The sequence below is a fragment of the Macaca mulatta genome, chromosome 19 (assembly GCF_049350105.2).
Source record: "Macaca mulatta isolate MMU2019108-1 chromosome 19, T2T-MMU8v2.0, whole genome shotgun sequence".
Lineage (NCBI taxonomy): Eukaryota > Metazoa > Chordata > Mammalia > Primates > Cercopithecidae > Macaca > Macaca mulatta.
This window is the reverse complement of record NC_133424.1, coordinates 64,238,440-64,309,819: the sequence shown is the minus strand read 5'-3', so window position 1 is coordinate 64,309,819 and position 71,380 is coordinate 64,238,440. Positions and strand designations below refer to the sequence as shown.

The 71,380-nt window shown below is 41.5% G+C and overlaps 2 protein-coding genes, 1 long non-coding RNA gene and 1 pseudogene across 16 annotated transcripts; 3 read left to right on the top strand and 1 right to left on the bottom strand.

Annotated features, from left to right (window-relative positions):
* Nucleotides 1-15,295: 15,295 nt before the first annotated feature.
* Nucleotides 15,296-39,079, top strand: ZNF841 (zinc finger protein 841). Of its 11 annotated transcripts, none has more exons than XM_077981217.1 (7): nt 15,296-15,507; nt 15,858-15,984; nt 17,067-17,213; nt 20,635-20,726; nt 25,988-26,114; nt 26,858-26,986; nt 35,880-39,079. In XM_077981217.1, the coding sequence occupies exons 4-7, from the start codon at nt 20,688-20,690 to the stop codon at nt 38,381-38,383; spliced, it is 2,799 nt and encodes a 932-aa protein (XP_077837343.1). In that variant the 5' UTR covers nt 15,296-15,507; nt 15,858-15,984; nt 17,067-17,213; nt 20,635-20,687; the 3' UTR covers nt 38,384-39,079. The 11 variants fall into 11 exon arrangements, with proteins under 11 accessions (XP_077837343.1, XP_077837340.1, XP_014980229.3 ...); XM_077981214.1 differs by having other exon boundaries at nt 26,855-26,986; XM_015124743.3 differs by lacking the exon at nt 15,858-15,984 and having other exon boundaries at nt 17,124-17,213.
* Nucleotides 39,080-41,614: 2,535 nt separating this feature from the next.
* LOC106994835 (uncharacterized) lies at nt 41,615-55,651 on the bottom strand. Its single transcript, XR_003725023.2, has 3 exons — nt 55,215-55,651; nt 50,440-52,169; nt 41,615-42,560 (listed from the first exon to the last, which is right to left on the bottom strand). It is a non-coding gene; the product is annotated as an uncharacterized LOC106994835 (long non-coding RNA).
* MACMULV1R-PS1042 (vomeronasal 1 receptor macMulV1R-ps1042 pseudogene) lies at nt 50,798-52,040 on the top strand (annotated as a pseudogene).
* On the top strand, nt 55,624-69,967 carry ZNF432 (zinc finger protein 432). Of its 4 annotated transcripts, none has more exons than XM_077981465.1 (5): nt 55,624-55,743; nt 57,454-57,661; nt 61,903-62,029; nt 62,923-63,018; nt 67,960-69,967. In XM_077981465.1, the coding sequence occupies exons 2-5, from the start codon at nt 57,647-57,649 to the stop codon at nt 69,678-69,680; spliced, it is 1,959 nt and encodes a 652-aa protein (XP_077837591.1). In that variant the 5' UTR covers nt 55,624-55,743; nt 57,454-57,646; the 3' UTR covers nt 69,681-69,967. The 4 variants fall into 4 exon arrangements, with proteins under 4 accessions (XP_077837591.1, XP_014980224.2, XP_077837592.1 ...); XM_015124738.3 differs by having other exon boundaries at nt 55,624-55,860; XM_077981466.1 differs by having other exon boundaries at nt 55,624-55,864; nt 57,461-57,661.
* The last annotated feature ends 1,413 nt before the right edge of the window (nt 69,968-71,380 follow it).

Here is a 71,380-nt window from a genome sequence, read left to right as displayed (position 1 = left end):
CAGACGCAGTGGCTCACGCATGTAATCCCAACACTTTGGGAGGCCGAGGTGGGTGGATCACCTGAGGTCAAGTTTGAGACCAGCCTGGCCAATACGGCAAGACCGTGTCTTTACTAAAAATACAAAAATTAGCCAGGTGTGGTGGTGGGCGCCTGTAATCCCAGCTACTTGGGAGGCTGAGGCAGGAGAATCATTTGAACCCTGTGGGCAGAGGTTGCAGTGAGCTGACATTGCACCACTGCACTCTAGCCTGGGTGACAGAGTGAAACTCCGTCTCAAAAAAAAAAGTAACTGCTCTCTCTCAGTATCTCTAATTTCTGAAGATGCGCAAAAAATATAGCTTCATATAGCTGGAATGAGCACTGAGCCATAAAAGGTATTTCAGCAAGTTGTAATTTATTTTGGCCTAAATATGAGGTTTTTTTGTGAAGGGAAAATGTTTGTTCTTATGTATGGAAGAAGTGTACATTTATATAATGATTTTTTAAATGCCCAAAGGATGAGTTTGAAAACCTCTTTTAAAAAGAATTCCTCTAACATGACCTTATGTGAGAAGGTCATACTCTTTTACATGATCAAATAAACTCAGTTTTTTTAAGGTTATTGTAAAAACACTGTGTAAGGCAGCTTAGCACCATGCTTCTCATAAAAGCAGCTTAAATTATCCACTGGGGTTATCGTTTGACAACCTGCCATTGTCTGGTGTTATACAATTCAATAGCAAGCAAGTTTGAGGCAATTTAAAAAGTGGAATAATTAAAGATAAGGCACTTCTTCCCAAAGGAAATTATCACCTAGTGAAAAATTAGGCATTTCATCTACTCAGTTACTGACTGCAAGTCTTTCTTCGCTCTAGCTCTCAAGCTTTGGGTGAATGTTCCTGCGAAATATATCTTCAACTTGAAAGTTCATACTCTAGTCAAAAACTCCTTTTACTGAGTTTGCAGTACTGTCTTTGCACTGTGTGTATTTCTCTGGACCTTTATTGCTACTTTTGCTTTCCTTTGTTACAAAGATTTTGTGTTGCACTTTTGTCTCCAGAGGGGTATTGTAGAGCCTTGGTTGTATGAATAATAGCAGTGGTAGTGTCCACAGCTCCAGTGCAAGCCCATTTGGCATCACTCCTCTCCTCTTTCTGAGAGAATTTATTGTGTGCAGAGTATGAAGCAGTTGTGGAGCGCTGTGTCTCTGTCAGGATACCATCTTGTTTGATGACACCTTTCTTTGTTGTCTTTCCTTGAAAATGTCAGTAAGCTCTGTTATGCTTCCAGCAAATTGTAAGACTATTTGTTTCCACCCTTATAACCTGTTGCAATACATATTATTTCTCATACATTTTAATATTGTTTGTTGCAGAAAACAAACCATAAAAATTCATTTGCTGTTCAGTTTTCAATTAAAAAAAAAGAAATAAGGCCGGGTGCGGTGGCTCAAGCCTGTAATCCCAGCACTTTGGGAGGCCGAGACGGGCGGATCACGAGGTTAGGAGATCGAGACCATCCTGGCTAACACGGTGAAACCCCGTCTCTACTAAAAAAATACAAAAAACTAGCCGGGCACAGTGGTGGGCGCCTGTAGTCCCAGCTACCCAGAGGCTGAGGCAGGAGAATGGTGTAAACCCGGGAGGCGGAGCTTGCAGTGAGCTGAGATCCGGCCACTGCACTCCAGCCTGGGCGACAGAGGGAGACTCCATCTCAAAAAAAAAAAAAAAAAAAAAAAAAAAAATAGAACATTGTTAATTTCTGAGACTTGATGGACGGTAATATGGAAAATCTTTTCTTTTGCCTATTTATCTGTGCATCTACACTGGTGAAATTTCTTCTCATGTTTTTAACCTATTTTCTAATTCAGTTTTTTTTCTATGATATACTTTGTAGAGCAATTTTTGGTTTCCAGCAAAATTTAGTGGAAGGTACAGAGATTTCCCATATAGCTCCTTCCCCCACATATGCATAGACTTCCCCATTGTCAACATCCTCCACCAAAGTGGTAGATTATCACCCAACATCCCTAGTTTATACTTGGCTCACACTTCTACATTGTGTGGGTTTGGACAACTGTAAAATGGCACATATTTACCATTATGGTAACATACAGAGTACTTTGACTACCCTAATAATCCTCTTTGCTCAATCTAAATTTGTGTATTTCTTTCACTTCTGTCACTTGTTGCTTCATGTTTTGCAGCTGTTTTTTAGTGCATACGCACTGATGGTTCTGAAATCATCTTTGTAAGTTAACATTTTTATCATGTAATCTCCCTGTTTTTCCGTGGTATTTTTATTTTCTCTGAAGATTACTTCTTTTGTTCCAGTCAGTTTAGCAAGTTTATTTTGCCAAAGTTAAGGATGCTTGCCTGTGACACAGCCTTAAGAGTTTCTGGCCATATATACCCAAGGTGGTCAGGGTGCAGCTTGGTTTTATACACTTTTAGGAGATACCAGTTAATATGTAAGATGCACATTGGTTTGGTTTGGAAAGTCAGAACAAGTCCAAGCAGGGAGGGTGCTTCCAGGTCATAGGTAGATGAAAGACAAAGGTTGCATTCTTTTGAGTTTCTGGTGACCATTTTCAAAGGAAGCAATCAGACATGCATTTATCTCAGTGAGCAGAGGGATGATTTGAATAGAATGGGAAGCATGTTTGCCCTAAGCAGTTCCCATTTTGACTTTTCCCTTTGGCTTAGTGAGTTTTGGGTGCCAAGATTTATTTTCCTTTCACATTTCCCCTTTTCTCCTTTAAAAATCTTTGGGAGAGGCTGGGTGTGGTGGCTTACACCTGTAATCGCAGCACTTTGGGAGGCTGAGGCAGGCAGATCATGAGGTCAAGAGATGGAGACCATCCTGGCCAACATGGTGAAACCCCATCTCTACTAAAAATACAAAAATTAGCCAGGCGTGGTGGCACATGCCTGTAGTCCCAGCTACTCAGGAGGCTAAGGCAGCAGAATCACTTGAACCCAGGAGGCAGAGGTTGCAGTGAGCCCAGATTGCGCCATTGCACTCCAGCCTGGCGACAGAGGGAGACTCCGTCTCAAAATAAAGAAAAAAAAAATCAGGTTTCATCTGAGCTTTCGTGGCTGGGACAGTTTATTTTTAGGCAGGCAAATTCCATGTTATTTGGAAAGCTCATTTTTAGCACACTGTAAAGTATCATGTCCTATGAAGAGAAAATAACAGGAGGAACAGATCAAAACGAAGAACAATTCTGGAAAATATATACAGGCCATATTACTCTGAAGTCCATACATCAGTAGGTAGGTGTGAAAGTGGCTTATGTATGTGAATAGGTCGCTGTTATTTTCTTTTGAAGTTTAAATTGTCTAGCTTCAGTTATCAGGGCTTTAAGAAAATACAGTTTATTTTCAGTGATTTCATATTAGAAAATATGGGGGAAAAAAGAAAAGAAAGAAGAAAAAATTGAAAACATTATTTCAGAGACATGTAGCTAGAAAAAATTAGAATTCAGTCCAAACTGTAGAAAATCATAAAAATTGAAAAACATTAGGCAAGACTAGAATCTAACAACAGGTATACCATGGTTTTTGAAACATAATTTTTCTCCGGTTTCCCATTTTTATTAAAGTCAAATCATGGAAGGACTGATTTACTTTATTATACTTGGCCGGATTATATGTGTAAAGTGCAGCAAGTATACTTATTTTTCTTACAGGCTTTAAAAATTGGCTTTGATGGAACTTTGTTCCATAGAAGGAATCTCAGATAAGACTTTTAAAAAGCAGAGCCCAGGCATGGCTTTGTAGCACCAAATATCAATGAGTTGGGTAAATTATTCTTCTCTTGAGGTCCCAGGATAACCTGGGGCTCCTGGGTCTGTCAGAATGTGGCATTCTTTACTTGCCACAGGTCAGGAACCTTGTATAGGGACTGCGTTCACAAGGTATGAAGCCAGTTTTCCTGAGAGGGTTTCATTGGCTGTGTAAGTCAAGTTAGATTAGCATGCCATTCCAGTCAAAGCCTTGGTAAAATGACCAGTTTCTCTGATGGCTCCCTGTTGCCAAAAAACAAAAAACCAAAACAAACTCATTGCACTTAACGCAAATAACTGTATTGCCATAAGTTAAGAATACTCAGAAATAGTTTCCAAATTCTGGAGAAAGCAGGTAGAGAGGAACAAATATTTCCAAATTTTGTTCACAGCAGTATACCTTCCTCAATTGTTAAATGCTGTCTGCCAGGCACAGTGGCTCATGCCTGTAATCCCAGCACTTTGGGAGACCAAAGCAGGTGGATTGCCTTAGGTCAGGAGTTCGAGATCAGCCTGGTCCACATGGTGAAACCCCGTCTCTACAAAAATACAAAAATTAGCTGGGCATGATGGTGGGTGCCTGTATTTCCAGCTACTCAGGAGGCTGAGGCAGGAGAATTGCTTGAAACTGGGAGGCAGGGGTTACAGTGAACCCAGATCATGCCATTGCACTCCAGCCTGGACGACTGTCTTAAAAAAAAAAAAAAATGTCAATAGCTCAAAAGAAAAGTTTCCTTGACTCTGTAAAACAAAACAAAGGATCCAAAGAAAAAAATCAGAAAGATTACTTTCATCTCCTTTTAGTTCAGTCCATGCAGTTAATGTGTGTTGTGTTTGATATTCATGAACATTTTATTTCTCCATGAAAGTTTTGAAAGTTCTTTCCTCTATTCCTCTATTCTAATGTCACAATTTCCAAAGTTATCAGAAACTTGCACTCCAGAGCACCTATCAAAGTCCTATAGCTGATTATAAACCAACTTTTGAAGAGGATCCGACCAAGACAACAATTGCCTATGGACAACAAAATGTCTCAGGACAGCTGTTATTAAAACCACAATTGACTATAATGGAAATTTTGGTAACTTCTTTGACATACAACAATTTTACTTAACAATCAATAGTAATAATAATAATAATTATTATTTTTTGAGATGGCATTTTGCTCTTGTTGCCCAGGCTGGAGTGCAGTGGCATGATCTTGGCTCACCGCAACCTCTCCTCTGGGGTTCAAGCAATTCTCCTGCCTCAGCCTTCTGAGTAGCTGGGACTACAGGCATGCACCACCACGCCCAGCTAATTTTGTATTTTTAGTAGAGACAGGATTTCTCCATGTTGGTCAGGTTGGTCTTGAACTCCCGACCTCAGGTGATCTGCCTGCCTCAGCCTCCCAGTGTTGGGATTATAGGTGTGAGCCACCATGCCCAGCCAACAATTATAATTATTAATAATATGTGGCCAGGCACGGTCGCTCACATCTGTAATTGCAGCACTTTGTGAGACCAAGGTGGGTTGAGGTCAGGAGTTCAAGACCAGCCTGACCAACATAGTGAAACCACATCTCTACTAAAAATACAAACATTAACCAGGTGTGATGGTGCACATCTATAGTCCCAGATACTTGAGAGGCTAATGCAGGGGAATTGCTTGAACCCAGGATGCAGAGGTTGCAGTGAGCCAAGATGGCGCCACTGCACTCCAGCCTGGGTGACAGAGTGAGATTCCATCTCAAAAAATAAAATAATAACATATAGTAAGTCGTATCAGAATGATAAGATTTTCCATAATTTTGGAATACATGCCAATTTCATATTTATACAAGTACAGCCCAAAGAAAGCCAAACACCATTTCATATTTGACAATGCTTCCTGTATGATTTTTATACCAAATAAGCCAAATATGTCTCTTCTGGACTTCAGGGGATTAACAAAAGTTTAATGAGGACCCAAGTTAAAATGTGACTTTGGAAAGCTTGTCAAATATAAAAAGTTTAAAATACTTGATATCATAAAATAGGATCACAGGTCATTATAAAATAAGTTATTCATTTAACCAAAGTGGTATATCAAAGATTTCAGTAAAAGGTGACCACCTTTATTTTTTGAGAGAGAAGACTTAATTTCCCAAACAATATTCCCTAATAAAAATGACACAAGGCCAATTAAATTGGTTTTTGACATTTTATAAACAAACTAAAATTTTAATCATCTTGACTGTATAATTTCCATGAGCTTTTTTTTTTAACTATGTAATCTTTATTAAATAGTGGGCTAGGCTGGGCATGGTGGCTCATGCCTGTAATCCCAGCACTTTGGGATGCCAAGGTGGGTGAATCACCTGAGGTCAGGAGTTTGAGACCAGCCTGACCAACATGGTAAATCCCCATCTCTGCTAAAAATACAAAATTAGCCAGGCATGATGGCACATGTCTGTTACCCCAGCTACTTGGGAGGCTGAGGCAGGAGAATCACTCGAACCCAGGAGGCGGAGGTTGCAGTGGGCCCAGATTGCACTATTGCACTCCAGCCTGGGCAACAGAGTGAGACTCCATCTCAAGAAAAAAAAAAAAGTGGGCTAATGCTCCAAGACAACCTTGTTAATCTGGCACAGGGGCTCACATGCTGGTCTTGCAACAATTTGCCTTTGAAGTTGATAGTTAATTTCTAGAGAACCCAAACTTATTTTAGCTCTAAAAATTGACCCTGACAATCTCACATGTCCACCTCTTTCATTATAACCATTGCGACTTGAGGAGTTGAATAATTTTAACTTCTTGCCCTGTGTTTCACAAATACAGTTTTTTTTGATTAGGAACTTCTACTGGGTCTGAAGATGAGGCTTGATCTGCTCTATCAGTGTTTAAGATTTAGCAAGACTTAGTGTCCTTTTTAAACCCAGGAGTCAAAGCCCTGTAACTGAATGGAACAAGGACTTTAAAAGCACATACAGAAAGTTATATGGATATAATAAACTAATTTTTAAAATTTAAATTTAAATTTCTTTCTAACCAAACCAAACTTAGTAATACTGACATAGAAATTATTTTGATACAGTGTAAGATCCGTTTAGTAGGCCAGTTATCCAAAGGCAAAAGAAAAGGCCTTCTACAGTGTACTGCTGTTCCCTGTGGGAGATATTATGTTGGAAAGAAACATTTCCTTTAGACCTCAAAAATAAAACATTTTATAGTGTCAGGCCACAACAGTTAGAACCCAAAGAAAAAAGGTTACAGGAGCTGAAAATTAGTTGAAAAAGTTATGATTTCAGGCCTTTTAAAAGGGGAGAGAAAGCTGAAAACAGTGAGATTCCATAAAACTTGAACTTCACATTGAATAAATTATAATGTTTCATAATTTATTTAGAGTAAAGCACTACTTTAAGAAAATTTTGTAGTTTGAACCAATCCTTTAGTGTATAAGTGGGGTTTTTAAAAATCAAAACCCAATTTCTAGAAAGACTATTATAATTTCCCTTTAATTATAGACAATTTGATCACATAAAACTTATTTTCACAAATCTTATTATGACTTACAAAGACCATTCATGACATGCTTGGGATTTCTTGTTTGTCCTGAGCATCCATTTTTCTTATACAATCAGTTATTTTATTCCAGGACAAAATTTCTCATACAAGATTCTTTCTCATATAGAATTATTTTACTTTAAGCTTTCCTACCAAAAATATTTATTTATTTTTGAGACAGTGTCTCTCTCTGGCCCAGGCTGGCATGCAATAGCTGGATCTTAGCTCACTGCATCCTCCATCTCCTGGGCTCAAATGATTCTCCTGCCTCAGCCTCCAGAGTAGCTAGGATTACAGATGCACACTGCCATGCCTGGCTAATTTCTATATTTTTAGTAGAGGTAAGGTTTCACTGTATTGGATAGTCTGGCCTCGAACTCCTGACCTCAAATGACCCTCCCACCTTAGCCACCCAAAGTCCTGGGATTACAGGTATAAGCCACTGTGCCAGTCCCAAAAATACCTCTTTATTTCTATAACTTTTTTTTGAGACAGAATCTTTATTTCTATAACTTTCTTTACATCCTTCTTGTTTCCTGGTTCTTTCTGGTTTGTTTTATACATAACCTTTTAACTAAAGGTTAAAACGTCTCCTGCACAGCCAGCTCTGTGTTAATTACTCCTTTGAATTAGATAAAAATTATTCACCTTTTAAAAAGGACACACTTTCTTGATGAAATAATGTTTTTCTATAATATTTTTCATTGGAAAATACCCAATTAATAAAATATAATTTAACTCAATATAACTTTAGATTGTAAATTATGATAAGTGTCTACAAGTATTTATCCCATTATGTTTACCTAATTATTATCATAGTTTAGCCAGATTATTTATGAAAACTGTGATAGTCATCATTTACATCTATAAAACCACCATTGCAAAATTATAACTGAGACAAAGACATTTGACGTGACTTCATCTTGCTTCTAACCTCCAAGTTGTCCTTACTTATTCCTGTTCATAGACTGGAACTAACTTTGGGAGAAGCTAGTTTATGGTTTGTCTTTGAAACCAAGATGACAACAGTCCTTTTCCAAAATCTTCCTGCTGGGGAACTTGGCTTCCTAAAGCCACAAGATTAGAAATTATGATTTAGGAGTCATGCAGCTTGAGGCTGCAAGATTCTCAATCTCCCCAAATTGCTCCTGGTGATAACATCACTATTGTGAAATATAAGATTAGTGCTTGAGATATTTTGCAGAAACTGCACTCAATGGATCAGCTGGGAAGAAGAAGATCAATAAACTAGCTCATTTTGTCTCATAGCCCCCACCCAAAAACTGACTTAGCGTAAGAGAACAGCTTCAACTTCCTATTATTTCGTCTCTGACCCTACCAATCAGAACTCCCAACTGCTGGCTCTCTACCCACCAGATTATTCTTAAAAACTCTGATCTCCAAATTTCCAGGGAGACTAATGTGAGTAATAATAAAACGTCTCCTGCACAGCCAGCTCTGTGTTAATTACTCCTTTTCTATTGCAGTTATCCTGTGTTGATAAGTTGGCTCTGTCTAGGCAGTGGGCAAGGTGAACCCATGGGACAGTTATAGTTATTACCTGTCAATCATTTTATAGCCTATTAATTTCAGATGTTTACCTAATGAGAAACTTAAGATTAAATATATGGTTATTTTACTAAATAATGCAAGATTTAGTTATTTCCATTAAACCTATATATATGGTTACTGAGCGCTCTAATGGTAAGGAGAAATTACAACCAGCCGGTTGTTAATATTTAGCCAAGACAGAACCTCAATTCAGCTACTTACCTATTATGGGTCTCATGTTGAAGACTGCTCTCTGTCATCCTTGAAGCAGGAAAAAACTCAAACTTACCTTACTTGTTGGAAGCGAGCTCAAACTCCCAAAAGAAGTTATCTGGCTTCCATTGTCATGGAAGCAGGAAATCTTGCCTTTCTTGATGGAAGCAAGTAAAACTCCCCCCGCCCCGCCAAAAAAGGAGTTGTTTGGCAAAATAAACTTTAGATCTTGAGCAAATTTGGTGAGATCAGTGATTCTCTGGAGAGTATGTCCCCAGGCCTCAGCAAATCATCCTAGTGGTTTGAGCCATAGAGACAGCTCAAGCTGGTACCAAGCACTGATAGATTTGTCAAAGGCCAAGGGCACCTCGACTCTGAATTCCTCCTTGGTTACCAAAATCTGAGCACCAGACTGGGGGCAGTGGCTCACACCTGTAATCCCAGCACTTTGGGAGGCCGAGGCAGGTGGATCACGAGGTCAGGAGATTGAGACCATCCTGGCTAACACAGTGAGACCCCGTCTCTACTAAAAATACAAAAAAAAAATTAGCCAAGTGTGGTGGCAGGCGCTTGTAGTCCCAGCTACTTGGGAGGCTGAGGCAGGAGAATGGCATGAACCCGGGAGGCAGAGCTTGCATCACTGCACGGCAGCCTGGGCAACAGAGTGAGACCTTATCGCAAAAAAAAAGTTTTGCTACAGTTGTGAAATCATAGAATACAATGCTTATTATGATAATCCCAAATAGAAATTGCTTTAGCCTTTGAAAAAATGGTTCTTTTATTAAATAATTTAGTATTTATTATCTGATAGATATTAATTTTTATAGTACATGTATAAAAATATTATAGACAATTTGTCTAAACAGTATTTCAGAAACACTTCCAACAATTATATTGTGTAAAGGGTTCTATGTATGCATGAAGAAAGGACATATATAAAGTATTTAGCATAGGGAAAATTGAATTTTTATCAACTTAAACATCAGTTTCAAGAGTAAACATTTGGCCGGGCACGGTGGCTCAAGCCTGTAATCCCAGCACTTTGGGAGGCCGAGACAGGCAGATCACGAGGTCAGGAGATCGAGACCATCCTGGTGAACACGGTGAAACCCCGTCTCTACTAAAAAATACAAAAAAACTAGTCGGGCGAGGTGGCGGGCGCCTGTAGTCCCAGCTACTCGGGAGGCTGAGGCAGGAGAATGGCGTAAACCCGGGAGGCGGAGCTTGCAGTGAGCCGAGATCCGGCCACTGCACTCCAGCCTGGGCGACAGAGCCAGACTCCATCTCAAAAAAAAAAAAAAAAAAAAAAGTAAACATTCAGTGTTGAAATAAAGTCTGAATCTGTCTGTCTATCTATCTATCTATCTATCTATCTATCTATCTATCTATCTAATTTTTTTTTTTTTGAGAGAGAGTGTTGTGTTGCCCAAGCAGTAGTGCAGTGGTGTGATCTGAGGTCACTGCAACCTCCACCTCCCAGGCTTAAGCAATCTTCCCACGTCAGCCTCCCGAGTAGCATATACTACAGGTGCACACCACCACCCCTGGCTAATTTTGTATTTTTTGTAGAGATGGGTTTTTGCCATGTTGTCCAGGCTTGTCTCAAACTCCTGGGCTCGAGCAATTTTCACACCTCAGCCTCCCAAAGTGCTGGGATTACAGATGTGAGCCACTGCACCCTGCCTTATTTTTTTACTTTTTTTTTTTTTTTTTTTTTTTTGAGACCGAGTTTCATTCTGTCGCCCAGGCTGGAGTGGTGTGATCTCTGCTCACTGCAAGCTCCGCCTCCCGGGTTCACTCCATTCTCCTGCCTCAGCCTCCCGAGTAGCTGGGACTACAGGCACCCGCCACCACGCCTGGCTAATTTTTTGGATTTTTAGTAGAGACGCGATTTCACCACATTAGTCAGGATGGTCTCGATCTGACCTCATGATCCACCCGCCTCAGCCTCCCAAAGTGTTGGGATTACAGGCATGAGCCACCGCACCCGGCTATTCCTTTACTTTCTTAATAAACTTGCTGTCACTTTACTGTCTGGACTCACCCCTAATTCTTTCTTGCATAAGATCCAAGAACCCCTTCTTTTGGGTTTAACTGCCTAATAGGTTCTCCTGGCCTACTGCCTAGACAGAGCCAATTCATCAAGACAGGGGAATTGCAATAGAGAAAGAGTTTAATTCACGTGGAGCTGGCTGTACAGGAGAGTGAAGCTTTATTATTACTCAAATGAAATCTTGGGGATCCCCTGAAATCTTGGGGATCAGGGTTTTTAAGGATAATTTGATGGGTAGGGGCCAGTGAGTCGGGAGTGATGATTGGTTGGTTGGAGATGAAATCATAGAGAGTTGACGCTGTCCTTTTGCACTGAGTCTGTTCCTGGGTGGTGTCACAAGACCAGATGAGTCAGTTTATTGATCTGGGTGCCAAGTTATCCATCAAGTGCAGGGTCTGCAAAATATCTCAAGCACTGATCTTAGGTTTTAAAATACTGATGTAATTCCCAGGAACAATTTGGGAAAGGTGACAATCTTGTAGCCTCTAGCTGCATGACTCCTAAACTATAGTTTCTAATCTTGTGACTAACTTGTTAGTCCTACAAAGGCAGTCTAGTCCCCAAGCAGATAGGGGATTTGTTTTGGGAAAGGGCTGTTAATGTCTTTATTTCAAAAGATGAACTAAGTTCCTCCCAAAGCTAGTTTGGCCTACACCCAGGAGTGAACAAAGGCAGCTTGGAGGCTAAAAGCAAGATGGAGTTGGTTAAGTCAGATCTCTTTCACTGTAATAATTTTCTCAGTTATAATTGTGCAATGGCGGTTTCAGGTTCTGGATCAGGACCCCTTTCTGGAAACATGGGGATGGTTATGAATGCATCCAGACATCCAAAAAGCCACCTCTGAGAGCTACAGATCTCCCTTTTCTATAGGTTCTTTGTCCCTTGTATGTCAACCCAAGGATTCACTGGGGACCTAGAACTGCACAGGCCAGTCTGGGAAGAGAGAGACAGGAAAGAGAAGAAGAGGAGGTGAATTAGTTTTGAAGAAAAGAAAGAAGGTCCCATGCTACCCCTTTTTGTTTTTTCTGACAAACTTTTCATGCTGGGAAATAGAATCCTGGTTTATTTGTAGTAAAACTAGGAATCCAGGGATTTTATAGGAGGGTGAGAAAAATGCACTTTTATGGTAGAGTCTGTGGAGACCTAATTAGGGAAAAGGAGTCAGGCTGGCAGGACCAGGGGAGAGCAAAGAGATAAAGCAAATAAGCTATAAATCTGCCTTTCTAGGCCAGGTGCGGTGGCTCACACCTGTAATCCTAGCACTCTGGGAGGCCAAGGCAGTCGAATTGCCTGAGCTCAGGAGCTCCAGACCACCCTGGGAAACATGATGAAACCCCGTCTCTACTAAAATAATAAAAAAATTAGTTGGTGGTGGGTGCTTGAAGTCCCAGCTACTCTAGAGCCTGAGGCATGAGAATTGCTTGAACCAGGAGGCAAAGGTTGCAGTGAGCTAAGATCATGCCACTGCACTCCAGCCTAGGTAACAGTGAGACTCTGTCTCAAACAAAACAAAACAAAACAAAACAAAACAAAACAAAAGTTTAAAAAACTGCCTTTCTTCATGGTCCAGGACATATAAACAAAATACAGGAAGCAGATAAGCTGTAAGTCTGTTTTTCTTTATGGCTCAGGACATATAACCCTTCTGCACAGATAACATACATAGCTCATAAACTTTCTGCTTCAATTTTTCATCAGACACCTTACAGAAGAAAGCAAGTTAGCTCCCTGCTACCTTGGCATTATCTTTTATTTATTTATTTGTTTATTTATTGAGACAAGAGTCTCACTCTGGCTCCCAGGCTGGAGTGCAGTGGTGTGATCTTGGCTCACTGCAACCTCTGCAAATCTCCCACCTCAGCCTCCTCAGTAGCTGGAAGTACAGGTGCGGGTCACCATTGCCAGATAATTTTTGTATTTTTAGTAGAGACGGGGTCTCACCATGTTGCCCAGGCTGGGCTGGAACTGCCCACCTCAGCCTCCTAAAGTGTGGAGATTACAGGGGCAAGCCACTTTGCCCAGCCCAATCTCCTCTTCTTATAAAGAAATCAGCCAGATTGGATCAGAGCCCACTTTAACAAGCTTATTTTAACTTAATCAATCCTGTAGATGCCATATATCCAAATACAGTTACATTCTGAGGTACTGGGTATTAGGACTTCAAGATAGGATTTTTTTTGTGAAAATTATTCCGCTCATAACACACTGTGTTCTGGACTCCTAAACTTTATGTCCTTCTTACATGCAAGATCCCTTCACTCCCATCCAAACAAAAATCTTTTATTTATGTATTTATTTTTTGAGACCGGGTCTCTCTCTGTCACCCAGGCTGGAATGCAGTGGTGTAATCATGACTTATCGTGGTCTCGACCTCCTGGGCTCAAGTGATCCTCCTGCCTCAGCCTCCCAAAAGCTGGGACCACACATGCAGGCCACCATGCCTGGCTAATTTAATTTTTTGTAGACATGGGATCTGACTATGTTGCCCAGGCTGGTCTCAAACCCTTGGCCTTAAGTGAGGCTTAAGGCCACTTAAGGGGCCTTAAGTGGCCTTAAGCCTCTTAAGGTTAGCTGGGGCTACAGGAGTGTGCCACTGAGCATGGCTAATTTTTATATCTTCTGTAGAGACGGGGGTCTTGCTATGTGCCCAGGCTGATCTTGAACTCTTGAGCTCAAGTAATCTGCCAGACTTGGCCTCCTGAATTGCTGGGGTTACAGGCCTAAGCTACCTTGCCTGGCCCATCTGAAAAGTCTTAATCCATTTCAGTATCAACTCTAAGGCCCAAATATCACCTAAATATTATCTGAATCACATATGGGTGAGAAACAATGTGTGGTTCATCCTAAGGCAAAATTTTTGTCCAGCTGTGAATCTGTGAAGCCAGAGAAGTTATCTGATTCCAAAATACAATGGTGGAACAGGCATAGGAAAGACCCTCAGCCCTGGAAACCACCCTTCTACTTTGTTACTGTGAATTTGACATTTGTACTTAGCACATGTAAGAAAGTGCATGAAGCATTTGTCTTTCTGTGTGTTGGGAACGGTGTTGCAAAAATCAACACTGAGACAAGGGAGCTCTCAGCAAGGCTAGTTTACTTTCTGCAGAAAGGGTGCCGCTCACTAGCAGTCTTGTCACGAGAGCACACATGAACAAAGGAGACAGGGTCATTTATAACCTGACGTGTCCATCCTACTGCTGTGTCTGGTTTCCATTGGTTGGAACTGGACCTCACATTCTGTACTTGACCCGATTGGCTAGCACCTTAGTACTTCCCAAAAGAGGCAAAGGCAGAGGAGAACAAAGGAAGAGAGGAAGTAACTTGTGGAAGACTGAGAGAGGCAAAAACACTTCCAAATAAGGAAGAGAAATAGGCTGTGACCTAATGCTTGCTTGGAACAGTTCTGCAGGGCAAATATCTAGGCTAAAATGTGGGAGCTAAGAACACAGAGTATATTGATTTATTTATTATGGTTAGCAGATACTTAAGAATATTACCACAGGTCTTTGAGTAAATTTTGCTTCTAACAGAGGTTACTATCTATTCTCAATTAGACAGGGAGGAAAGTCCCTTTGAAGAGGAACCTCTACTTATTTCATTTTCTACACTGTGTCTAGCACATTTCAATTGGCATAATGTCTTCTGGGTTCCTGGATCCAGTCACCTCTCCACATCCAATCCCCACCAAGATGCTAGTTCCCTGACTACTGAGTAGCTTTAGCTTCTCTGGTGAGACTGAATGGAGTCCACCAAGCTGAGAAAAATCGGTTTTTACTTAATTCAGTTCAACTTGTTAAGAATAAATCATCTTAGTTTCCACAAAGATGGAACATGTAAGTGGACCATGTAAGTGGACCACAACTTTAAGATTCATCCTTAAATTCTGAAACATTAACTTAAAATGGGCAAGAAGCAACGCTGCTTCACAGGACAAGAAATAGTCACAAATACTCCCAAATCTGGAGAACAGACCCCGCCCACCCCTGGAGGTCCCGCTTCATCCCAGTTTTCAGTCCAGCCAAGCCCCAACTGGTCACGCCCCCTACCGGCCCGGGCCTCCCACCACCCTCTCGGGCCCTCCCCCAAGTCAGGCCCCGTCTCCGCCCAGCCCTTTCCCAGTCGCGCCCCGCCCAGGCCCCGCCCCCACGCCGCCCAGTTTTTTTTTTTTCCGCGCCCAGTTTCCTGCACACCCGGAAGCAGATCGTGCTGGGGAAAGGCCACATCGCGCTGGGGAAAGGCCACATAGCTATGCGTGTGTTTCGGTCTACCTGGATTAAACATTTGCTTCGCTTTGTCTACCTGGATTAAACGTGCATTTCGCAGTCCTCGGTTCTCCATACCCGTGACCTGGGGATCGCTACGGACCTTAAAATACCGCAACAGCCCCATTCGTCCCAAGTAAGTCGGAGAATTGCTTCCTTTTCGGTTTAAAATCTCTCTGAGGCTGTTTCTTGCTCTCTGCCTTTCTTCCTTAAGACCACGTAGACAACCCCATTCAGGTCGTTTTCCTGTTTAAAACCCTTTGCTTGGGCCCCGCGCCAAGTCTAGTCCTCGTTCGGGAGGTTCGCGCCCTCGCGACCCCCGAGCTTCTCCCTCGTCGGCCTCTGGAGGGGAGCGCCCGCCGTCCGGCTCCTGAAGGAGCCGCTTCTCCTCCCAGCTCCTGGGATTCTGCAGAACCTCCCTGTCCTGAGACATCGTCCCCCGCGCCACCTTGTGTCCTCCTCACGCCGGGTCCTTCCGTTCCGCAGGCTTCCCCTTCACAGCAACTGCTTTTCCTGACTCTCTGTTGGGGCAGGTGACCTGAGTCTGTCTTGTGACACCTAGTGTTCTTCGTTCCCAAATTTTACTCTACTGGAAAATGTGCTCTTCCGGGAGGTGGGCATCTTATTCCTCCCCTTTCCTCCCGAATGTGTGGGTGAGAGGGATCAGGAGAGGAAAAGACGGGGAACGACGGAGCAAAAGGAAAAACTGAGAAGAGAATGAGGGAGACCCGTAAATACACGGCAAAAATGGATGATAATTTAGGGCTTTGCAAAGAGCAACAGTGAAACAGAGCGGTTGGAGAAAGTAGCAGGGGGAGAAAAGCAGGTAGAGAAATTTAGGAAAAAAGGGGACCTTCAGAGAGATGAAGGGCAGCAAAATAGAGTGGGGCGGCAAAGGAGGAGGCACTGCAGACAGACAGTGGGGAGAAGGTAAAAGAGTTGGAGCCGTGGCTGACAGAGCTACGTGGTGCTGGGACTGAAAGAGAGGGCAGTGAATGACAAGCAGAGTAGAGAGTACCACAGCAGGGAGGAAGCCTAGGAAGTTGGAGGTGCTAGAGTGGGAACAAATGAGCTGTAACAGGGAAGAGGGAGTTCAACAAGGAGAGCAGAGAGGGAGCTTAGATGGAGGAAAAGAGGCAGAGATACGTGAAGATTGGGGACAATTGGAAAGATTGAGGAGAAAGAGCTACAAGAGGTGAAGTAAGTTGTGACGCATTGGGCAGAACAGACCTAAAAGAGGGAATAAAGAAAGGGGTAAAAAACAGAAAAGGAGAAAAAAAAGACGCGCAGCATGAGAGAGGGAAACACATAGCAGTGAAGAAAGTGGGAGAGGACTCCATCCAGATGCGTGACAGTTCATTGGATATGGATGGTGGTTGTAATATGTTGATTTGTGGCTTTATACCCTGATTTAAAATGTGTTTCTTTAAGTTGTACTCATGAGGATGAAAGTCACGTTTTTTCTATAAGGCTTGTGCATTTTGTGTTTATTTTTATTAAAAGATATTTGGAATTCCTGTTTAGCCAGAGGGCAGTGATTTGATCTAGTTATTTGTGGTAACTCTGTTCTTCTCAAGGATGGAGTAGAGGATAAAGGAAGGGAGAAATGGGGCAAGAAATGACTGACTGTTACTACAAGATATGTCTTTGGTGTTTTTTCTGGCTTTGTTCTGTTTTGTTTTTTGGGGGGGACAGGGTCTCTCTCTGTCTCCTAGGCTGGAGAGCAGTAGCATGATCTTGGGCTCATTGCAGCTTCTACCTCCTGGCCTCAAGCAGGCTTTCCACCCCAGCCTCTCAGCGCGCTGGAATTACAGATGTAAGCCACCACACCAGGCCTACGAGGTATGTCTTCGAAGGAGCTTTGAAAGTCTTGGTTTTTTTTGTAATGAATTTCCTTGGAAGATGTTGGGGTCTCACTGGGGCATGTGCATCATTGAAGACATCTGTTTTAGTAGATGGTGGTGCCAGTATTTGGGGGTGGGGTCATTACAGGTGTGCACCACCGTGCCCGGCTAATTTTTGTATTTTTAGTACAGACGGGGTTTCACCACGTTGGCCAGGCTGGTCTTGATCTCCAGACCTCGGGTGATCCACCCACATCGGCCTCCCAAAGTGCTGGGATTACAAGCCTGAGCCACCGTGCTGGGCCTTTCCTGTTTATTTTTTAGAGTTGTTTTTTTTCTTCCCCCTAAACCTGGCCCATTTCAAGGTTCAGTTTGATAATGTGGCACTTAGCACAAGAGACTTCGTTCTGGCTTGGTCTGGTAGTTCGGGAGGCTGGTCCGAAACAACGGCCTTCCCACAAAAAAGAACAAGATCATGTCCTTTCCCAGGACATGGATGGAGCTGGAGGCATTATCCTTAGCAAACTAACACAAGAACAGAAAACCAAACACTGCACGTTCACACTTACAAGTGGGAGGTAAATGATGAGAACACATGGACACATAGAGGGAAACAACACACACTGGGACCTACCTGAGAGTGGAGGGTGGGAGGCGGGAGATGATCAGGAAAAGTAACTTGTAGATATTAGGCTTAATACCCAGATGATGAAATAATGTGTACAACAAACCCCCATGACCCGTTTACCTATGTAACCAGCCTGCATATCCTGCACATGTACCCCTGAACTTAAAATATAAATTCAAAAAATACTTTGGGCTTCCATAAAATTTGTTTAACTGGTTATTCATTTTTCCTTCTACAGAATTACTTTAAACAGTGTTTTCTGATGGTGGTGTATTGACCATTAAATGCATGCGCACACACAGACCCTAAAGCCTCTAGTTTCCTTCCACTGTGCCCTAATTAAAACAAAACATACCATTAACTGTGTTTCTGCCTGTAGTGAGTACCCCTCTCTGTGCTTCATTTAAGAGCATAATACACTACAATCTTGTTCAGAGTCTCTGTCTTCACTTCTTTCCTCCAACTGTGTCTTGAATGCGTCGGATGAAACTTTCGTATCCACCATTCCACTGATAACTATTTTTCAGAGTCACCAGTGACCTCCCCATTTCTAAATCCAATGTATTTCATTTCCTGCTTTACTCTTTCTTTTCCTGTCAGGAGCTATTTGATTTTCTTGTCACCTCCCTGACCATTTCACACTTCTCTCTGCTGCTGTGTCCTGACTCCAAATTGTTTCTCAATGTGGGAATGACTCATGGCTTAGTCCTTGAACCTCTTCTTGTTTCTCTCCACACCCACTGTCTTTCCTCATCATCTCATCTTATGAATTTAAACACCACTGTATTAGGCCATTCTTGAATTGCTATAATGAAATACTGGAGACTGGGTAATTTATAAAGAAAACAGGTTTAATTGGCTCACAGTTCTGCAGGCTGCACAGGAAGCATAGCAGCATCTGCTTCTGGGGAGGCTGCAAGAAGATTCCTGTCATGGCAGGTGAAGGAGGAGCAGGTGTCTCATATGGCGGGAGCAGGAGCAAGAGAGAGTGAGGGGGGAGGCGCTACTTGCTTTTAAACAACCAGATCTCGTGAGAACTCACTGTGATAAGAACAGCACCAAGAGGTGGTGAGAAACCATTCAACACGAATCCACCCCCATAATCCAACCACCTCCCACCAGGCTCCACCAGTAACACTGGGGATTACAATTCAGTGTGAGATTTGGGCCAGGGACACAGAGCCAATCCATATCACCCACCTACCCGTCTCCATGTCCCCTGCAGACCTGTCCCCTGACCTCTAGAATTCTGTATCCTTTTGTCCTCTTGGCTGTGTGCTCAGCCAGCTAACAGGTATCTCCACCAAAAGCGACTGCCTGAACTCCTCAAGTACATTCCCCTGTGCTCCTGAACCTCTCAGGTGAAGGTGACCCTATACTTCCTGGCTTTAGTTTTAGATGTCAGCATATATTTGAAATAGAGAAAACATGACATTAAAAAGAAGTGCTTTAATTCATGTGATAAAGATAAGTTGTGTTTACTTAAAAAGGGTCAGGAAATACATAGTTTCTTAAATTACTGTGAGCTGTGGGAGAAGAGTGTTTGAATACCTCGTCTCTACCTAGTCTGCTCCCCAGAACCTCTCTGACCTCATCTCCTCCCTGTGTCCTCCCTGCTCCCGCTGCTCCAGCCACACAGGCCTCTTTCCTGTTCCTTGGGCTGAGGTCGCTTCTGCCTTAGGGCCTCTGCCTGGGCTGTCTGGCCCCTCAGCTGCAGGTGCAAACATCCTTCTTTCTTGAGGTCTTTGTTCTGATATCACCTTCTCCATTGGGACTTTTGTGACTCACCCTCCTCTCACCATTTAACACTCCAGCCACACCCTTGCCCCCTACCCCTGGTGCATATTATGTGTCTCTGTGTTTCTTTCTGGTCCATTGTCTTCTACTGTCTACAAACTGGTAACAATGAGGCCCCAAGGAGAGAGCAGAGCTGGGAGGATGGGGCTGTGCTAGTCTTGCCCCCTTTAAGATGTACTCAACCCTGGCTTCACATTAGCATGCTGAGGCAGTTTGCAAATACATGTTTTGTGCCCTTTACCACAGATTCCACTTCCCATAGTTAGCATGGACTCAACCTTCATATTGTTTAAGGTACCCAAGTTGATTCTAATTTGTATCCAGCATTGAGCGTCAAACCTCTGTGTCTTCTGTTTCTGAGAGCTGAGCTCAGCCTGTGATCCACAGGGAGGTGAGGGGGCTGTGCTCTGTATGGGGTTTGATCAGGGATGGGTCTGTGTCCTGAAGGGAAGCATAGTCCAGCCCAGCTCCCCACTGCTGCAGGGTGTCCGGGAGGGGAACAAGTTCTGAAGAAAAGGGTGAGATGGCCGGGCGCGGTGGCTCAAGCCTGTAATCCCAGCACTTTGGGAGGCCGAGATGGGCGGATCACGAGGTCAGGAGATCGAGACCATCCTGGCTAACACGGTGAAACCCTGTCTCTACTAAAAAATACGAAAAAACTAGCCAGGCGAGGTGGCGGGCGCCTGTAGTCCCAGCTACTCGGGAGGCTGAGGCAGGAGAATGGCGTAAACCTGAGAGGCGGAGCTTGCAGTGAGCCGAGATCTGGCCACTGCACTCCAGCTTGGGCGACAGAGCCAGACTCTGTCTCAAAAAAAAAAAAAAAGAAAAGGGTGAGAAACTCACTTAGTCATTGTGTAGGAATTTATTATTCTTGCACCCTCCTGGTGCAGTGGGTTGTCTGTTCACATGCTGAGGTCTTCCCTGTGGGCATGGTTGTGGCACAGAAAGGAATGTGTTGTTTCCAAGCATTAAACAACAGATTTTTGACTTTCAGATTTGACTTTTAAAGAATTAATTGTATTGACTGAGAGAGAAGCCCAAAAGAGGATGAAGAAAGAAAAGGAGTCAAGAATGGCTCTTCCTCAGGTAAAGTGATATGCTCAGTGGATTGTTTTTTCTCCTTCCTTTTTGAAATGCAGGGCATTGGAGTTGCAAATCTCTTGAGTCTGAAGTGTTCTGCCTGACACATTTGCTCGCACTCACCCATGCCTTCCCTCAGTCCCGCTCATCTGCACTTACATTCCAGATCTCACGGTGACCCAGTGACATGAGCTTGGGAAGAGGTTGCACTGGGCATGGTCCTGGGAAGGGCTCATACCCAGACATGGATGGAAATGGGGTGTGGGTCCTGCGGTGTCAGCTTCTGGGCAGCAGAGATTGTTTACGGGCAACATCTGAATGCACTGTCAGCTCTCAGTAGACCAGGAGTAGAGAAGCTGTATGTGGTAGTCACATGTTAATGTGTACAAATACCTTATAAATTCTTGAAAAGATGCCTTTAAGGGGAGATCTTTTCTACCTGGTTTTATTCCACATTTGAAGCTATGATGAATGAGTCACTCTTTCTAACTCCACAATCTTAATGACTGGGAATGGAATGGAAAACTAGGTACCGACATCAGTGATAGAGGGTGTTTTATTCCATCATTGCTTTTAAAATATGAAATCAACCTGAATGTCAGATTAATTTAGCCATTCTCAGCATATCCATCCCACAGAGAATGCAGTGTTCCTGCAGGGACTCTTACCAGCAGTTGTTTTTTGTAAAATGGTTATAATTTTGCTCAGATGTAAGAGCCAAACTTTTTTGATGTCAGAGAAGATGCAGCCAAATTCTGTCATTCCACCAATTATTATTAAATATTACGTTTCTTTTATTTTAAACATCACATGATATATATATTTGTTTTGTGGTAAAAGTCCAAACAGAGATGCAATTTAGGCATTAAGAAGGGGGGATACAACATAAGCGTGATAGGGAGTAACATTTTATTATATGTGAAATTTATGCTAAATGAGATTTTAGGTGTTCTTGCCACAAAAGCAAAAAAAAAAAAAAGGTAACTGAGATATGGATATGTTAATTTGTTAAACTGTAGTGAGTTTTTTACTATCTATATCTTGCTATATTGTGTACCTTAAATATACACAATAAAATTTGTAAGCAAACAAGTAAAAAACAGGGCATCAAGAACACACTTTAGTTTTATAGTAAAAACAACTTACAACCTGAAAAAAGGACATCAAGGCATATATATTTAAAAACTTTACAGAATGTGAAAGAGCTTCCAGAATGCGGTAAAAGAAAATTGAGCATAAAATGAAAATTATTTTATTTTGATTTCCACAAAATAATGAAATGTCCTCACAGTCCAAGGAATTGGAAAATGGACATATAAAGAATTTTTATTTTTTCTAGATCCTCAAAGAGAAAAAACTACATAGTAGTACTTTTTTTTTTTTAAAGAGTGGGAAATGTCATGTGTCATTGGTGGGAGGGGGCATCTTTGAACTTGGGATAGTGGGGAATCTTGCCAGATTCACCAAAACAGGAAATGTACTATCCTAGAAGAGGCGATCACTCTTTCAATTACGCACCCGGAGGAACCCAGGTTCCTTTTCCCTGTCACATCCTCCACCATGTGTCATGTTTCATTGAGGAGCTACAGTGGTAAGCTCTGTGGCAAGAATCAGTGAGAGGTGTCGAGATGCATTTACACGTCATTGTGGGTTTTTAGAAAACGATTCTTCAGTGAATGTTCTGCTGTATTTTGCAAGTTTTGGAAATGTACATGTTTTTTATGTTAATAAACATTAATAGCTTGTTTTGCATCCTCTTTGGAGCAATTTCTTAATGAAGACATGGATCTTCTACAATTTTTCACTTTTGCAAAAAATGTCACCGTGGCTGCTTCTGTGCATGCTGTCTTCACCACAAGTGTGTGAGGGTTACTTCACTGGCAGTTCAAAGAATGTTTGCTGCTTTTAGGACGGTAGACCACAAAAGCAAAAATAATTATATGTTTGTTTTATCTTTTGGAAGCCCTGGCTCACGGTGTGATTATAAAATATGAAGTTTCTTGAAAATCTAATGTTTCTTGCTTACATTTTCTTTGCATGAATTTTTTTTGATTGAATCTTTAATTTGAATTTTTGTGTATATCTTTTTGTAGATTATATTTGATTACTTTTAAAGTTTCAGATTATAAATGTCATAATAGGTTCATATGAAGATTGGCAAACCTCTCCATTTCTTTCCAAAATTTTGTTGGTTCTTTTTTTTTATACAACAGTCACATTTTATTAAATTCCCACATACTTCGTTTGTGTTTGAATGACTGGGAGTTTTTACAGTTGCAGGTCTTGTCACCACATCTTCCAATAAGAATTGAGTTTGTCAGTCAGTGATTATATCTTTATTATGTCTTTCAGTAAAGCTTGTTTGTTTGCTTACAGTTCAGTAATGTTAGGTATATTCACATTATTTATTGGGCTTTCAGAATATATATGTTCTTGGTGCTTGATGGTTTCCCCTTATGCTCTCTTTATTTTTCTTTATTTTTTATAGTTTTTGTTTTCCTCCCTGTCAAAATCCCCTTTGAGTTCACTTATTCCTTCTTCTGTCTGATTAAGTCTGCTATTGAACTCATCTAGTGAATTTTTCAACTCAGTTATTGTATTTTTAGGTATACTTTTTTTCTTTCTTTGTTTTGTTTTCAGGCAGGGTTTCACTCTTTCCCAGGCTGGACTGCAGTGGCACAATCTTGGATCACTGCATCCTCGGCCTCCCGAGTTCAAATGAACCTCCCACTTCAGCCTCCTGAGTAACTGGGACTACAGGCGTGCACCATCACACCTGCCTAATTTTTGTACTCTTTGTAGAGATCGGATTTTGCCATGTTGCCCTGGCTGGTCTCGGAACTCCTGGGCTTAAGCAATTCTCCCACCTTGGCCTCCCCGAGTGTTGGGATTACAGGCATGAGCCACGGTGCCCAGCCTCAGAATTTCTTTTTGATTCTTTTTTATAGCTTCTATCTGTGTTGATACTCTTCTTTGCATGCATAGTTCTATAGTTTTCCTGATTTCGTGAGCTTGTCTGTGTGTGCTGTCTTTTAACTCATTGAGCATTCTTGTGGCTATTATTTCAAATTCTTTGGTAATTCACATACAGTCAGCCCTCTGCATTCATGGCTCATGTAGCCACAGATGGAACCAACTATGAACTACAAATAGCCAGAAAAAAATGGATGGTTTCAAGGAACATGTATAGTCCTTTTTTTCTTGTCATTATTTCCTAAACAATGCAGTATAACAACTACCTACGTAGCATTTACGTTGTATTAGCTATTATGAATAGAGATGATTTAAATCATATGGGAAGATATAGGTAGGTTATATGCAAATATTATGCCTTTTTATATAAGGGACTTCAGTATCCATAGATTTGGTCTCCTTAGGGAATCTTGGAACCAATCCCCTGCATATACTGAGGGTGGTCCCCATTTCTTTTTAGTTCTTCAAAGCCATGATGTAAATCACCATTTCTTTAGTGTAAGTTTATAGAGACTTAATTGGTTTCTTTTTACAGACCGTATTTTCCTGTTTCTTTGTAAGCTTTCTTATCTTCTTTTGGCACTTCAGTATTTGAAAAATCATCTACCTCCCCAGTTTTCGGTGGTTGCTTTGTTCAGGGAGGACACTGCAGTCAACTCAACTAGATTCTGGAGACCTTCCACACCTTTTCTGGCTGGGGATTTTGTCCTCTCTGGGCCTTTGCTTGTCATCTCTTCATTGAAAATGTTTGCTGGTTTCTACCCAGAAGCTCCCCTGTTGTCTCTCTTTGGTATTGCAGACTTGGGTGCTACAGTAAGCTGTAGTACTAGATCTTCACTTAGTGTTTGTCTGTGTTACTGCACACACTGGTTTATGTAAATCATCCTTTTTCTCAGTGGCCCCTAACCTTTCACCTTGTTCTTGTCAGTGCTTATATTCAGTAAGAGAGAAACCAGCCCATCAGTTGGTCACCTGAAAAGTCAGGATGTTGGACAGATATTCTGCTCCTTTCCATCCCCTAGATGATCTTGGGAGTTGTGGGTTTCTTTTCTGTTACCCCTGCATGGCAGGGGCTGCGTCTCTGTCAAGTGGATGCTTCAGATTTTCCTTCAGAGCTTCCATACTGTTTGCTTTATGTTGGCCTGAGGTGTAGAAACCTCGTAACTGTTTTGTGGATTTATCCCTGAGGCAATTAGTCTATGAATTGTTGTTAAAATCATTTCACTGTGGTGATTGGAGAGTTTGGGGATTCTTGTTCCTTTATCTTGCTGACATCACTCAGTATAGTTTTATAATTTGTTCACAGAATTCTGAAAATGTTTTGTACTTAAGTGCCATGGTATATATGCTAATGAAAATTTAGAAGTGTGTGTGTGTGTTGTTGTTGTTGTTGTTTTTAAATTAGTGTACTAAAGTAGGAAGATTATTTCAGTATATTATTAGTTTGTATACTTAAATATTCTTTTTCTGGGTTGCAATCATGTTATCTTTCCCTTTTTTTTTTTCTGAGATGGAATTTCGCTCTTGTTGCCCAGGAGCGAATCATGAGATTTCCCAGCCAGCAGAATCATGAGAAATACATTTCTATTGTTCATAAATTAGTCTCTTTTATTTTGTTATAGCTGCACAGAAAGACTAGGACATATTCTGTTATATAACTGTTGGATTCTGTTGATTCAACTCTAATTTTTAGACATCTGGGTTCAGGTGCTTGTTGCGCTGTTGGCAGGTTGTTGACCTAGGCGAGTTTCTTAGCCTGTCTGTGACACAGTTGTCTTCTAGTAAGATGGGAAGAAATATTTCTGTCCTAGGTTATTATGTCATCATTTGAGTTAGAACATGTAAAGCCTTTGGAGTAATGCCCGGTACATGGGGAGTGTTCCAAAACTTTAGTCCTTGCTGTTGCTCTTGTCATCAGTTTTTAGTTTCTGACCTTTCTTTAAAGCCACTAAGAACACTGTCATCTCTGAAGACACCACTTGTATTCTAGCTCATCTGGACACCTCACTTGGTGTAACAAATATAATATCTAAAACTTTCATAGGGATAACCATGTGTTTATTTCTTATTTTGTCTGCAGAAGTGAGAAATGTGCACTGATTTAGATAAAATCCTAATCTCCTATTGAATTTTATAAAACCCAAAATTAGGGACACATAATTATCTCACAGATGCTTTTAATGGATATGTCAAAACACACACTTCAAATTGATGTGACAGTTCTTTCCTCTTCTCATTTTATGTAAAGATAAGAGCTCACCCATTGCTCATATTGAAATGTGTTTTCATTTCAGGGATCTTTGACATTCAGGGATGTGGCCATAGAATTCTCTCAGGAGGAGTGGAAATGCCTGGACCCTATTCAGAAAGCTTTATACAGGGACGTGATGTTGGAGAACTACAGGAACCTGGGCTTCCTGGGTGAGGATAATTTTCCTCTAGAAGTTAGGATCTTCCCTCGTGCATTTTTGTACTTTCCTTATTGTGTTTCTTGGGAGGCCCTACATTATTTGACAGAGATTGAAGCCTTGTTGATTCACAAATAAAAAGCTTCATGGATGTTCTGCTTCCTTCTTTGTACGTTAGTGGTGGTTCCAGAGCTGAGGTACATATAAAACCTTATGGCAGAGTTAATATATCCAATTCCCTGTTCCTGTTTTCTATCCCTGTGGTTTTTTTTTTTTTTTTTTTTGGACACAGTCTCAGTCTGTCACCCAGGCTGGAATGCAGTGGTGTGATCTCGGCACACTGCAACCTTATCTTCTTGGGATCAAGCCATCCTCCCACCTTAGCCTCCCAAGTAGCTGGGACTATGGGTATGCAACACCATGCCCAGGTAGAGACAGGGTTTCACTCTGTTGCCCAGGCTGATCTTGAACTCCTGTGCTGAAGCCATCTTCCTGTTTTGTCCTCCGAAAGTGCTGAGATTACAGGCTTGAGCCAGTACGCTTGGCCTATCCCTGTGTTTTTGATTTAGTATTTCTTGGGAGAGAGCTAGATATCTGCATCTTACAGTGTTCCCTAAACATTCAGAAGGAGGCAATCAATGGATGAGTTTGTGAAATATTTTATAGATTCAACTGCAGTGTTTTCTCTTCTACCTAAACATTAGGCTGGGTTCTGGAAAAACCATGGGACATCTTCTTTCTTTTTTTTATAAGCAGGACTCTGTCTTCCTGACCTGAATATTATCTCCATGTTGGAGCAAGGGAAAGAGCCCTGGACTGTAGTGAGCCAAGTGAAAATAGCAAGGAACCCAAATTGGGGAGAATGCATGAAAGGCGTGATCACAGGTAAGAGCTCAGATGGGCACAATGGAAGCAGCATGATGAAATTGTGTGTGTAAAACTCTGCAAGTGGGAGAGTTCTGTGGGGAAACAAATTTGATTTTCTGTGAGCTCCGAAATTTTTCTTCTTTCCTGCTTATCACTTTGCTCTCCAGACACGTATAAGTTTACCCTTTCACTCTCCACGGGTTGCTGCAGCTCAAACAGAGTAAAGGACAAGACTGTTATGATGAACCACAGTGTCATCTGAATTCTCTGCACTCTGATGCTTTGACTCTGTGGCGTGGGAAGGGCCTTTTCAAAGAAGTCTCTTTTCCGTGTGGTCTCTCCTCCTGTTCTTCATTCCATCTGATCCTCAGTTCTCTGATCCATATAGATTAGAGCTCCATGGTCCTGATGCCTGGAGCTTTTCTGGTTCCACCTCATTTCGTATACTTGAAAGTGCTGGTCAGGAGATGGGGAAACATTGGTTGCCCTTCCTTTGAAGCTGGGGTCCTAGAACTGCACGCGACTGTCTTCAGCCCTCTGCCTGTTCAGGTCCCTCAGCCATTTTCTTAGTTCTTCTTTGGACACTCTTCTCGGATTTGTGACAGGGGAATGAGTTGGGTCTCCTGAGATTGTTACATAGAAGAATTGTAAAGACAGTTGACATAAAGATCCGCTCTTTATTCTTAGTCCTACACAGGGAGCATATCTTTGTCTTCACACTCTTAGTTTGGGATCTGTGGACAGAGCAGAGTCTCATTTCAAGATCCCTCACAATCCAACTCCTGTGTTTTTCTCTGTCTTGTTTATGCCTTGGCTATTTCTGATCTTACATTCTCTTTTATGTTTGTGTGATTTTTTTGCCTCTGAGACTTGCTTTGAATAAACACATTTCTAGGGTCTGACATTTTATCCTTTTTTCCTGCTATGATAACCTATCTTGGGGTTATGAATATCTCGTGGACTATCTTATGGAGTGGGTTTACTGGGTAAGAGAAAATTTTTGAAGGAGAGCACTTTGAGTAATGAGTTTTAACATCATCTTGCTACATACAGATGTGACTATTAAAGTCAGAGTAGAATGATCAGCATTTATCATGATATTCAGATAGCATCACAAGAGCCTGGTTTCTGAGAAATGTCACAAAAGTATCTCTCAAGGGTACTGTGGTAATGTTGATCTCATATACTAATGGTCCTCTTTTTTGAGCTAGCAGTGAATGGTGTAGGAATTTCTCCCATGCCGGGCGCGGTGGCTCATGCCTGTAATCTCAGCACTTTGGGAGGCTGAGGCGGGTGGATCACCTGAGGTTAGGAGTTCTAGACCAGCTGGCCAACTTGGTGAAACCCCGTCTCTACTAAAAATACAAAAATTAGCCGGGCATAGTGGCAGGTGCCTGTAATCCCAGCTACTCGGGGGGCTGAGGCGGGAGAATCATTTGAACCCGGGAGGCGGAAGTTGTGAGACGAGATTGCACCATCGCACTCCAGCCTGGGGGACAAGCTGGGGGACAAGAACAAGACTTCATCTCAAAAAAAAAAAGAGGAATTTCTCTCAGGGAGAACATTGTCCAAGTTCACAGCTTCATCTCTGCAGGGTGGTTGCCTGAACCATTGCTTATGCCACACTTTTCTTCCCCAGTATTTTTGTTTACAGTGAGTACGACTTTGATCTTGAGGAAGCTAATGAAGTTGAATGAGGCTTATTTTTTTTAAGTCCAGAAAGTTCGTTTTAAGCAGCCGTTGCTTTCATCTGATGCATTTTCATGTATTATAAATGAACTTTGTTTTTATTTATGTAACGATCAGTTCCATAGTTTTGAGGATACTCAGTTTTGTTTGTTTTATGTTTCTATGTGTGGTAGTGTTGTGTTGGGGAATGCATATTGTTTTATGTATTTTACAAGATTTCCTTCTCTAGTACACATGGTATAGCTCAGCAGCAGTTTCCTAAAACTTACACAAACTCCATAGTGTTGTGTTGACAGTTTCAGTTATTGCTTTTACTTCTGTTTCACCTGACTTCATTCCTACTATGAAAGTATATGTTTGTCAATTAAATTGATTACAGTTTTTAAGTTGGAAATTTTTAATATCTTGAACATAATTTTTTAAGTTACTGTCTTAATTGTGGAAATACCATTTAATAGATTGATCATTCTTTGTTATATGACATACATTGCTTTTCTGTAATAAGTTTCAGTTTCCTAAATATAGCTTGCTGAGTGTTCAAATTGCACTGTTTTTTTCTTTATTGGAACAAATGCTATATTATAATGACTATTCTGTCTACATTCATGTCCATCATGTTATAATGAATCATTATTTAAAAATCTAACTTTATTTACACTTAGCCCATTTCTTACACTTCAGGGACTTCTCTACTATTTATAAAACCTACATATTTGTTTCATGATGCTCAAGCAATGAAGAATAAATTCTCTTAAAAAACTTGTATTGGGCCAGGAGCAGTGGCTCATGCCTGTAATCCCAGCACTTTGGGAGGCCGAGGCGGGTGGATCATTTTGAGATCTGAGGTCAGGAGTTCAAGACCAGCCTGACCAACATGGTGAATCCGTTTCTACTAAAAATACAAAAAAATTAGCCAGGCATGGTGGTGCATGCATGTAATCTCAGCTAGTTGGGAGGCTGAGACAAGAGAATTTCTTGAACCCAGGAGACAGACGTTGCATTGAGCTGAGATCGCGCCACTGTACTTTAGCCTGGGTGACAGAGCAAGACTCTGTCCCTAAAAAAAATAAGAAAAAAAAAAACAAACTTGTATTTTGTCCAGAAAAGTTTTTCCTATATTTTCTTCTAGAATTTTTGTAGCTTGAAGTCTTACATGTAAGTCTTTATTCATCTTGAATTAATTTTTGTATATGATGAGAGATAGGAGTCCAGTTTCATTCTTCTGTTTATGGCTAGCCAGTTTTTCTAGCATCCTTGTTGAATAGAATGGCTTTTCCCAATTGTTTTTGTTGACTATAAAAGATCAGTTGGTTGTAGGTGTGTGGCTGTATTTCTGGGTTTCCTATTCTGTTTCATCGGATAGCTTTCTATTTTAATGTTAGCATTTATATCTATAGATTTTCTATCTTAGCACTTTTTTCTGCATTCACAAGTCTTGGTATGTTCTATTTTCATTTTCCTTTGTTTTGAGATTTTTTAAAATTTCCCTTGTGATTTCTAATTTGACATATTGGCTGTTTAAGAGTATGGTTTTATTTGTTTTTGTTTTTGTTTTTTGACATGGAGTTACGCTCTTATTGTCCAGGCTGTAGTGTAGTGGTGCAATCTCAGCTCACTGTAACACTCTACTTCCTGGGTTCAAGCGATTCTCCTGCCTCAGCCTCCCGAGTAGCTGGGATTACAGGCATCTGCCACCACGCCTGGGTTTCACTATGTTGGCCAGGCTGATCTTGAACTCCTGACCTCAAGTGATCCACCTGCCTCAGCCACCCAAATTGCTGGGATTATAGGTGTGAGCCACCACACTGTCCTAAGAATATGTTGTTTCCACATATTTGTTGATAATCTAATTTTCTTTCTTGATCTCTAGTTTTACTTTATGATGATGGGATAAGTTATGCTTTATGATTTTAGTCTTTAAAAAGTTTAAAAAATTTTTTCTTTTCCAATATTTTTTTTTGAAAAATGTTTCATGTGCAGTTCTGAAAAATTTGTATTGTGCTATTTTTGGATGTTGTGTTATGCATATATAGGTTAGGTTCAATTTGATGTATCGTTTAGGTTCTCTAGTTCCTTATTTTTCTTCTGTCTGATTGTCCTATTTATAAGTAAAAATAGGCCATTGAAGTCTCTTATTATTACTGTGAAACTACTTCTCCCTTTAGTTGTATTAATTTTGCTTCACATATTGAGGATTGCTATATTAGGCACATATTATTATATCTTCCTAGTTAATTAACCTTTTAATCATTATATAATGCCCTTCTTTGTCTCCAGTTTTTTTTTTGTTTTGTTTTTTTTTTTTTTGAGACGGAGTCTCGCTCTGTCGCCCAGGCTGGAGTGCAGTGGCCGGATCTCAGCTCACTGCAAGCTCCGCCTCCCGGGTTCGGGCCATTCTCCTGTCTCAGCCTCCTGAGTAGCTGGGACTACAGGCGCCTGCCACCTCGCCCGGCTAGTTTTTTGTATTTTTTAGTAGAGACGGGGTTTCACCGTGTTAGCCAGGATGGTCTCGATCTCCTGACCTAGTGATCCGCCCGTCTCGGCCTCCCAAAGTGCTGGGATTACAGGCTTGAGCCACCGCGCCCGGCCTTGTCTCCAGTTTTGACATAAAGTCTATTTCGACTGACATCAGTTTAGCCACTGCTGATGTCTTTCTGTTACCGTTTATAGGGGATATCTTTTTTCATCGCTCAATTCAGCCTACCTATATCCTTTGAATTAAAATGAGTATTTTCTGGATAGTGTGTAGCTGAAGCCAGTTTTAGAAATTCATTCAGCCAGTCTCTGTCTTCAGACTGTGGAGTATAAACCACTTACATTTAATGTAATTACTGATAGAAAAGGACTTATATTGCCATTTTGTTAAGTGTTTTCTGTGTCTCTTTTAGATTTTTTTTGTTCTGTTTCTCTTACTGCCTTCGTTTTTGTATAGTTGATTTTTTTTTTCCTGAAATGGTTCTACTTCCATTGTGTGTGTCTTCTATACATTCTTTGTGGTTACCGTTGCAATTACAGAAAACACTTTTGATTTATAACATCCTATTTTCAACTAATAACAGCTTAACTTCAATTACATACAAAAATGACTTTTTTACAGATCTGCTTCCATGTTATGTTTTGTCTTTTTTTTTTTTCCTTTTTGTGGAGAACGGGGTCTCGCTATATTACCCAGACAGGTCTCGAACTCCTGGGCTCAAGCTATCCTCCCGCCTCTGCCTCCCTGAGAGCTGGGATTACAGGCGTGAGCCACCACGCCCGGCTTCCATGTTGTGTTTTGATATCCCAGTTACTTTCATTGTATATACTGTGTCTCCATTGACATATATTTCAACCTTGACAAGAGTCTCCTGCTTTCTTTGTTTTCTCAAATCTTTGCCTGTTGTGCTAGGGTCCTCATTCTGCACCCCATGTCTCCTTAACATTCTTGTACTATCAATAAAGTTTTATGGTATCATTATATGTGTGTATGAAATGAATTCATCCATCTCCTCTTCATGGCAGTTTTCAAGTTTTTTCTTAAGGACTGAATTATAAGAACAGTCTTTCACATATCTCCTGATAGGTAGGGTTGTTGAGCATATACCTGGAAATAGAACTCATGGGACATTCAATTTGATAAATTTCATAGCAAATATTATAGAGACATAATCTGTTTTCTTCCCATATCATCATACCACCTCCTTTTTAATTGTCTTCCCTTGTTGTCCTGCACCCATAGTGTATTTCTCACATTTAAGTATTAGTACAATGCTACTTCTACATTAGTTTCTCTTTTCTTCCAAAGCCAGGATTTTAGTTGTTTCTTGTGCAGTTACATTCCACAGCTCTGCAAGCACACAAACCTTGCTGCCCCATGCTTATTACTCCTTGCTCTCCCGGCTTGCCCTTTCTCCTCTTGGGCCTTTCCTAACATATTACTTTGGTCCAGATGGACTACCCAGTTACTGCCTAGCGTATTAATTTTATACTTCCATTATTGCAGAACTCCCTCACCTCCTATGCTACTCTCATTCTGTAAGGGGTCACCCCTACTCATTTATTTGACCATTGTCTGATAACACTGCCTAAATCAATATGATGACTCAGAAACCGTTCGTTATTCATGACGGATGGCTGAATAATGCTTTTGGCAACACAGCATTGCAGGGAGCCGAAGGTCCATGGGACGTGACCAACTCAGCATTCCACTGGAGGCTATATGATCAAACAGCAAATTGTTTATCATGAATGCAGGATGTGGGCAAACTCATGACTGCTTCTGCTGACAGAAGTTTTGCTGGAGGCAATCACTCCCTGGCGCCAAGGTTATCTACTGCAATATCTAGAGCCTGTTGTTTGAGGAATGCAGTCTTGCAAACCTACTTTGGGCTGAGCAGCTGACCCCTTCTTCCACCCTCCTTCTCACTATCTCTCTTGCTTAGTAAATACAGAGGGCTGTGTAAAGCTCAGGGCCCTTGTCCACTAGAGGCAAGGTGCCCCCGACCCCTTCCAAATATACTCTTTTGTCTCTTGTCTTTTATTCCCGCATTCGCCCCCTTTGTTCAGTTCCCCTAGGTCCATGTGGGTTACATAGTGGCACCCTGAACAGCGACAGAATCAGGTGCTCTACACAAAATGGCTCTTGAATTATTTCTACACTCTTGATATTTGGGTTGACCTGTTATCTGCACTGCTTGTTTGGGAGTTGTTTTTAAAAACATGTTTGATCTTGCAAACCCAGGTTCTTATATCTTACTTTCTTTGTAAATTGGGTATAGATACATAAATGCTGTGGGCATATTTAGTGTGCTTGTTTGTTAAATAATGATAACTTACCTAAAGCCTTTTTAAACAAGTTAATGCTGTTAGCTAGCTTAGAATATTGCATGTTTTATAGTAAAGACTCACAAATTTGTTTAATAACGTGTATCAACATTGTTTCATGTTTATAATGAGATAGCATATTGGCTTTACCTTAATCAGCATGGCTAGCTATATCAGATACCATAGATAGGATGGTTTAAACAGCAGAAATTGACTTTTCACAGATCTAGGTGGTACAAAGTTCAACATGTCAGAGTCAGCCACTTTGGTTCTTGGTGTGGGCTTTTTTCTGGTGTGCCATGGCTGACTGTTTTTGTGTTCTCATGTGGCAGAAAGATTGTCATGCAAAAAAACAGAAGCTTTTTCACGTCTCTTCTAATTGCATTCCTGAAGTTCTATGCACCATCCTGACGTAATTGCCACCCAAAGACCACACTTCCAAATACTATATCACACTGAGGATGGGACCTTAACATAGGAATTTTGGCAGACATAAGTCTTTATATCAGAACAGTCTATATTGTATCTGTAAATTTTCATTTTGCAGTTTGTTCCAAACAGTGTTGTCTTTTATCTTAGTTCATACATTTTCCAAGTGCAATCTCTGTATCATACATGTTTTGTGGCCAATGAACTGGATAATTAAAGACAATGAACAGGACTGGGTACGGTGGCTCACGCCTGTAATTCCAGCACTTTGGGAGGCAGAGGTGGGCAGATTGTTTGAGCTCAGGAGTTCCAGACCAGCCTGGGCAACATGGCAAAACCTCATTTCTATGAAAACTACAAAAAAATTAACTGGGCATGATGGCGTGCATCTATCTGTGGTCCCAGCTCTCAGGAGGCTGAGGTGGGAGGATCGCTTGAGCCTATGAGCTGGAGGTTGCAGTGAGGTAAGATCATGCCACTGCACTCCAGCCTGGGTGAGAGAATGAGACTCCATCTCAACCAAAAGCAAAAAAAGACAATGAATACATAGGGAGTTGCTCTATTGTTTGTTACATAGTTGTAGGAACGAAATCATAACTGGAATTTCTGATTTCCTTTCCCAAGTTTTATTCTTTTTTTGAGGCAGTCTCTCTCTGTTGCCCAGGCTGAAGTGCAGTGTCGCAATCTTGACTGACTGCATCCTCCCCCTTACGGGTTTATGTGACTCTCGTGCTTCAGCCTCCTGAGTACTTGGGATTACAGGCATGCACCATCACAGTTGGCTAATTTTTTATATTTTTAGTAGAGACGAGGTTTCACCATGTTGGCCTGGCTAGTCTCGAACTCTTGGCCTCAAGTGATCTGCCCGCCTTGGCCTCTCAAAATGCTGGGATTATAGGTCTGAGTCACCATACCTGTTCCCTTTTTTTTTTTTTTTTTGAGATGGAGTCTTGGTCTGTCGCCCAGACTGGAGTACAGTGGCGCAATCTCAGCTCACTGCAACCTCTGCCTCCTAGGTTCCAACGATTCTCCTGCCTCAGGCTCCCGAGTAGCTGGGATTATAGGCATGTGCCACTATGCCCAGCTGATTGTTACTTTTAGTATAGACAGGATTTCACCATGTTGGCCAAGCTAGTCTCGAACTCCTGACCTTGTGATCCACCTGCCTCAGCCTCCCAAAATGCTGGGATTACAGGCATGAGCCACTGCGCCTGGCTGACCTGTCCGCAATTTTCAATCTTTATTATGTTATGTATTTACCTTTCTCTCATCCAAGTACTAACCAGTTCTGACACTGCTTAGCTTCTGAGATCAGATAGATCAGATGCATTCACGGTGGTATGGCCATAGACATATTTACCTTTCTTTTATCTTTAAAAGCCAGTGATCTCAACGTATTTTCTAGTTATCATATGCTGCCTCTAGAAGTTCTTGCTTATTATTAATGGAGAATTGTTTAGAATTTCATACTATAAATTTGTATTTTGTGGTTGTTCATTATTTACCTGCTGGTTTTATCACAGGCTATTAGAATGTTTTATTTATTAATTTATATTATGATTATTAATTAGTTAATATTTACCATTACAGTATATCTTGCTGTGGTTTTAGCATTTATTTGTATGAAATAAATATATGTAACTTTTTTTCTCTTCTATTATGAGGGAGCCATATGTTTACTGCCAGTTGGTGTGTCATTTGGGGTCAGTGGTTGCAAAAGACTTGTTTTGGTGCTCATTTATGTTTGCACAACACAAGTCTTTTGGTCAAAGGATGTTTGAAACTAGGCTTTCCTAAAATTGATTTGAATTACATGTGATCATCTTTACTACAGAATTCTATTCATTTTGCATTTGTACAAATAGAAGATCATGGTAGAAAAGTTTCACAACTTGCTAGCATATTATGTTTAGTGTAGTGTGTTTTCAGTATAAAATAATATTTACCAATAATAGTTATTTTAAAACTCCATGTTCATTATATTTTGCAGGTATCTCTCCTAAACGTGTGATCAAGGAATTACCACCAATACAGAACAATAACACAGGAGAAAAATTCCAAACAGTGATGTTGGAAGGACATGAAAGCTATGACATTGAAAATGTTTACTTCAGAGAAATCCACAAAAATCTACAGGACCTTGACTTTCAATGGAAAGATGGTGAAATAAATTGTAAAGAAGCACCGATGACCCATAAAAACAATCTTACTGGTACAACAGTTCGACATAGTCAAGGGGACGTAGAAAACAAGCATATTGAAAATCAGCTTATATTAAGCTTTCAGTCCGGTCTGGCTGAATTGCAGAAATTTCAAACTGCAGGGAAAATTTATGAATGTAATCAAATTGAGAAGACAGTTAATAATGGTTTTTTAGCTTCACCACTTCAAAGAATTTTTCCTAGTGTCCAAACCAACATTTCTAGGAAATATGGGAATGATTTTTTGCAACTTTCGTTACCTAGACAAGATGAGGAAACATACATTGGGGAAAAACCTTACATAGGTAATGAGTGTGGCAAAGCCTTTAGAGTGTCTCCAAGTCTTATTAATCATCAGATGATACATACAACAGAGAAACCTTACAGATGCAATGAGTCTGGCAAAGCCTTTAATCGGGGCTCACTACTAACAATACATCAGATAGTCCATAGAAGAGGGAAACCATATCAATGTGATGTATGTGGCAAGATCTTCAGACAAAATTCAGATCTTATAAATCACCAGAGAAGTCACACTGGAGACAAGCCCTACATATGTAATGAATGTGGCAAGTCCTTTAGTAAAAGTTCTCACCTTGCAGTTCATCAGAGAATTCATACTGGAGAGAAACCTTACAAATGTAATCGATGTGGGAAGTGCTTTAGTCAAAGTTCCTCTCTTGCAACTCATCAGACAGTTCATACTGGAGACAAACCCTACAAATGTAATGAGTGTGGCAAAACCTTTAAACGGAACTCAAGCCTCACTGCACATCAGATAATCCATGCAGGAAAGAAACCATATACATGTGAGGTATGTGGCAAGGTCTTTTATCAAAATTCACAACTTGTAAGGCACCAGATAATTCATACTGGAGAGACACCTTACAAATGTAATGAATGTGGCAAGGTCTTCTTTCAACGTTCACGTCTTGCAGGGCATCGGAGAATTCATACTGGAGAGAAACCTTACAAATGTAATGAATGTGGCAAGGTCTTCAGTCAACATTCACATCTTGCAGTGCATCGGAGAGTTCATACTGGAGAGAAACCTTACAAATGTAATGAATGTGGCAAAGCCTTTAATTGGGGCTCATTACTCACTATACATCAGAGAATTCATACCGGAGAGAAACCTTACAAATGTAATGTGTGTGGCAAGGTCTTTAATTATGGTGGATACCTTTCAGTTCATATGAGATGTCATACTGGAGAGAAACCGCTCCATTGTAATAAATGTGGCATGGTCTTCACTTACTATTCATGCCTAGCACGTCATCAGAGAATGCATACTGGAGAGAAACCTTACAAATGTAATGTGTGTGGCAAGGTCTTCATTGACAGTGGAAACCTTTCAATACATAGGCGAAGTCATACTGGAGAGAAACCTTTCCAGTGTAACGAATGTGGCAAGGTCTTCAGTTACTACTCATGCCTAGCGCGTCATCGGAAAATTCATACTGGAGAGAAACCTTACAAATGTAATGATTGTGGCAAAGCCTATACTCAGCGTTCAAGCCTCACTAAACATCTGGTAATTCATACTGGAGGGAACCCTTACCACTGTAATGAGTTTGGCGAGGCTTTTATCCAAAGTTCAAAACTTGCAAAATATCACAGAAATCCTACTGGGGAGAAACCACACAAATGTAGTGAATGTGGTAGAACTTTTAGTCATAAAACAAGTCTGGTGTACCATCAGAGAAGACATACTGGAGAGATGCCATACAAATGTATTGAATGTGGGAAAGTCTTTAATTCCACTACAACCCTTGCAAGGCATCGGAGAATTCATACTGGAGAGAAACCTTACAAATGTAATGAATGTGGCAAGGTCTTCCGTTACCGCTCAGGCCTTGCACGTCATTGGAGTATTCATACTGGAGAGAAACCTTACAAATGTAATGAGTGTGGCAAAGCCTTTAGAGTACGTTCAATTCTGCTTAATCATCAGATGATGCATACTGGAGAGAAACCTTATAAATGTAATGAATGTGGTAAAGCTTTTATCGAAAGGTCAAACTTGGTTTACCATCAGAGAAACCATACTGGAGAGAAGCCATACAAATGTATTGAATGTGGCAAGGCATTTGGGCGGCGGTCTTGCCTCACTAAACACCAACGAATTCATTCTGGTGAAAAACCTTATAAATGTAATGAGTGTGGCAAATCTTACATTAGTCGCTCAGGCCTTACTAAACATCAGATAAAACATACTGGAGAGAACCTTACAACTAAACTCAATGTGGAAAGGCCTTTAGACGTTGTCCTAACTTCTGGGATCCCCAAATAATTTATACTTAACTGATACAATTTGTCTATTTGTCCCTTCCCTTTGAAGTCTCATGTGGAATTGTAATCTCCAGCATTGGAGGTGGGGCCTAGTGGGAGGCAACTGGATCATGGGGGTGGATTTCTCAAGAAAGGTTTAGTACCATCCCCTTGTTGCTGTCCTTGTGATAGTGAGTTCTCATGAGGTCTGGCTGTTTAAAAGTGAATGGCAGGGCCAGGCGCCTGTCTCATGCCTGTAATCCCAGCACTTTGGGAGACTGTGGACGGACCACTTGAGGTCAGGCATTCGAGAGCAGCCTGGCCAACATGGTGAAACCCTGTCTCTGCCTAAAATACAAAAAATTAGCTGGGCTTCATGGTGGGCACTTGTAGTACCAGCTACTCGAGAAGATGAGTCAGGAGAATTGCTTGAACCCTGGAGGTGGAGGCTGCAGTGACCCAAGATCGTGCCACTGCACTCCTGCCTGGGCAACAGAGTGAGACTCCGTCACACACACACACGCACGCACGCATGAAAGTGAATAGCACCTCCCTCTTGTTTGTTCCCCTTCTGGCTATGTGACATGCCCACTCCCCCTTCACCTTCCACCATCATTTTAACCTTCCCGAGGCTTCCCCAGAGGGTGAGCAGATGGCAGCACCATGTTTCCTGTAAAGCCTACAAAATTGTGAGCCAATTAAACCTCTTTATACATTAGCCTCAGGTATTTCTTTCTAGCAATGCAATTATGGCCTAATACATTTACACATGAAGTGAAGAATATAGCTAAGTTTCAAGCAAGTGTTCACTAGGCATAAGAATATACATCCTGGAGAGGAATCACAGAAGTGTAATATGTGTGGCAAGAATACTAAAGGTCAAAACTTGTGGATCTATAAATAACTCAAAGTGCAGATATGCTTTACAAATGAAATGAGTGTGGCAAAAACTTTGTACCAGAGTTCAGTCACTACTTGACATGAGAGTTTATATTGGAAATAAATCATATAAATATATGTGCTAGAGGCTTCCCCGAGGTATCTGAACTCGCTAGACTCCAAGAATATACATCTTGGACAGGAACCACACAAATGCAACTTGTGTGCATTTTTTTTTTACCCGAACATCAAAACGGAAACATCAGAGTATTCATACTGGAGAACAGCCTTACAAATGTAACGAATGTGGTAAGCCTTTTTTAAAAAAAATCAAATGGGCCGGGTGTGGTGGCTCACACCTGTAATCCTAGCACTTTGGGAGGCCGAGGTGGGTGGATCACCTGATGTCAGGAGTTCAAGACCAGCCTGGCCAGCATGGTGAAACCCCATCTCTATTAAAAATACAAAAATTAGCTGGGCATGGTGGTGGGCGCCTGTAATTCCAGCTACTTGGGAGGCTGAGGCAGGAGAATCACTTGAACCCGGGAGGTGGAGGTTGCTGTGAGCCAAGATTGCACCATTGTACCCCAGCCTGGGTGATAAGAGCAAGACTCCATCTCAAAAAAATAAAAAATCAAATGTTCATGTTTTTGGAGTTTGAGAGAATTTATACAGGAGAAAAGCCAAATGATTGTGCTTAACATGGAAGGACCTCTAATCAGTAGTGTGTCTTCAGGCTTCACCAAATTATTCATGCTGGATAGAAACCTTGCAAATGTAATTAACAAGGTAAAGTTTTAAACCATTTCTCAACAGATTCCACATTAGGTAAACCATACTATGGATAACTAAGTCTGCTTCTCCATCCAGGATTGACCTGGAATGATACCTGCTGTAAAATAACTACAAGACAAAATCTGTCAAAACCCCAGGTAATATGTACATCAAAGGAGCAAAAGCATGTGTGCAAATGGCTAATTCAGTATATAAAATAATTGTATTCACTTTGACATTTCTTAAAAAGGCTAGTTAACTATTTGTGACCTTCATCCTAAAGTATGAAGTCTTTCCTACACATCCTTCATTGTGGCCTCTGGGAATAAATCAGATGAGAGGGCTACTTCATTAGGTGTGGTTCCTTCATATCCATGTTTTCTGGAAGATTAAGGTCACTGTACTGTGTGAGTTAAGCAGCATGGAGTACGGTGGAGAATAATGTAAATTTACAACGTAAGTCACTGAGCTTGTGTTCACAGTGTCCTTTGACAAACAGTTACTTTGGGATATGGGAAACATACAGTGTACTTTCACTACCCTAAAAATCTGTGCTCCACCTAGATTTGTACATTGTTTTCACTTCTGTCACTTGTTGCTTCACATGTTTTGCAGCTGGTTTTAAGTGCACACACACAAGATTCTCAAATCATCTTTGTAAATTGACATTTTTATCAAGTAACCACCCTGTCACTCAGGCTGGAGTGCAATAGTGATAAGGTCAACTTTTGGAACCCATCTGCAAATTTCCTAGGATTCTTAGAGTAGCTTCCTAGCTTTTCCTTAATTGCTGTGTATCAGTTATAGAGAAGGGGACCTGCAATAGGACTGGCCGTTCGGCTCCTGCTACTTCCCTAAGGGGTAGCAAGGCTGGAGGGAGAGTGGAATATGGTGTTCCCCTCTGAGTGTTAGGGGGACTTAGTAGCGTCCTAAGGGTTTTAGCCTCAGGAGCACTTGGTAAGGGGGCGATAGGGATGGTCGCTGTTCATCCTTAGAGACAAGTGGCTCTTGTAAAAGGGGGTCATCTGACTGGGCATGGTGGCTCATGCCTGTAATCCCAACACTTTGGGAGGCCGAGGCAGGCGGATCACCTGAGGTCGGGAGTTCAAGACAAGCCTGACCAACATGGAAAAACCTCATCTCTACTAAAAAGGCAAAACTAGCTGGGCATGGTGGTGTGTGCCTGTAATCCCAGCTACTTGGGCGGCTGAGGCAGGAGAATTGCTTGAATCTGGGAGGTGGAGGTTGCAGTGAGCTGAGATCAAGCCATTGCACTCCAGCCTGGGCGACGAGCGAAACTCCATCTCAAAAAAAAAGGGGGGGGGTCATCTATATCATCTATAATATCTAATTCTACCTTAGAACTTTCCTTTGGTTGGAGGGGGAGGTGGGTTCTGGGAGTTTCACAGATTGTTAGGTTTTGGTATAGGGTCATAAAAGCCTGTGCATATGGGATTTCTGACCATTTGCCCTGCCTCTTGCAAAATAGGTCTAATGGCAGGATGGTGTCATAATTAAGGCTGCCAGTGACTGCCCATTGTTCCAGGCTGGGCAGTTCATAATGGGGACAGACAATGTTGCACAAAAAAAAAATTACACATTTTGTCTTTAGAGTGTCAGGGTCAAATTTATTTCAATGGTTGAGGATATAGCCAAGCATGGAATCAGGTGGAAGAGGTGGAGAGTTGCCCATAGTGGTCTGGAAAAGAGAAGAGGACTTTAAAAAGTGGAGGGCTCATTAGGTGACCCAAATTTTACCTGGGGCATCCCCCTGGAAAAATTCTGGGCCCAGAGTGGGGTCCCTGGGAGCATCCCCCCTTTAGGGCTCCAACTTAGTCTGTCAGACATCTCTGACCTTAGATGGGTGCTGGCACCGCTTTGGAATGGTTCTCTCCACCACTGAGGACCTGACAAGTTTTTCTATCCCACTTAAAGCAACTCTTTAACCCTCTCAACTTGGGCAATAATAAATCCCCTTTCATGAATTCCCTCCACCACCATGCACCACACAGACCACCTACGATATGCCCAGACCCTCTGACTTGTATAACCTTTTTTCCATAGTTAGGTGGGTTTTCTGTCCTTGGCCAGTTGAATGAGGGAAGGGAAGAATTTAGCATAAGTAAAAGAAGCTTAAGTCACCTGAAACCTGTGAGTTCGCCCTGGATGAGCTACTGCTGCCAACTGCATCACACATAGGGATCAGGGACTATTACTGAAAAGGACAGAAAAGAGTCTTTTCCCCTTCTGGGCGGGGCAGCCATCCCTGTTCACTCCTTGGCCTTCAGAGACCACCAGAGAGTGGCCCCAGTCAGTTCCCCCCAATTACCAAGGAGCTACTAGAAAACGGCTGCTGAAAGACTGAAAAAGGAGAAAAGGAAAAGAACTCAGAAAAAGAAAAAAAGGAATAGGACTCAGGTTTCTCACCTGAACCAAGCGGTGGCAGTCAGGCACTTCCACACAGAAACCTTTCAGTTTCACCGGAGAATGGCCCTGGCCAGAAACTTGCAGTTGTCTTCGTGCTCAGGCGCTGTCCACCGAGGGTCCTGAGTTGGAAAGGAAAAGAGAACCTAGACAAAGACTTCCCTGTATGTAAAAGGGGAAAGGAGAAAAAGAAATCCCAAACTTTGGACCTACTTTCTCTCCTGGCTAGCTCACCAAAATATGTTACCAGTAGAGGGTCTTGATTGCAAGTTGTTCAGGTTCTTGGCATTTTGAACAAAGAATTGGAAAAAACACCCAGCAAAGCAAGGAAAGAATGCAGCATCAAAAGAACGAAAACAGGAATTTACTGAAAATGAAAGTACACTCCACAGTGTGGGAACAAGCCCTAGCAGTGGCCGGGATATAGAATCTTCTTGGGTCCAAATGACTACTGCAGCTTTCCCATTGGCCGCTTGGTGGTCTCCTCATATAAATAAAATGGCCTGCAATCAGTCAACCAATCAGAGGCTAAAGTAAAGTTACAAAGGTCTTTACTTTGTAAAAGTAAAAGCAAAAAGCAATCAATCAGAGGTACTTTTAATTTCCCACCTGCCACGCAGACAAGGTAGAGGTTTGCAAAGGGAGTAGTCTCTGGTTCTTTTGTTACTTAGGTGTGGAAAGTTAGGGGTTTCCCTTCAATTTAGTTCAAGGAAGTTAGCACGAAACAGCCTTAGGTTTTCTGCCTCCAGACCCTATTCTCCTGCCTCAGGACCGCAGGCCCACGCCACCACACCTGGTTAATTTTGTATTTTTTGTAGAGATGGAGTTTCGTCATGTTGCCCAGACTGGGAGAAATATATTTTAAGGTATAATTAGCATGTTATGTTTTAAAAATCCCGGTGATATACTTGCACATTAGCAACAGAGCTCTTGCTTCTGCATTATACAATTTCAGTTCATTATCTTGTATCATTCGAATTATTTCATGGAACTTAAAATGTAAGAGACCCTCTACATATTGATAGAGCACATCCTTTTTATCTGTCAGTTCTCTGTACATATTTTTTGCCACACAAATCTAAAAATACCACCTTGATTTATGGATCCTTCAAGTTTTTCATTTAAGTACAAGGGAAGAAATGTAAATCTATAAATTGGGTTAAGTGATTTCTAGGAAAGTGTATAATTGTTTTTAAAAAGTATTTTAAAAAGTAAGTTTTGGGCAGGTGTAGTGGCTCGCACCTATAATCCCAGCACTTTGGGAGACCACGGTGGGAACATTGCTTGAACCCAGGAGTTTGAGACCAGCCTGGAGAACATGGTGAAACCCCATCTCTATTTAAAAATAAATAAATAGACCGGGAGCAGTGGCTTATGCCTGTAATCCTAGCACTTTGGGAGGCCGAGGCGGGTGGATCACTTGAGGTCAGGAGTTTGAAACCAGCTTGGCCAATATGGCAAAACCCCGTCTCTACTAGAAATATACAGATTAGCTGGGGGTGGTGGCAGGTGCCTGTGATCCCAGCTACTCAGGAGGCTGAGGCGGGAGAATCGCTTGAATCCATGAGGTGGAGGTTGCCGTAAGCCAAGATCACGCCACTGCACTCCAGCCTGGGCGACAGGAGTGAAACTACATCTCTAAATAAGTAAATAAATAAAATGGAGCTTTGCTATAGTTGAGAAATTATTATAGAGTACCATGCTTATTATGATAACCTCATGTAGAAATTTTTATAGCTTTTTGAAAAATGACTTTTTTGTTAATTTTTATTGTCTTATAAACATTAATTTTCACAATTCAAGTGTAAAAATATTGTAGACAATTTGTCTAAGCAGTATTTTGGAAGCACTTTCAACAATTATATTGTGTAAAGGGTCCTATTTATGCTGGAAGAAAGGACATGTATAAGGTTTTAGCATGAGGAAATTGAGGCTTTCTCAACCTAGAAGTCAAGAGTTTCAAGAGTAAACATTCAGTGTTGGATTAAAGAATCTGAATCTACTTTTTGATTGATTACTGATATCTTTTAAGCCACACCACTTTTTCTATTTTGCCCATTTGGGCAAGTCGATAATAAAGCCTGAGTGCTCCCTTCTTTGGTATATGCTGGAAGTTCAAGACATGCCTGGGTACCTTTACCCTAGCCCTACTCCTTAACCATAGTCAACAACACATTTTCCTGCTCTCACAAGCCACTTTTGAACCAGCTTGGGAAGTCTTCTGCTCTTTCCAGAGTCTCATTATGTAACAAATATGATACTTCACTATGTGACATCGTCAGTCCCAGCATCCAAACGTGGGTGGGGTTCCATCCTGTTCTAGTGGAGTGCCCCCAGTGCAAATTAACAAAATATGTTTTGGGTTGAATATATAAAGTTTCTACTTTACCTACCCCGCAAGATATCCCATTGTGTATGTTTATTCAGAGGGAACATTAACTTTTTTTTTTTTTTTTTTTTTTTTTTTGAGACTAAGTCTCACTCTGTGGCCCAGGGCTGGAGTGCAGTGGCACGATCTCTGTTCACTGTAACCTCTGCCTATCGGGTTCAAGCAATTCTCGTGCCTCAGCCTCAACCATGTCCGTCTAATTTTGTATTTTTAGTAGAGACGGGAATTTCTCCATGTTGGTCAGTTTGGTCTCGAACTCCTGACCTCAGGTGATCCACCAGCCTCAGTTGGTTGAGATTGCAGGTGTGTACCACCACACCAGCTAAATTTTGTATTTTTAGTAAAGACTGGGTTTTGCCATCTTGGCCAGGATGGATGACCACCAGGATGGTGATCCACCCGCCTCAGCCTCCCAAAGTGCTGGGATTACAGACATGACCTACAGACATGACCCACAACCCTGGCCCATTAATCTTTTTTTTTTTTTTGAGACGGAGTCTTGCTCTGTAGCCCGGGCTGGAGTGCAGTGGCCGGATCTCAGCTCACTGCAAGCTCCGCCTCCCGGGCCCACGCCATTCTCCTGCCTCAGCCTCCGGAGTAGCTGGGACTACAGGCGCCCACCACCTCGCCCGGCTAGTTTTTCGTATTTTTAGTAGAGACGGGGTTTCACGGTGTTAGCCAGGATGGTCTCGATCTCCTGACCTCGTGATCCGCCCGTCTCGGCCTCCCAAAGTGCTGGGATTACAGGCTTGAGCCACCGCGCCCGGCTCCATTAATCTTTTTTAAAAAAATTTATTATTATTTTTTAAGACAGAGTCTAGCACTGTTTCTGTTTTTGTTTTGTTTTTTGTTTTTTTCACAGAGTCTTGCTATGTTTCCTAGGCTGGAGTGCAACGATGTCATCTCAACTCACTGCAGCCTCTGCCTCCTGGGCTCAATCGATGCTCCTGGCTCAGCCTCCCAAGTAGCTGGGACTACAGGTGTGCGCCACCATGCCCAGCTGATATTAGTATGTTTTGTGGAGATGGTGGTTTCATCATGTTGCCCAGGCTGGTCTTGGACTTTTGGGCTCAAGCAATCCTCCTGCCTCAACCTTCCAAAGTGCTAGGATTACAGCCATGAGCCACCGTGCCTGTCCTAACATTTAATCTTTTCAAATTCACTATGTATTCTTTTTTGTTTTTTTTTTTTTTCTGTTTACTTCACTATGTATTCTAAGCACAAATAAGAAATTCTTATTCCCTAATTATTTTCATGTATATAATATATATATATTACATTTTTTAATGTTTTTTTTTTTTTAAGACTGCGTCTCACTCTGTCGCCCAGGCTGGAGCACAGTGGTGCAATCTCAGCTCACTGCAAACTCTGTCTCCCAGGTTCAAGTGATTCTTCTGCCTCAGCCTCCCAAATAGCTGGGATTACAGGCATGCGCCACCACACCCAGCTAATTTTTGTATTTTTAGTAGAGACACGGTTTCACCGTGTTGTTCAGGCTGGTCTCAAACTTCTGAACTCATGTGATCCACCTGCCTCGGCCTCCCAAAGTGCTGGGATTACAGGTATGAGTCCCCACACCTGGACCACTTCCTAATATTTGTATATACTTGCCATATTTTTATTTTTACCACACATAAAAGTCAAGGCAAATGCAAGCCACTGATCTTAGTACATACAAAGGCATGTAGAAATATAATCATATAGTGAATATTCATGAATACTGAGGCAGGTTTTAGATGCTCAGAGTCTGAAATTGCACTGCATGGTATTTCCACAAAAATGTCCTGGGGCACACTCAGAGAGAATAGCTCAAGTGCAAATTATAAGCATATATTCGCAAAATTGTATCCTGTTTGAATTCATCTAATATGAAAAAACTTGTTATAGGTGGCATTCAACCTTCAGCACTTCGTGATGTATTACTAATATTTATTATGAAGTGCCCCAGTGAGGCAGAACTTGCTTTGGTTGATGTAAGGCACATGATTTGTTCCAGGTTGCAAAACAAGCAATTACATTTTACTGATTAATACATCCATTATAAATCAATACTAAAATGCAATTTCAGTAGCCAAATATGAATCCTACACATGAACACTCTTCTGCTTCTTTCGAATAAAATGCCCTCTGTAATAACTGCTGTCTTTTTAGTTTCCAAGAATAAGACTAATTTTCATTAATATGATATACAACTATTACTTTGTGTGTGTGCCGGAGTTTCCCTCTTATTGCCCAGGCTGGAGTGCAATGGTGCCATCTGGGCTCGCTGCAACCTCCGTCTCCTGGGTTCAAGCGATTCTCCTGCCTTTGCCTCCCGAGTAGCTGGGATTACAGGCATGTGCCACCATGTCCGTCTAATTTTGTATTTTTAGAAGAGACGGGAATTTCTCCATGTTGGTCAGTTTGGTCTCGAACTCCTGACCTCAGGTGATCCACCAGCCTCAGCCTCCCAAAGTGCTGGTATTACAGGCATACGCCAGTGTGCCTGGCCACAACTATTACTTTTCAAAGTAGAAGGTGACTATCATTCTCCTTACATTTTTTTTTTGTCTACCATACATGCATTTTTTGTCTACCATATATGCAGATAGGTAACCTATCATTCTACTCCAATGAAAATCTCATTCTCTTAATGTTCCGGTCTGCTATTCATGTAACATGGTCATCCTGCAGAGTGATCCTTTCCTTTAATCAATAAAGACTCTCTGCCATATCAACAAAAGAGAAGGTGCCCTGATGACATGAGGCATGATAATTTGGAAAATAGTTGTCTGTGTGTTATCTGCTACTTCCCATGCTCTCAAGTTTATACCATATTGTATCTTTTTTTGTTTGTTTTGTTTTTGGTAGAGACAGGGTTTTGTCATGTTGCCCTGGCTGGTCTTGAACTCCTGGGCTCAAGCGATCTTCTCGCTCCAGCCTCCCTAGGACTACAGGCATGCATCACCATGCCCAGCTAATTTTTTTTTTTTCTTCTTCAGATAGAGTTTTGCTCTTTTTGCCCGGGCTGGAGTGCAATGGCATGATCTCACTGCAACCTCTGCCTCCCGAGTTCAAGCAAATCTCCTGCCTCAGTCCCTAAGTAGCTGGGATTACAGGTACTTACTACCACACCTGGCTAATTTTTGTATTTTTAATAAGGACGGGGTTTCACCATGTTGTCCAGGCTGGTCTCGAACTCCTGGCCTCTCAGGTGATCTGCCTGCCTTGGCCTCCCAAAGTGCTGGGATTACAGTCATGAGCCACTTCACCTGGCCCATACTGTATCTTAAAACACTGCAAAGTAGGTACATAGTGCACTGGTAACCACTTCATCCCACTGCACCTTGAGCTGCAATTTCTACTTATTTGCTAACTTTGTCTGTTTGAAAACCCAAAGAATCAATTTTGACCGCTAAATTTTGTATTTCTTCATTAATTACATAGCCAGTGAGTGTTCTTTTTCTTGGGGGGGGGGGGAGTATCAATTGTTGGCTTATGTGATATTAAAAAAAATGGTAGAATCTGCCATTTAAATCATTTGATGCTGTTGTTTTTATTTGTGAAAGACTGTTACAAATATATCTCTTTCTTCTAGGGATAGATTTCTGTTCAGGCTTCCTATCATTGCTGGGGTCAATATTGATAAAGTAGATTTTCCTATTTCTTCATCATCACTTCTAAATTAATTTGCATTTAATTGTACAAATGAGTTCAGTGACATCTAATGTGAATTATTGGGATCAAGTACTTTTTCTTTTTTCTTTTTTTTTTTTGAGACAGAGCCTTATTCTGTCTCCCAGGCTGCAGTGTAGTGTTGTGATCTAGGCTCACTGCAACCTCCGCCTCCGGAGTTCAAGCGCTTCTCCTGCCTCAGCCTCCTAAGCACCCAGAATTATAAGACGCACGCTACCACATCGGCTAATTTTTGTATTTTCAGTAGAGATGGTGTTTCACCATGTTGGCCAGGCTGACCTTGATTCCTGACTTCACATGATCCACCACCTTGGCTCCCCAAAGTGCTGAGATTACAGGCGTCAGCCACCATGCCTGGCCCAAGGCTACAGTTCGGTTGGGTTTTTGTAGAAGCGGCATTGGGACATAGGTTTACATCTATTCTAACATTTAAGAGATTAGATCACTTTTCCTGTTTTTTTAGTTTATCTTATACTTGCCTTGTTTTTATTCTATATGATTTTTGTGAATGTATTGTTGGCATACATTAGCATTGCCTTAAAGGATTCCATTGTGTGGATATCACTGAGTCATTTTACTATGTGGATGGTCTATAGTTTGGGGTATTATGACTAGTGCTGGTATATAAATTCTTGAATTAATCTTTTGGTGGTGTATATATATAGATATAGATAGAGATAGAAATTTATTTGGGGTATATTTGTAAGAGTGTAATTGTTGAGGCCGGGCGCGGTGGCTCAAGCCTGTAATCCCAGCACTTTGGGAGGCCGAGACGGGCGGATCACGAGGTCAGGAGATCGAGACCATCCTGGCTAACACGGTGAAACCCCGTCTCTACTAAAAAAATACAAAAAACTAGCCGGGCGAGGTGGCAGGCGCCTGTAGTCCCAGCTACTCGGGAGGCTGAGGCAGGAGAATGGCGTGAACCCGGGAGGCGGAGCTTGCAGTGAGCTGAGATCTGGCCACTGCACTCCAGCCTGGGTGACAGAGCGAGACTCTGCCTCAACAAAACAAAAAACAAAAAACAAAAAACAAAAACAAAAAAAAAGAGTGTAATTGTTGAGACCTAGGTTTGTATCTCTTCAGGTTATGTAGGTACTACCAAAGAGTTTTCCAAAATATTTGTGCCATTTTTAACACCCATTGGTATGAAGTGCCTGATTTACCCACATCTTTTCCAAAACTTGATATTTCCTACCATTTTTATTATAGATTTCTGGTTGGTGTACAATGATATTAGGTAGTAGTGTTATTTGAATTCTCACAATTAATAAGGACATTGAACATTTTCTCTAAATTATTATTATTATTATTTTTTTTTTTTTTTTTTTTTTTTTGAGACGGAGTCTCGCTCTGTCGCCCAGCCCAGGCTGGAGTGCAGTGGCGCGATCTCGGCTCACTGCAAGCTCCGCCTCCCGGGTTCACGCCATTCTCCTGCCTCAGCCTCCCGAGTAGCTGGGACTACAGGCGCCCACAACCGCGCCCGGCTAATTTTTTGTATTTTTAGTAGAGACGGGGTTTCACCGTGGTCTCGATCTCCTGACCTTGTGATCCGCCCGCCTCAGCCTCCCAAAGTGCTGGGATTACAGGCGTGAGCCACCGCGCCCGGCCTTCTCTAAATTATTAATTGAATAATGTTTTTGAAGCTTCTATTGGAATGTTTTGACTATAATTTACTCTATTGTGTGAATCTGTGTTTTTTTACGGTACATACATCTCTCTCTTCCAAACCCCTCGTGTGTGTGTGTGTGTGTGTGTGTGTGTGTGTGTGTGTGTGTGTGGTGTGTCTTTTAGCAGTGCCAGCTCTTAATTTTACTATGGCCTAATTTGTCATCTTTCCTATATTATTAATGTGTTTTGTGTGGCTTGAGAAACATTTTGTTATTCTAAAACCACAAGAATACTATTATTGTTTTTCTAGAAATTGTATTACTTACCATGAAAATTTAGATCAGCAATTCATTCAGAAGTAATTTGTTCTATAGTGTTGGTAGCGGTTGAGGTTATGTCTTTTTTCCATTATAACTACCTCATCAGTTTATTCATAAAATGTTAGATGATGCTTTTTTTCTGTTTGCTATCACTTGTCATTGCTTCTCCCATGGTTAACAGCACCTCATCCTTAGTGCTGACTTCCATGAAGTATCCTGGTAATTCTTTCCATTTCTAAGTGCACCTGGCTATCCTCACCGGAGCACACAGTGAAAGTTACTGTTAATGACAAGAATCTTCAATAAGGCTATTTTCTCATAAGAATGATTGTTACCATCCTTAAAGGAACATGTGCTGAATGAAAGAATAGATTCCAGTGATGTGGCAATAAGGATAATCTTCTTATCACAGAAGAGAGTTGAAATCCTAGGCAACTTCTCTCTTATCTGCTATTATCTATTCCTTTCTTACAAAGGATCCAGGTTGAGGTCCACAGATGTGATTCTCAAGCACTTGATTATTGGAAACCCCATGTTTCTTCTCTCAAAAGGAGTTCCCCAGACAATGTCAGCTTTTGGATTGACACATTTCTTCAATGGTTTTGGATGTGAACATACTTTCTATGTAGAAAGAGTGGTTAGGACTACGTCCATTGGCACCACCTGCCTCTTGAGTGTCTTCCAGACCATAAGGATCAGCCCCATGAACTCCAGGTGGAAGAATCTTAAAGTAAAAGCTGCAAAGTACATTGGATACTCCATTCCCATCTGCTGGATCCTGTACATTGTAGTAAATTTTTCCCGTGTATCTGGTTGTCACATACAGCAACAAAAACATCACAAAGAAGAGATTTTGGTTACTGTTCTACTCTAGGTTTTTTTTTTTTTTTTGAGACGGAGTCTCTCTCTGTCACCCAGGCTGGAGTGCAGTGGCCGGATCTCAGCTCACTGCAAGCTCCGCCTCCCAGGTTTATGCCATTCTCCTGCCTCAGCCTCCGGAGTAGCTGGGACTGCAGGCGCCTGCCACCGCGCCCGGCTAGTTTTTTGTATTTTGTAGTAGAGACGGGGTTTCACGGGGTTAGCCAGGATGGTCTCGATCTCCTGACCTTGTGATCCGCCCGTCTCGGCCTCCCAAAGTGCTGGGATTACAGGCTTGAGCCACCGTGCCCGGCCTTTCTCTAGGTTTTAACAAAATTATAGACCCATTGTATGCAGCATTATTTGTATTCCCTGAAGTTTTATTTTCTGGGCTCATAATCTTGTCCAGTGGCTCCAGGATTTTCATTTTGTACAGGCACAAGCAGTAAGTCCAACACATTCACAGGAATAATGTTTCCTCCAGATCCTCCGAGTCCAGAGTCACCCAGAGTATCCTTGTCCTGGTGAGCACCTTTGTGTCTTTTCACATCCTCTCCTCCTTCATTCATGCTTGTATTGCTCGATTTCATAATCCCAGGTGGTGGCCGGTGAACACTGTTGCCCTCATTTCTGTGTGTTTTCCAAGTGTCAGCCCCTTTGTTGTCATGAGCTGTGACTCCACTGTATCCAGGCTCTGCTTTGTCTGGATCAGAAATACAAATTCTCCTCATCTTATCATAAATAAGTAAATTGCATGTTTTTGCACACATTCAGTTGTTTACACATTCATCATCCTTGGAACATCAATACAGAAACTTACGGAGGAGCCACATTTCTATTGTAGTCTCAGGATTTTCTTCAGCTGGTTAATGTGGTACCTACGTGGGGATAGCAACGGTGAATAAATCAGGTTATCCTCATCCTGATGCATAGTATCCAACTGATAGAAATCTTAATTAAATATTGCTTCATTAGGGAGGCTGAGGGGGGGGGGTGGATCACTTGAGGTCAGGAGTTTGAGACCAGCCTGGCCAACATGGTGAAACCCCGTCTCTACAAAAAATACAAAAATTAGGCGTGATGGCACACGCCTGTAATCCCAGCAACTAGGGAGGCTGAGGCAGGAGAATCTCTTCAACCCAGGAGGTGGAGGTTGCAGTGAGCTGAGATCATGCCACTGCATGCCATCCTGGGTGACAGAAACTTCCATAGTTCCTGAAAATGACCAGAGGTGTGATTCAAAATAAGATTGATAGATAGATAGGCTGGGCGTGGTGGCTCACACCTGTACTCCCAGCATTTTGGGAGGCAGAAGCGAGTGGATCACCTGAGGTCAGGAGTTCAAGACCAATCTGGCCAACATGGTGAAACCCCGTCTCTACAAAAAATATAAGAATTAGTTGGGCATGATGGTAGGTGCCTATAATCCCAGCTACTGGGAAGGCTGAGGCAGAAGAATCACTTGAATGCGGGAGGCGGAGGTTGCAGTGAGCTGAGATCTCGCCATTGCACTCCAGCCTGGGCGACAGACTGAGACTCTGTCTCAAAAAACAAAAGTTGAGACGGAGTCTTGCTCAGTCACCCAGGCTGGAGTACAGTGGCACGATCTCGGCTTACTGCAAGCTCCCCCTCCCGGATTCATGCCATTCTCCTGCCTCAGCCTCCTGAGTAGCTGGGACTACAGGCGCCGGCCACCACACCCGGCTAATTTTTTTTTTTTTTTGTATTTTTAGTAGAGACGGGGTTTCACCATGTTAGCTAGGATGGTCTCAATCTCCTGACCTCGTAATTACAAGCGTGAGCCACCACGCCCGGCAATTCCTAACCTTTTTAAAAAGGGGATTTAATACTCTCTAAATCACAATAAATATAAGTGTTTAGGGTACATTCTTGGAAGAATTAATTGATCTGTATTAAAATGGAGAAGAATGTAAGTTGTTGGGGCAGGTAGGGCCATGAGAGAGATCAGCACAAGACCAGCAGGTGGGGCACTGCATAGGTAGAGGAGGAAGATATGAAAAGACTCACAGGTGAGGCATCCTAGAGGGGATGTGGAGAAAAAGTAATTATTACACTTGATCTTAGCCAAAAGGCCGAGAAGCGATAGAAAAAGTAATTATTATGAGAGGTTCTGAAGTTTTTTGCTCTTGAGTGCCCTGTTATCTCTGTTCCTGTCACTCTTACAGTATCTTCAAAAAAGGCCACATGTGTCACTGAGGTTTTTCTGTAAAAGTAAATTCTTTTGGAAATATCTGAGGGGATTTGAGCTTTATATCTGTACTTACATTAGGCAAAATCTAATTTTATGGAGAAGGCCAAGATGAATACAGAGGAGATACTGGTAGGTTAAACCCCTAGGAATTAGAACAAATTTCTGGGAAATCTTCAGCATTTCGAGGCTGCAGAAGTTATGTGGTAAAGGCAAGATCTTCGAAGAGAGAACCAGACCCAGCTAAAGCTGAGTTATATGTGAAATAAACAGAGTTTTCCCAAAGAATATCTTTTATAAGATGAGAGAAAGGAGATGAAGTAGAAGAGAGACTGAGTTAGTCCTTCAGGATCGGAATCTGATAGATTGGACACTAGAGGAAGTTTAATGTAACTTTTTTGTGCTATCTAGATCTAGTTTTTAGGCCCTGGCTAGGGGCCAGTTAGTTCCTTTTCTAGAGTGGCCAATTAAGTTCACAACACCGGCCACAAGTGAGCTTTACCTTGTGGTATTTACCTTGCCCTAATCCTATCCCCATATCCTCTGCTCCAAGGTAGCCTTGAAAAGCAACCACCTTTTAACAACAGTAACAGTGAATATCTGCACCCTAGCAGATTATCTGCACTTAAGGGGGTAGAAATGGCTCTGAAAATGGCAGAAATGGCTCTGAAACACCCAAAAGCCTCCATCCCCACAGAATTTTCACTACTAAATGTGTTGCAGCCTGAATAGGTCTATTCTCATAGTATTTCTCTATTTGACTTGACTCAGCTTTATCTATGTGAACACTCCTACCCATAGGGCACTTGTCAAAAACAATCAGTGGCAATTGTTTAACACTAGAGTGTTTAGAGGAGTGACAGTGTGTGTCTGTGTGACAGATGGAAGTAGTAAGAGTGTACAGGGGAAAGGGGCCATAGGCATAAGATGATGGAACAAAGCCTGGAGTGTGGGGTATAGAGAGTGTAGGGGAAGGGAGAAGGCAGACAGGTAAAAGGAAAAAGAATGTTAAGTGTTGTTCAGCCTCAAGACTGACATGATGAAAATACCTTTATTGTGGTTTTTGTAAATTAGAACACATGCTTTATTATTAAAAAGAAAACACACAATTGAAAATGTTGACATTTTCATCCTTGCGTCTTCTAAAAAAACGTCACAAGGCATAACTTGTGGTAATAATTCTGTAGATATATGGACAATTTTAAAAAATAGTATTTTTTCATTGCAAAATATTCATTAGTGTCATATCATAGGCAGATCTCCAACTCCAGAATAATTCCCATGGTTATATTATGTTACATGGCAAAAAGGACTCTGCACTGTAATTATTAATCAGCTGCCTTCAGCATTGGGAGATTATTCTGGATTGCCCAAGCACTTAATAATAGGAGAAACCGGAGAGATGCGATAGTCAGAGGTTTCAAACATGAAAGGGATTTGACAATACTATTGTTGGCTTTAAAGATTCCTATCTTTAAAGGAGTGGGGGCAAGGAAACTGTGTGAAGGAAATTAATCTGCCAACCTAAATAATTCTAGAAAACGATCCATTTCCAGAGTCAAGAACAAAGCCAGGTGGTTTTGTTCTTCTAAAGACAATTCCACGGGCCAGTTCCACCGCAAGCTTCCCAGAGAGCATTCGTTCTGCCCTACGGACACCGAACTTCCCCTAAGATGGCCGCCCCCACAGTACTCCCGCCTGACGGCGCGGTTACCTGCAACGCACCGCTCGCTTATTTTTTGTTCTAATCCCGCTTGATTCAGTTTTTATACGGCCTCTAAAACGCTTCGCATTTAGAATAGTGATTGAGGTGCCCAGAGGTGACTTTAATTTTCCATTGAGTTGAGACGCCACAGCCATCAAGACCGTTAAGAACTGATGCCGCGCCTTTGTGGTAATAATGGGTTCCGGCCTTTGAGAAGTTTGCGCCGTTCACTAGCCCCTGCAAGGAGAAGATCAACTTATTCTGTTCCCTGTCTGTTCAGAGGACTTTACCCACACGCCATATCTGTCTGTGTGAACTCAAGCCTCTGATAATCTCTCCATTTTTCTGCCACGGCTGACGTGCCTGGAAATCGGACAGTTTTAAGAGGCCTCTGTCCACAGCGTCTCGCGGCTCCTGTGCCGTCTGTACGTCACGTACTCAAAGATGGCCGCCCCCAGAGCGGCGAGGCGACTCCGGCGCGGATGCTTCTTCTGAGGAAAAGCCGGAAGGCCGCATTCCGCTCTCCATGGAAACGCGGGTGACCGTCCCTTGAGGTTTAGTGGGGAGGGAGCTGGGCGAGGGGCCCAGAAGTGGAAGAACTTTAGGGAAGTAAGTTCAGTCTTTAAGAAGTCGCAGCGATTCCAGGGAGAGTAAGGTCAGTGTGTGGGTCAGGACGTGGAAACGCGGTGGGAGGGAGCATTCTGAGGGCGTCTGCGTTGTTGGCGGCGCTGTAAGGTGTAGGTAGCGCGGCAGTGTGGGGGAGGCGGGGGCGGGTGTTTTCTTTTGGAGGGGAGCTGGTAGGAGTCCCTGGTGGGTGTCTGTGATGGGATATCTTTGGGGGTCCCTCATGGAGGCTCTGGTGGTCAGTGATTAAAGGCCTGAGTAGATCTACGACCAAGAGTCCTGAGATCAGGGATTGTGGTCCTCGCGGGTCACTCCCCTGTGGGGCTCAGTGATTGAGAATCGGTGGGGTGGCTTTTTCAACTAATGTGACTTCTGTTTCACATTCTGGATTAATCTGAGGTTCAGTGATCGAGGAATCATTAAGGGAAGCCAGTGTACATGTGTATCTACTCCAGGTTTTCGTATTAATCTGGCGGGGTGGTGGCCTTTTGTGTAGAGACAAGTGAAAACTGAAGTATTTTCACAAGAGCCCTGGCAGGGTCTGTGTGTGTGTGTTGAGCTCAAACTTTGGCTGCTGGAACAGACTTGATGAACGTTAACATTTCCTAAAAGTTTCAGGTCCGAGTACCTCCTGCACGATGAGTTTTCTAATCCTCTGGCTTTCCACGACAACCCATGCTCTTGAACCTGCAGAAAATGAAAGTTTTGTTGGGGGGGCAGAGAGGGTGCGGATGAATAAGCTTTCTATTTACAGTATTTTTTTTATTACTGCTGCACAAATTAATAAGAGCCTATTTTTATCCTTCCTCTTGCAAATGTACTGCATATTTTTTATGGGTGTTTCAGGTTTTGTATGTTCGTATATAAAGGCGGCTATTTTCCCAGTATTTATATTTTTGAATTGTTTTCTAAATTTGTACTTATACCTCGTATTCCTTCTCTCTGTCTCCCTCTTTTTTTTTGATGTGTTTCTTGTTCTTCATATTGAAGTGTGTGTATAAACACTTTTTTTTTTTGAGATGGAGTCCTGCTCTTTTCGCCCAGGCTTGAGTGCAATGGCTGGGCTCACTGCAACCTTCGCCTCCTAAGTTCAAGCCATTCTCCTGCCTCAGTCTCCGAGTAGCTGGGATTACAGGTGCCCGCCATCACACCCGGCTAATTTTTTGTATTTTTAGTAGAGACAGTGTTTCGCCATGTTGACCAGGCTGGTCTTGAACTCCTGACCTCAGGTGATCCGCCCACCTCAGCCTCCCAAAGTGCTGGGATTACAGATGTGAGCCATCATGCCGGGCCATATATAAACACTTTTAAATATATATAAAGACTTTTAAAGAGGTGTGAGGGTAACATTGTATAAAGGAAAAAATGTACAGTTTCTCACCGTCCATATGGCATTATTTAAAAAGCTGATACGAGAATTACCTACTGCTTAGGCATGATGCTGTGTGGCCTTTGTGACCTCCCCTTTCCTCTTCATGTTACTTCCACACTTCACCGAAGAAAGGCATTTGGCCTTCATTGAGGGTCTTGCATTTCTTTGGTTTGAGAGAACCAAATAAAGAGACAAATATTCAGGGTCATGTGTTAAGGTGAATGTACCCCTGAAAGTTGTTTTGCTCCTCAGTCTACAGGTCCTGGCTGCCCTGGGAAGAGACAAGAAGTGAATGAAGAAAGAGGAAGATTCCAGGACCTAGATAATGATTTTTGTGGGCACTCTTCACTGGTGACTGAGCTTTCTAACTAGAAATTTAAGGCAGATCCAGAGGAGACAAAGACAGAGTATCCCAGGTGCTGGCCATTTCCCACAACTGAAGAAAATGATCAATGCCCAGGTGACTTTTTCTCTATTTTACTCTCTCCTTTATTCCATGGTGGATTTGTAGAGACCTGTAAGAAATCATTTCAGAATCTAGAGAGAAATAAACTTTAAATCTAACTCCAACATCATGGCAAAGTAAGATCAGGAATATAGTGTTTATGTGATTCCTAAAAAATGACTGATGTTGGAACATAATGCCTGACTAGAAGATCCTTTCTATTACATTAGCTGTCAGTTTGCATCTGATGTCTCCGACAGCCAGTACAAGAAAGTCATGCTAAGTTATATAATATACAGTGACTGTGAGGAAAAAGCAGACATGTTCCTCAGGAGATCATTATTTCATGGCACTTAGATGTCAAGAAAAATTTGCTCTTCTCAGAGGTGATATGGTTTTTTGAACAGTGTTTTGAACTAGCTTTCTAATGAAGGCAGAAGATTTCTTACTGCTGTTTATAACAGGGTTCCTCAGAGACTCCTATGGAAATAGACCAGGAAAACTCAGTGGACACAGTTTTTTCAAGGGACGAAAGCAAGGCCACACACTCAAGTCTTTGTGTCTTTGTGAGCTGATTTAGGAATAAAATCTAAGTGGCCTAGGAAAATGGAAGGCGTGCATAGCTTCCATTTGTCCTGAACAGATGGCTGAACTGGCATTAACTGCAGATTTGGCATTAGGGAGTTGTCTGATAAGGTCTTGAGTTGTTGGGTGCCATGTTTGATAACTTTACCTCATCTCAGAATATACAGAATCCTTCTGCATTTTCACATCCAATTCTTACATATTTTTATTGCTTTTATTTTTTTGTAATTACATAAATAACTCATGGATTCCCAAGGGAAAAAAATCTGTTTTTTGTTCGTTTGTTTTGTTTTTTTGAGATGGAGTATCACTCTGTTTCCCAGGCTGGAGTGCAGTGGTGTGATCTCGTCTCACTATAACCTCCGCCTCCTGGGTTCAAGGGATTCTCGTGCCGCAGCTTCCTGAGTAGCTGGGATTACAGGTGCACGCCAGCATGCCTGGCTAATTTTTGTATTTTTAGTAGAGATGGGGTTTCACCACGTTGGTCAGGCTGGTCTCGAACTCCTGACCTCAGGTGATCCACCCGCCTCTGCCTCCCAAAGTGCTGGGATTACAGGCGTGAGCCACTGTGCCTGGCCCCACAGGGAAATGAATTCTAATGATGAAGTACACACTGGTTAAAAAAGTAAATTCCCGGGCCGGGCACGGTGGCTCATGCCTGTAATCCCAGCACTTTGGGAGGCCGAGGCAGGCGGATCACCTGAGGTCAGGAGTTCAAGACCAGCCTGACCAAAACCCTGTCTCTACTAAAAACACAAAATTAGAGTGGCATGGTGGTGCATGCCTGTAATCCCAGCTACTCGGGAGCCTGAAACAGGAGAATCGCTTGAACCCAGGAGGCGGAGGTTGTGGTGAGCCGAGATCATGCCATTGTATTCCAGCCTGGGCAACAAGAGCAAAACTCTGTCTCTCTAAAAAAAAAGGTAAATTTGCTTATCATAACTTTCTTCCTAATCCCCTTATAGTGCTTCAACAAAGGTTTGGTAGCACGTACTTACTGTCACTGAACTGTGTGCATCTCTGTATGTATGTGTATTTATAAATCTAGGTGTTTTATGTATGTGTCTGTATATATAAACACATTTATTATGACTTCTTTTGCTTCAGTGGAATCACATTTCACCTGTTGGTCACCTTAGATCAAACTTGTACAACCTGCGGCCTGTGGGCTGCATGTGGCCCAGGATGGCTTTGAATGTGGCCCAACACAAATTTGTAAATTTTCTTAAAACATTATGAGAATTTTTTGCACTTTTCTTCCAGCTATCATTAGTGTATCTTATGCATGGCCCAACACATTTCTTCTTCCAATGTGGCCCAGGGAAGCCAAAAGATTGGACACCCCTGCCTTAGATGGTATAGTTTTAGAATATAAAGGAATATCACTATAATTAATTGAAGAATATTAATTGTATAACATTCCATTTGTCTAAAGTCATACATGGAAACATTGTTAAACTATGTAAAGTATTTAAATGAGTGCTTGCAACATAGAGACTGATACATGGAGTCCTTTTTGCCTTAAATCTTTGCCAATACTTAAAAATAAGACATTATCAAATTACACAATTTTCAGTGATCCAATATTCTTTTGTCTGATTTTGCATTTTCCTCATCACAGGTGAGGTTGAAGTCCTTCATGTGTATTTCTTGGCCAACTGGATTTTTTTCTCTTGTGAAATGCCTGACTATAATTTTTATATTAAAAAACTTTTTTCTTACTGGTTAATGAGTTGGTTATATCTACTATATAGTGACCTTTTGTTTATTGCAAATTTTTTTAGCCCATCATTTTTCTTTCAGCTTTGTTTATGATCTGTTTTTCAATGTAGATATTAAAATTTTTTCTCATAAAATTTGTCCCTGTTTTTTCCTTTATGGCTTTGAACATGAATATATTTCATATTTGCTTCTGCTTCCATAGGTTCTTTTGCTTTCTGGTTAGGACTTTAAACGGGAGAAACTTATTTTTGAGTATGAAATTAGGTAGAAACCTAAGGGTTTTTTTTCCAAACAGATTTATTTCTTGTGTGAAATAATTCCGAATGTGATAAGATCAGCAGCATTAAGAATTTGCAGACTCCACTAAGTCTGTTCTTTTATCTGTGTATTAATCTCTGCAATTACATGGGGATAGATTATCCCATCAATTTTCACCTAGCTCTTTCCTGCCTCAAGTTCCCACTACCATATGATTATAAGTCATGTTGAGACAGGAGAGTGGCAGTTTAGTTGACAAGAGGGTCTCAATTTATTTTCCAGTGGCATTCGGGGCTAGGCCATACCATACAATTTGCCAATTACCACAGAATCAAGACATTGAAGACGTTATTCTGCACTTTTCTTGCTTCTTTTGTTTCTATGGAAGTCAGTTGTTAGAACATTTTGTCTTTCTTTTGATGGTAATGCATCTTTTCCTTCTGTTAATGGTTGTTTATATAATGTTATATTTGCATCTGATGTTCAATAGTTTCTGTCTGATGTGTCTAGATGCAGATTTTCTGCTTGGCTTTGTTGATTTATTAAATTTGAGTTACAGGGTATTTAATCAGTTCTGAAAATTTCTCACTCAGATATTTGGAAATTGCTTCTCATTTCAATATAATATTTCAAAAACTATGTATAGGCATATGTTAGGCCTCATTCTATCTTCCATATTTAGTAAACTCTCCTTCATACTTTCTGTCACTTTGTGTCTCTGCTTCATTTTTCAGTTATTTTAATTTTTTGAGATAGGGTCTCACTCTGTCACCCAGGCTGGAGTACAGTGGCATGATCACAGCTCACTGCAGCGTCAACTTCCTGGGCTCCAGCGATCCTCCCACCTCACCCTCCCAAGCAGCTGGGACCACAGGCGTGTGCCACCGTACCTAGCTAATTTCTGTCTTTTTGGTAGAGACAGGATTTCACCATGTTTCCCAGGCTGGTCTTGAACTCCTGAGCTCAAGCTATCCACCTGCCTCAGGCTCCCAAAGTGCTGGGATTACAGGTGTGAGCCACCCCACCTGGCCCTGTTATTTTTTTTTTTTTACTGTGAATTCCAACTCACTAATTATCTCTTCAGTGTATCTAATATAACCTTTCTGTTAATAGACACACATACCTGTGACTGTATACATATATATACACACACGTATATATGTTTGTGTGTGTACATATATATTTAATATATATTTCCAAAAATAAGTTTTCCCAATTTGATTACTCTTTAATAGTTTCTCATGCTTTCTATGCATTTCTATTTTTTAATCCATTTAATAATTAAACATGAACGTAGTGTCCTGTGATTCTAGCATCTGGAGTCTCCCCATGTCTTATGTTAGTATTAGCTGGGAAGGCTTACAGTGAATGAAACAATTTATATCAGATACCTAGATGTAGGTAGCATATACTTTCTTGACTGGGCAATAGATACTGAAATTAAAATTTATACGTAAAACCTGTTTTTACTGAGCGGCTTTGATATAAAACCTTAATTTTTGTTGAGCAAATGGGGCACTGTACAATTATAGAATACTTGGAGATTCTCTGGTGATATTAAAAAATACAATAGATTTATAGATGGATGCAGTCTATGTGGTTAATATGAGCAGGACAACTTCCCTTCACATTCTTTTCATGTCAGTAAAAGAGAAACACTTCCTGTTAAGCAAGGCTCTGTTTTCTTACAGGAATTGCTGACACTGAAGGATGTTACTGTGGAGTTCACCTGGGAGGAGTGGCAGCTCCTGGACCCTTTTCAGAAGGGCTTGTACCGGGATGTGATGTTGGAGATCTACAGCAACCTGGTATCAATGGGTAAGGACAGCTGCCCTGTATCACCTGGAGGGTGCCCAGTCTGTGGCCTTTGCTTTCTCAGCTGCTTACCCTTGGAATTAACTGCAGTGCTCTGAATAGCAGATTTTTGGTACATCCTCTGGCTTCTGGTAAAAGGATATACAGTCACCCCTCAGTGTCTGAGAGGGATTGGTTTCACAGCTTTCCATGGATATGAAATCCACAGATGCTCAAATCTCATATAAAATGGCATTGTATTTGCATATAACCTACACACACCTCCCCCCAAATACTTTAAATCATCTCTAGATTATGCCTGATACTTAATACAATGTAAGTGCTATGTAAATAGTTGTTATACTGTATGTTTTAATTTGTTTTTTATTGTGTTTTTTTTTTTCTTTAGAGACAGCGTCTTGCTCTGTTGCCCAGGCTAGAATGTAGTGGTGGCTTCATGGCTCACTGCAGCTTTGAACTGGGTTCAAGTGATCCTCCTGCCTCAGCTTCCTGAGGAACTATGCCTACAGATGCAAACCACCATGCTTGGCTTTTTTTTTTTTTTTTTGTAGAGATGGAATCTGTGTTGCCCAGGCTGGTCTCCCACTCCTGGCTTCAAGTGTTGGTTTCATGTCAGCCTCCCATAGTGCTGGGATTATAGGCAAGAGCCACTGCACTTTGTATTTTTTATTATTGTATTTTTTTTTTAAATATTTTCAATCCATGGTTGGTTGAATCCCTGGATGTGAAATTTTCAGATATTAAGGTCTGACTGTAATCTGCCCTTTCCTGAGAGAAAAGCCTCTACTTACTTTGCAGATGTGAAAACTATCTAGTTACTTAAATGTCACATTCTCTCACATTACATACACCAGCCCAATCCAGTGTGTCTGTCTTCTGTCATTTCCCATAAACAGGTTATCAAGTCAGCAAACCAGATGCACTCTCCAGGTTGGAACGAGGAGAAGAACCATGGACAATGGAAGATGAAAGGCACAGTCAAATCTGTCCAGGTATGCGAGAACCAGCAAGATGCGTAAGTCATATTATAGTCAGTAAAAGAATGCTGTGTGGGTGTCTCAGGACACAGAAGCAGTGCCTATTAGGAATACGGATCATTTTTCCTCCACAAAAAACCCTTCCCATCTTATTTTAAGGTTGCATTCTCCTTTAGTACCATACTTCTTTCCTGTCTGTGCTGGTATTGTATTGAATGTCCTCTACCTATGGAGTTCTCTTATTAAAAGTCTCTACTATTTTTGTTGACTGTTTACCTAGAAAGGAGTTTTACATCCTACATCAGTTGTAGTCCAAACTAGGTCATAACTTATGTCTATCTCAGAGTACTTCCTTTGTACATTTGATTTCTGCTTTTCCCTTAGTTCATCTTAGACAGTAGCATTGTATTCATTTCCCTAATGTGTTTTTCCCATTATAGATTTGTTTTTTAACAGCTTAATTTACATACCATACAATTTTCCAATTTAAAGTTTATTTTTCAGTGCTTCATAGTATATGAACAGTTATGTAACCATCACCATAGTCAACTTTTTTTCTTTCTTTCTTTTTTTTGTTTTTTGAGATGGAGTCTCGCTTTGTCACCCAGGCTGGAGTACAATGGTATGATCTTGGCTCACTGCAACCTCCACCTCCTGGGTTCAAGCGATTCTCCTGCCTCAGCCTCCTGAGTAGCTGGGATTACAGGTGCGCACCATCATGCCCAGCTAATTTTTGTGTTTTTGTAGAGATGGGGTTTCACCATGTTGGCCAGTTTGGTCTCATACTCCTGACCTCGTGACCCACTCGCTTCAGCCTCCCAAAGTGCTGGGATTACAGGTGTGAGCCACCACGCTTGGCCTCTACTTTTTATCTCTATAGATTTGCCTGTTCTGGACATTTTATATAAATAGAATCATAAAATATATGGTCTTTTGTGCTTCGCTTCTTTTATTTAGCATAGTGTTTTTGAAATTCTTCCATTCTTTAGCATGTATTAGTACTTCATTTCTTTTTATTGTTGAATAATATTCCATTGTATGGATATACCACATTTTATTTATCCATTCATCTATTGAATTAACATTTGGGTTGTTTCTACTTGTTGGCATTTATGAATCATGCTGCTATGAAAGTTCGTGTACAACTTTTTCAGGAACATATGTTTTCATTTCTCTTGAGCCTTCACCTAGGAGTAGAATTCCCAGGTCATTTGTAGTCCAGGAGGGGGTCCAAGTGCAGTACTTCTGGTCCTTCTTTCACTGTGGACATTACGTGTCTTCCCAGCCACAGTGTGTGACAATACAGAGTATTGACAACTAGGGAAGTTCACTTGAGCCTTTGGTGGCCAGAGTTTTGATTAGGTTCCAGTCACATACAGCCCACATGGCTGACTTTTAGTCTTTTGCCTCTCCCAGAAGTCGGGCTAATACCTAGAGTATCTAGTTTTTCCAAAGTGTGGAACTGATATGGCATGGGCCAAAGCCCCTATCATAAATCATATTGTTAAATTGTCCAGCAGTTAAAGCCAGTGGGCAAACAAAGACACTCCTATAGGCCAGGACATTCCAGGGCCTAGAGCTCATTTCCTAATAGCTAAGAACAAATGTTAGATCTCTCTTTGGATGAGGTTAGATCTAGATCCTCACTACACAGAGGATTACCATAAAAATTAATGATACAGGGGTTAATTTAGGAATACAGAGGAAATAGAGCATATGGCAGGATAGTCAGAATTGCAGCAAGAGTATGATGTGCACAAAGCATATCTAGATTTTGAATTAGGAAGATGGTGACATGAATTAAGAATGAAGGCATGGGCCAGGTGCAGTGGCTCATGCCTGTAATCCCAGCACTTTGGGAGCCTGAGGTGAGCGGATCACCTGAGGTCAGGAGTTCAAGACCAGCCTCACCAATATGGAGAAACCCCATCTCTACTAAAGATACAGAATTAGCTGGGCATGGTGGCACATGCCTGTAAGCTACTCAGGAAGGCTGAGGCAGGAGAATTGCTTGAACCTGGGAAGCGGAGGTTGCGGGGCGCCGAGATTGCGCCATTGCACTCCAGCCTGGGCAACAAGAGTGCAACTCTGTCTCAAAAAAAAAAAGAATGAAGGCATGAAATAGGAATTGTGCAAGGCCATGGGCTTGACTATCAAAAGATTGGCCTCAAGTTGGCCAAATACAGGTCAGTGATAGAAGCTGCTTGTCGGAGAAATCGTGGAGCGGAAACATGGTAATATTCATGGTAATGTAAGCTTTTTTTATCAAGATGACTTTTGATTTTATATATGAGTAATTGAGGTAGCATGGTTGAGGATTGGTTACTTTTATATTTTGGTCTTTTCACAAAATATCTTGCTAGTCTGACCTTTCACCTGGATGACAGCAGTGTAGCAATAATAAGAAACAGCTAAATATCTTAAGAAAAACTGAAGGTGAAGCTGGCACAACCTTTGTCTAGAAGGAGGAAGTTTATCCTTTAGTACAACTTAACTAATGCTGAGACATAAATGTAGCATTACTGAAGTAGATGCTATTGGTAGCAGATGAGGAAACAGTGTATCAGGGACATTGAAATGGGAAAAATTTGATACGACTTTTTTTTTTTGAGGCACGGTCTCACTTTGTTGCTCAGGCTGGAGTGCAGTGGCACGATTTCAGCTCACTGCAGCCTCGACCTCTGGCCTCAAGCGATCCTCATGCCTCAACATCCCAAGTTGCTGGAACTACAGGCGCATGTCACCATGTCTGGCTAATTTTTGTATTTTTTGTAAAGATGATACTTCACCATGTTGCCCAGGCTGGTCTGGAACTCCAGAGCTAAAGTGATCTGCCCACCTTGACCTCCTAAAAGTGCTGGGATTACAGGCGTGAGCCACCGTACCTGGCCTTGATATGACTTTTCTACTGCATACAAAATGTGATAGAAGAAAGTGACAGTTTTCATATCCCATGCAGCAGCACATTTTCTTCTGAAGGCAACTACATGGTACACTGGCCAGTTGCAAAATTCCCTATCATTGTTTTCCTGTTTCATAATTAATGGAACATATGATAACACAACACAGCTAAACCAGAGGGTGGAATGTTGACTATAGGAGTTGTTCATTAAATGTGATGAATGTTTTTGGAAAGTTAGATGGTAGTCTACAGATTGAAGAGGGGCAAATTTAATAACAGTTACCACACAAGAGTCTTATCTCAGTTCACTTAATTTCAACAGATGGAGATTTCTAATTCTTATCCTTGCCAGGCAACAAGTATGTGGATATATTTATTCTATATATCTCAGTAAGCATATTTCCCTGATCTTTGTACTCACAATTTGGTTCCTCTAAGAGGGCTTAAATAATCCCAAAACCAAATGTTGGAATGTCTAAAACCTTGGCTCTGTACCTTCCTCTTTCATTCTACATGTCTTCTCAACATGGTATCCTGGCCCAGTGCTTTGGCTCACACCTATAGTCCCAGCACTTTGGGAAGTAGAGGCAGGCAGATCACTTGAGCCCAAGAGTTCAAGACCAGCTTGGGCAACATGGCAAGACCCCGTCTCTACAAACAATACAAAAATCACTCAGGTGTGGTGGCATGTGCCTATAGCCCCAGCTACTCAGGAGACTGAGGTGGGAGAATTGCTTGAGCCTGGAAGGTGGAGGTTGCAGTGATGCAAGATTGTGCCACTGCACGCCAGCCTGGGTAACAGTGAGACCCTGTCTCAAAAGAAAAAAAAAAGAAAAAAAAGTCATTCAGTCCTTTTTTCTTAAATAATATGTATGTGCTGATTATTTCCATGCTGCCTTCTCCATTTATACCTCCAACCAGATTCTTGATGTCTGGGTTATGTATTTGATAACCATTTCAAAGTGTATGTTTCACAGTGTATACTTTACATGTTCTGGACTGCAGTAATATTTGCCATCTCATGAGATGCTTTCATCTACCCAGTGTCTCAAGCCATATATTTAGTAATCTTTGAGTCCTCACTTTCCTCACTCTCCCCATTGAATTCATCATTTAACCTTGTATTTTCTTTGTACAAATATATCCTGCTTCCCCCAACTCTCATCATCTACACTGCTCCACCAAACCACACTTAACATCTCCAACTCCCTTCTTTTTTTGTTCCCTCTGTTTTTCCTAACTAGAATTCAGCATCAGTGAAAAGAAGGCATATTTTGTATATCCCAAATGCCAGCAGAGTGCCTTATCCATAGGAGTCATTCAACAAATACTAGTGGAGTGAATAAATACAACCCTCAGAATTTTGGATCAGTTGCCTTTCTCACCTTTGTGGTCTGGTGTCTCCCAAAATTTTGTGGAATGGTGTTCCTCCAAGCCCTGTTGTTTGCTTGTAATAATGACTTGCTTGTATTTTACTGTGTCCACATGTTTTGCAAGGTCCTGTTTAGAAAGCAGTCAAATCTATACAGATTGTCAACTGCCTCACCTTATTTGCACACAGACTGCTTTTACTTTTTGGTTTGTTTATATTATTATGTTTTTACCAAAGTGTATACATGAAGTTGCTTTTATACTATTATCATCGTATTGTCATTAAATAGCCATATTTAAAAACACCTGGCTGGGTGTGGTGGCTCACATCTATAATCCCAGCACTTTGAGAGGCCGAGGTAGGGGGATCACCTGAGGTCAGGAATTCAAGACCAGCCTGGCCAACATATTGAAACCCTGTCTCTACTAAAAATACAAAAATTAGCTGGGCGTGATGGCACATGCCTGTAAACCCAGCTGCTTCGGAGGCTGAGTCAGGAGAATTGCTTGAACCCAGGAGGCAGAGGTTGCAGTGAGCTGAGATCACACCACTGCACTCCAGCCTGGGTAACAGAGTGAGACTCTGTCTCAAATAATAATAATAATAAGGATTTTTTTTTTTAAGAAAACAGTTTTATCCCCAACAAGATTATGAAAGGATTCATTGTTCTCTTCTTTCCTAGAAAACAACAAAGTTGATGATCATCTGCAGGATCACTTGGAAAATCAAAGGATGCTGAAGAGTGTGGAACAATACCATGAACGTAATGCATTTGGAAATACTGCCTCTCAAACCAAAAGCCATTGTCTTTTCAGGGAAAATCATGACACATTTGAGTTATATATAAAAGCTTTGAAATCAAATTTAAGTTTAGTCAACCAGAGCAAAAGCTGTGAAATTAAGAACTCTACTAAATTTAATGGAGATGGAAAATCATTTCTTCATGGTAAGTATGAAGAACTTTATTCTGCAGCTAAATTCTCTGTAAGCACAAAATCCAGTAGCACTAAATCCCAAGTCAGTAAGCATCAGAGAACTCATGAAATAGAAAAAACCCACATATGCAGTGAATGTGGGAAAGCATTTGTCAAGAAGTCACAGCTCACTGATCATGAGAGAGTTCATACAGGAGAAAAACCTTATGGATGTACTTTTTGTGCAAAAGTGTTCTCCAGAAAGTCCAGGCTAAATGAACATCAAAGAATTCATAAAAGAGAGAAATCTTTTATATGCAGTGAATGTGGAAAAGTCTTCACCATGAAGAGCCGTCTGATTGAACATCAGCGAACTCATACTGGAGAGAAACCCTACATATGCAATGAATGTGGAAAAGGCTTCCCAGGCAAGCGTAATCTCATTGTACATCAGCGAAATCATACTGGAGAGAAATCCTATGTATGTAGTGAATGTGGAAAAGGCTTCACTGGGAAGAGCATGCTTATCATACATCAGCGAACTCATACAGGAGAGAAGCCCTACATCTGTAGTGAATGTGGGAAAGGCTTCACCACAAAGCACTATGTTATCATACATCAACGAAATCATACAGGAGAGAAACCATATATATGCAATGAATGTGGGAAAGGCTTCACCATGAAGAGCCGTATGATCGAACATCAACGAACTCATACAGGAGAGAAACCCTATGTATGCAATGAATGTGGAAAAGGCTTTCCCAGGAAGAGCAATCTCATTGTACATCAGAGAAATCATACAGTAGAGAAGTCATATCTATGTAGTGAATGTGGAAAAGGTTTTACTGTGAAAAGCATGCTCATCATACATCAGCGAACTCATACTGGAGAGAAGCCCTACATATGCAGTGAATGTGGGAAAGGCTTCCCCTTGAAGAGTCGGCTGATTGTACATCAGCGAACTCATACTGGAGAGAAACCTTACAGGTGCAGTGAATGTGGGAAAGGTTTCATTGTGAATAGTGGACTGATGTTACATCAGCGAACTCATACTGGAGAGAAACCATACATATGCAATGAATGTGGAAAAGGTTTTGCCTTTAAGAGCAATCTTGTTGTACACCAGCGAACTCATACTGGAGAGAAACCCTTTATGTGCAGTGAATGTGGAAAAGGCTTTACCATGAAACGCTATCTTATTGTACATCAGCAAATTCATACAGAAGAGAAATCTTGTATATGTAGTGAATGTGGAAGAGGCTTTGCCATGGAAACTGAGCTTGCTTTACATAAGCAAGTTCATACTGGAGAAAAACCTTATGGATGCAATGAATGTGGTAAAGGCTTCACTGTGAAGAGCCGTCTAATTGTTCATCAACGAACTCACACAGGAGAGAAACCCTTTGTATGCAGTGAATGTAGAAAAGCCTTCTCCTCAAAGAGAAATCTCATTGTACATCAGCGAACTCATAATGGAAATAAACCCTAACAATGCAATGGACGTGGTCATGCCTTTGGGAATAAAATATGTCTTGTACACCATCAGTGATTTCACAGTATAGTTTTTATGTGTATTGAGTATGAAAAATCATATTTCAAAATCCAGTGTTATCCACTAGGATAAATGCTATCAATGTCAGAAAGGCTTCAACATGAATTCAGGCTCTGAAATCTTTGATGTACCAATGTATAGAAAATAACTCATCTGAGAGAGATTCTGTGGATTGGGGGTAACCTTTCATTTGTCAACCTTCATTAAAACTATGACAACATCCATATGTGAAATGTGTAAGGTACATAGTCCTTTTGCAGAGAATTTGAACTGATTACGTACAAACAAACTCATGCAGAGAGAAAACCATGTTAGTAATGTGAACTGAGCCAGGCGTGGTGGCTCATGCATGTAATCCCAGCACTTTGGGAGGCCAAGGCGGGTGGATCATGAGGTCAGGAGATCAAGACTATCCTGTTGAACATGGTGAAACCCTGTCTCTACTAAAAATACAAAAAAATTAGCCGGGTGTGGTGGTGGGTGCCTGTAGTCCCCGCTATTCAGGAGGCTGAGGCAGGAGAATGGCATGAACCCAGGGGGCGGAGCTTGCAGTAAGCGGAGATTGTGCCACTGCACTCCAGCCTGGGCGACAGAGCGAGACTCCATCTCAAAAAAAAAAAAAGAAAAAAAGTAATGTGAACTCATTAAACAGCAGTGTGCTCCTAGCATACATGCATATAGGCAGTGTAGAGCAGCCTGTTGCTAGATTTTCACACTTGGAAGATTATGCAGTTTGCAGGAGTGAATTTTAACAAATGCAGAGAATGCACTAGTGCCTTCAGTGATTAATTACCTCATATTGTATGTCACAATAAACATGTAGGAAATAAACTTGATACATCCAATGCAGAAAAGTCTTGAAAATTTTCTAAGTAACTATGTCTTGAAAAGTATTTACTGAGATAAATCTTATAAAGGGGGAGGCTAGGAAAGCCTTCTATGGGAAGAAAGACCCTGTCTCATCAGTGATCATAATAGATCATCAGTGAACTTACACATACTAGCAGCATTATCATGGGGAAAGCCTTTGCCCAGAAATAAAACCTTAACAGTTGGCAGATATATTTCACACTGGAGAAAAAGTTTCAAATGGCAGTGAATACAGTAGGATTTCAGTGATAAATTCTGCCTCATCATCATTACTTCATACAGAAATAAAACTGAAATGAAGAGTACCTTTAAAAAGGATCAGGAGGCCGGGCGCGGTGGCTCAAGCCTGTAATCCCAGCACTTTGGGAGGCCGAGACGGGCGGATCACGAGGTCAGGAGATCGAAACCATCCTGGCTAACACGGTGAAACCCCGTCTCTATTAAGAAATACAAAAAACTAGCCGGGCGAGGTGGCGGGTGCCTGTAGTCCCAGCTACTCGGGAGGCTGAGGCCGGAGAATGGCGTGAACCCGGGAGGCGGAGCTTGCAGTGAGCTGAGATCCCGCCACTGCACTCCAGCCTGGGCGACAGAGCGAGACTCCGTCTCAAAAAAAAAAAAAAAAAAAAAAGGATCAGGAAATTCATGAAGTAAAAAAGTCTCATGAAAATGATACATATTTGAGGACTTTCACAAATCTAAACTCATGATACACTTGATGTCTATTCTGGGACAGCATACCTTGCATATTATCAATGATTCCATAATTG

Coding starts and splice junctions, on each gene's coding strand:
- ZNF841 (XM_015124742.3), top strand. CDS start 20,688: ATGAAGAAAGAAAAGGAGTCAAGAATGGCTCTTCCTCAG. Junction 20,727..25,987: donor CAAGAATGGCTCTTCCTCAG/GTAAAGTGATAT, acceptor TTTTCATTTCAG/GGATCTTTGACATTCAGGGA. Junction 26,115..26,854: donor CAGGAACCTGGGCTTCCTGG/GTGAGGATAATT, acceptor TTTTTTTATAAG/CAGGACTCTGTCTTCCTGAC.
- ZNF432 (XM_077981465.1), top strand. Junction 62,030..62,922: donor CAGCAACCTGGTATCAATGG/GTAAGGACAGCT, acceptor TCCCATAAACAG/GTTATCAAGTCAGCAAACCA. Junction 63,019..67,959: donor GCACAGTCAAATCTGTCCAG/GTATGCGAGAAC, acceptor CTTCTTTCCTAG/AAAACAACAAAGTTGATGAT.